Source organism: Lagopus muta, chromosome 3 (genome assembly GCF_023343835.1).
Source record: "Lagopus muta isolate bLagMut1 chromosome 3, bLagMut1 primary, whole genome shotgun sequence".
Taxonomy (NCBI): Eukaryota; Metazoa; Chordata; class Aves; order Galliformes; family Phasianidae; genus Lagopus; species Lagopus muta.
In genome coordinates, this window is record NC_064435.1 from 46,008,950 (window position 1) to 46,069,657 (window position 60,708).

The 60,708-nt window shown below is 41.0% G+C and overlaps 3 protein-coding genes across 3 annotated transcripts; 1 reads left to right on the top strand and 2 right to left on the bottom strand.

Annotated features, from left to right (window-relative positions):
• The first annotated feature begins 4,346 nt into the window (after positions 1–4,346).
• NPC1 (NPC intracellular cholesterol transporter 1) lies at positions 4,347–30,220 on the top strand. Its single transcript, XM_048939277.1, has 25 exons — positions 4,347–4,572; positions 10,515–10,637; positions 11,870–11,976; positions 12,584–12,759; positions 13,627–13,794; positions 14,436–14,685; positions 16,834–16,910; positions 17,329–17,699; positions 17,998–18,224; positions 18,771–18,871; positions 19,802–19,904; positions 20,137–20,326; positions 20,722–20,904; positions 21,645–21,759; positions 22,286–22,413; positions 22,508–22,648; positions 23,083–23,172; positions 23,281–23,471; positions 24,234–24,349; positions 24,920–25,049; positions 25,851–26,051; positions 26,938–27,169; positions 27,963–28,076; positions 28,831–28,993; positions 29,607–30,220. Exons 1-25 carry the CDS (start codon positions 4,486–4,488, stop codon positions 29,687–29,689), a joined length of 3,867 nt encoding a protein of 1,288 aa, XP_048795234.1. The 5' UTR covers positions 4,347–4,485; the 3' UTR covers positions 29,690–30,220.
• On the bottom strand, positions 30,128–45,410 carry RMC1 (regulator of MON1-CCZ1). Its single transcript, XM_048939278.1, has 20 exons — positions 45,147–45,410; positions 42,923–42,999; positions 41,671–41,755; positions 41,264–41,320; positions 40,086–40,172; positions 39,341–39,481; positions 37,646–37,749; positions 37,047–37,136; positions 36,841–36,946; positions 35,691–35,802; positions 34,670–34,714; positions 34,235–34,288; positions 33,283–33,411; positions 32,823–32,929; positions 31,973–32,092; positions 31,738–31,815; positions 31,462–31,566; positions 31,308–31,376; positions 30,949–31,174; positions 30,128–30,307 (listed from the first exon to the last, which is right to left on the bottom strand). Exons 1-20 carry the CDS (start codon positions 45,312–45,314, stop codon positions 30,228–30,230), a joined length of 2,040 nt encoding a protein of 679 aa, XP_048795235.1. The 5' UTR covers positions 45,315–45,410; the 3' UTR covers positions 30,128–30,227.
• Positions 45,411–47,170: 1,760 nt separating this feature from the next.
• Positions 47,171–58,404, bottom strand: RIOK3 (RIO kinase 3). Its single transcript, XM_048938813.1, has 13 exons — positions 58,140–58,404; positions 57,217–57,338; positions 55,767–55,912; positions 55,553–55,657; positions 55,356–55,465; positions 54,486–54,629; positions 52,868–52,995; positions 51,559–51,747; positions 50,936–51,095; positions 49,953–50,033; positions 49,776–49,865; positions 49,306–49,413; positions 47,171–47,686 (listed from the first exon to the last, which is right to left on the bottom strand). Exons 1-13 carry the CDS (start codon positions 58,203–58,205, stop codon positions 47,585–47,587), a joined length of 1,551 nt encoding a protein of 516 aa, XP_048794770.1. The 5' UTR covers positions 58,206–58,404; the 3' UTR covers positions 47,171–47,584.
• Between the last annotated feature and the right edge of the window lie 2,304 nt (positions 58,405–60,708).

Genomic DNA, 60,708 nt, shown 5'->3' on the forward strand with positions numbered 1-60,708 from the left:
AAGAACAACTCATTTTCTGAGGACTCCAAGAACAGTTTCTGAAGGTCCTTCACTACCCATGATTCTCCATCAAATCCTACTGAGACAACTTCTAAAATTTACAAAATATCCAAGCCCAAAGATAAACAGGCTGATCTTCAAGAGCACTGTGGATCTTGAACCTGACTCCTGTTCCTCCTCTCCAGTTGCATTTGGCAATGTCCACAGGAACTTTGTGTGATGGTTCTGCTTATACTCTCTATTTTGACAACAAATCCTGAGTTAAACATCAAATGGCAGCATGGCACTCAAGGAACAGTAACCTGATATTAATGCAAACCCAGTGCCTTAAAAAGCCATTTATAGGGTAAACTTCTGAATTGGTTAGTATATTAGTGTTTATGCATGGTATCTAGCACAGGTACACACTTTAGGTATTTGCTTGTAGCAACATATCAGTTATCTCCAAATTCTGCTGCAATAATAAGATGCCTTACCACAGCGTTTTTCTTCAACAGCTCCCCGATCCATACCTGCTTTTTAATATCTTGGACCACATTTTGCCATGCAATTGGTACCAGGTTAAGGAAGAGCAAATTGTACTGGAGGGATTAGGACCCACTCAGATAATTCAGCAAGTCTGCTGCAAACTTGGGTCAAGCTTTGAATCTTTTCAATTCAATTCCCAAGCTTATGCAACTAGATAATAAATATCTCCACCAAGAACGTAATTGTGTCAAAAATAAATGCAGAAAATATGTGACTATAGGACTTACTAAGTTTAGACAGGGACACAGCGGAACAGGTTGGTGGAGCAGCCATACAAATACACCAGGGCAGATACAAAGATGAAAAGATAAAAGGACTTGATTCAGCACCACCTGACACGTTACACGTATATTTAACGCTACTGGCAGCTTCAGGCTGATTGCTGTTAGCTCCTTTGGTGTGATTTGATTCCATGTGGAGAGTCTGAAGCCAAGAGCATCTGACCAAATTAATAGCTACACCGAGGTGAGTGTAATTAAAAGTCAAACAGGTCTCCACAGGTAGGGAAGGCTAACAAATGAAAAAAAAATTGCTTACAATGCTAAGTAGGAAACATCAGCTTTGTTTAGTACAAGTATTACTCTGATTTAGCTGGAGAAATATTCTTGGAACATGTTACAGTGGTTTCGACTGGCTCTACCAAAATGTGGAGGTGTGAGAAACTGAAAGAAACCTGCAAACTCACCTGCTGTAGCTTGTCTCCACAAAGGTTGCAAGATTTCCAAGCAGAATATCCTGCCTTCCTATGTGCTTGTGGAGCATGTTGCTTAACACAGCTCCCACTTCTTGCAATGGCCTCTGGGTGCTATCGCAACAGAAATAATAAAGGCTTGTAATAAATGATGAGGAAAAAAAAAGCAGCAATGGACATTTTAATTGACTTTGCTGCAAAGTGATCACGTAAATTTTCCACTTGGATGTGCAACTAATTCTTTAGACAGGTTGCAATCTGAAAATTGCACGGTCATTACCACACAAGTCTCATTTCTGCACTGCATAAAGCGATGAAAACACTTCTGAATGCAAAGCTCAGGGCTTTCTGTCAAAGTAGAACAAGGAAAACAGGTACTTATTTTATGCTAGCTTCCAGGCAGACACTTCTGCACCAAAATGATATTCAGTGAAGGAAAGTGTTTATCTGATCTTAGTGGATGATTGAATCATAGTAATTAAGGTAGGAAAAGACCACTAAGACCATCTAGTCCAACTGACAGGACTGTTTTGGTGTAGCAGGACACCAAATGTCATCCTACACTATGAATTAAAATTAGCACCTTCTTACAGGCAGGAAAACTTAATTGTGTGTATACCAGTTGAGAATCCAAACAACTATCCCCTTCCTTCCAAGGAGACAATCCTTGAAAGCTACGTATAACCTTGGGCTTAAAAGGAGCTTCAAAAAATGTAACTTGACAGATGTCCTTAAGCAAGAATAGCTGGCCGTGGAGACAGGCATTTCTGTACCACAGAAAAGGCAATGAGCTGCTGGCAGCATTGATCTCAGTTAACTCTTTGGGGCTACTTTTTTTCCTAACATTAAGCTAACTTAAAGATGAAGCAGTCAAAAGTGCTGGCTTCATAACCAACAACACTCACAACACTTAAACACCAGGGAGCAGCTACAGCTAGCTTTGTATACTCATCCTCTAATTGTGGCAGAGAGCTGAAACCAAGACCAAGGGCTGTAGTAGGACTGAAAGAATACCCAGCCCTGTTCTGTGGGCTGGTAGCATGCAGAGGCAACATAAGCACAGATATATGCTCAGGTTTCCACATCTGCCAAGCAAAAAGATTTCAAAACTCACTCTGACCAAGATAGGCTTAGTCTGATCAGCGTTTGTTAATAAGTCTTTGCTTATAATCCACTTTGCTTTCTCTTGGGAGTGAGTGTAGAAAATCTGGAGGCATTATATGAAGGGATTGCACTGGAATAACAATGCGAATATACACAGCCTTCTAAATATAGATATCAAGCCAGGATTCAGAGAAAGGTTAAAGTATTACCACCTCTCTGTACTATAGGTGGTAGACAAGGATGATGTTATGGACTTAATTAGCTCATGGTGGAAACTGCCACACAATTTTGCAGCAGAAACATGGTGGTTGGACTGAACAACATGCTGAACATGATTCAACACTGCAGAAAGCCAACTACTTTGTACCAGGAAGGGCGTAGCCAGTAGGTCAAGTGTTGTTATTCCTCACTGACTTGTAAGGCCACACCTGGATTCCTATGACCAGTTTTGAGCTCCCCGTAATAAAAAGACACTGATGATCAAGGGCAAGTCAAGTTTAATGCCAGCACGATGGCTGAAATAACCGTGATTTTTCAGCCTGGCTCAGGGGACACGTTACTGCTCTCCATGACCACAAAATGGGAAGATGCAGGGAAGCTGGAGTCACACTCTGCTGACAGGCACAGTGGTAGACAGACTCAAGCTGGAACATGGGTAAACCTCCTTAGCTGCAGGACAGAACATTTTACTATCTGTGTAGTCACACAGTGGAACAGTTTGCACAGAGAGGCTGTGAATTCTCCATCTCTGAAACAATTAAAATACAAGTGGAAAATTCCCTGTGCAACCTGACCTAAATGTGCTCTGCTTTCAAAAGCTGAACTACAGTGACCCTCCAGAGGTCCCTGCCAATATTAATTAGCCCTTAAATATACGATACCAAGGACAACCTGCATTTTTGTCAGAAGATGGCAATAGCATTTAAATTACAGGTTTTATTCCATGAGTATAATGTGCACTAAGGAGCAACAAAGGCAAAAAAAGTAAAGGGGGAATCAGCAAGAAGCTGGGGTGAATGTGCCACACCTGTTTGTTGCGTTTCCTTTGAGGCAGATCCCAAACAGATCAGCAGAGTGGAATCTCCTTACACCCAGTGATTGCAACATTGGTCAGGCCATCTGATGTCAGTGGATCGGCGCAGCAAACAGACTCCTGCAAGCAAACCCACGGGCAGCAAAGTCCCTGTGAAATCAACACCAAGAGCTGATTTCTGCCATGCAACCCGAGCTGCCTTGCTTGGGCATTATTTTTATTGCAGCTGTACTGCCGTGGCACCTGGCCACATGGGGCTGTAAGCTAGCAACTTTAAAGCCAAAAGAAGAAGCCTTTGCCTATGCTGTTACGGTAAAAATACAATTGTAAGCCATGTGATTAGTACTTTCATGCTCATAAGAAAATAGCAAACATACTGCTGGTACAACCCACATCCCTCTCGTTCTGAGGAGGCACAACTTTGCTCTGAAGACAGCAAACCACTGCATGCAGCTGTCACTAAACCTTTACCCACGTGCAAAGAAGCAGCAAAGGCAGGCCACGAGACTCAGGCAGATCATGAGACCCAACTAAAATAAGTAGTTACGAGTTCCCCTAACAGCAAGTTTACTTCCATCTCTAGGGCTTGGCTTGCTCAGGACACGACTATCAGGCGGCCATTGCGACAGGGCAGCGCGGTACTTTTGTGGTCGTACCACTATCGTTGAGGCAATGACTGCAGGCTTGAGCCACTGGCCAAACCCAGCAGCTTGCCTCATCTCGATGCTCCAGCAAGCACTGCCATCGTTCGGGGCGTTTTCAGAGCAGCTGGCACCACAGGGAAGCCGTGAGGCGTAACTCAAGAGGTCACAAGCAGCGCCAGGCCGCGGGACCGAGCGCTCGGAGGCCGCCAGGAGGGGACCAGCGACCGACTCGGTTCATATGGCAGCGTGAGGGGCGGCCCGGCCGTGGCGTGAGGCGCGGCCCCGCCCGCCGCCGGGGAGGGGCGGGCCGCAGGCGGCGGCGGTTGGCGGAGACGAACGGGTGCGGCCCCACGGCGGGCTGGAAGCGGCCCCCGGCGGGACTGTAGCACCGCCCGGCCTGGCGGGAGCTGCCCTTCCGGACCTGCGCGGCCGTCTCTCTTTCTCTCCCTCTGTCTCTCTTCGCTGTCGCCCGCTGCTGCGTCGCCATGGGGGGCCCGCAAGGCAGCCCCGGGCCGGGCACCTGCCGCCTGCTCGTCTTTCTCCTCCTCCTGTTGCTGCTGTCCCCAGCACAGGTATGGGGGCGCGGGGGGGGAACAGCGCCGGTTCAGCTGGAGCCGGGCTCCTGCCTGCCCGCGCTCGGGCTGCGGTGTGAGGCCGCCGGAGGGGCCGTGGGGCGTCGGCGGCTGGGCTGCGCGGTGTCACTGCCGGGTGCGTGGCTGCGGTTGGCCTGGGGGCCCGGCGGCCCAGAAAGCAAGCTGAGCCGTGCGGGCTGAGCGAGCTTTGTGCCCTGCTGCTGCAGAAAGCGGCAGCTGTCCGGATGCTGGCTGCCGAGATGCGCCCTGTTATGCAATGCCGGGTGCGTGTGAGTAGCCGTGCAGTCACGTGCCCGCGCGGAGCATTGCGAGTGTCACCGGTGCCTGGCGCGGCTTGCTGCGAGTGTTTACTGCGGAAGGTGGCAGCTCCCTGTGAGCCCTGCTATTGATAGGCGTGTGCGCGCTTCTGTCTGCTACGAGTTGGAATTCCTTTGCTAAGTTGCTGTGGGGTGGAATGGGAACACCTTAATCCCTTTCTCGGTCAGTTTGTTTGCCTCGTTGTTCAAGGCGGCAGTGAGATGCTCTGACATGCTCTTGAGAAACAAACTATCTTGTACACCTCAGTGTCATCTTTTTCTTCTCTAACTGACTTAGAAATGCACGAAGTCAGGGTTTATACCGAGCTCACTTTAAACTGCCGAGTTGGTCACCTTGTGTGTGCTGAGGCTCTCCTGTGGTAGCAGCCTCTGCTCCTCCTTGGAGATTGAGCAGAAAGCAAGAAACTCCTTCCAGAGAAGCTGGGTTGTTCATTGGTGACTCGTGGTCTCCAGGTGGGTAGCTGATAGTCTTTGCACCTTCCAAGCACTCCTTTCTGTAATGGTTTTGGAAGGACATACTGAACAACATAGGGATGAAGTGTGCCCTGGGCTGGGCAGGACCGAAGAGATACTGTACTTCTATAGCTCAACATCCTCCTCCCACCAGGAGTGTGAAAGAAGTTCCATTGCGGAAGGGCCTTGTTGATCTCTACAGGATCTTGTAGGGGATGTGGCTTTGTGGTTTACAAGAGGTTAACATGACAAAGTGACTTTACAAGACTGAAGCCTGTATGTCTAATGTAAGAAGGCAAAATTCGAGTGGCAGAGTAGGGGAATGAAAACAAACTTGACTTGAAATCTTTGCTGTTATGTGTTTTTTGTTTTTTTTTTTTTTTTTTACATCCTAACATTCCAGAAGTAGACCTTGATATGTCTCAGAGAGAAGCTAGATCTCCAACTAGGCTGTACCTGTATAGTGCTTGCTTGCCGAAAAGAAGCTTTCTGAAGGTTAACTCATTCCCTCTCAAGCATGCTGGTAGAATGTTTTCATGCTTTCAGTTGTGGTGTGGGCCAAACTTGTGTCAAGTAACCTGCTGCTGGCTGGGAGCTAACTACCCATGTAAGAGCTGCATTGAGAGCCTTGGCTCTTTTATTCCTGTTTTTTTTTTTTTTGAGTGTGGATTGTAATTTCTTTAAGTTAAGGAGTAAAGAATACCAAGCCTCTTAAATTCTTGTTCTCTTATCAACTTTTTAATATGCTAGATGGCATTTTGTGTGCTTAATGTCAGCTGATGCAGTTGGCAATTATACCAAAACATAGGCTGTCAATTAGTGGTTAAGCAAGGCTGGACACTGTTTCCCATCAGTAACTGGGCTCCCAAGCTACAAGGTGAGATTAACTTAAATGTTTCTGAAATCCTTACTGATGGGCATTAGTGGCTGGTGCTGCTCAGTCCCAGCCTTGTCAGGTGACCTGCAGTTTTGTGTGTGGCCTATGGTGGGAAGGTCTGAAATGCCTCTGTGAAGGAACCTGCATGTCAGGGGTGGCAGCATAACTTCTCAACAGAACGGTAAGAGTAGATGCTTCCTGGAAAATCAGGAGTGACTTGTTCGTTGTCATTCTGGATGGAAAGTGAGGAAGGTGTCTTAGGAGCGGAGAGATGCCTGAGGTGAATGAGTGGAACAGTGCTTGACCGTCCAAGTAGCCAAAACACTCCGTCTAGGTGTCCTTACTGTTCCTCTGTAGGGCATCACAGATATTTTCTTGTGCCAATGCTGTTGGGGCCTTGTGCTTTCAGACTGTGCACACAGTAGTAGTGCATCTGTCTGTTCCCCCAATAAAATCAAGTCACTGTCAGTTAACACCAGCCTGCTTTCCCAGATACTCAACTACCATAATTACTGTAGCTTTTTCTTCCTACTGGACTGTCATGTTCCTGCGATGTGCTTGAGTAACTCCAGAGCTAGGACTTGCTTTGCCTGACCAGGAGTACCTAATTATTTTTCCTTCCAGAGGGGAACAGTCACTTACTTGTGGGCAAAGGTACAAGAGGAACCTAGCTGACTGAGCTTGTCTCCGGATTGGTTGCTTTTGTACAGAGGACTGGAAGAGACAGTGTAAGAACTAGAAACCTGTATAGTTTTCTTTAGTCCAGGGACCCCCTGTGATAGGGAGAGCTGTCAGATAGTGGGCAGATCTATGGACTTGTCACCTGCCTCCATAAGCCGATGCTACGTTTATTAAAGATGGCATAGTACCATGTTCCCTTAGAGTTCAGTTCTTCAAGCCAGGGCATCATATCCACTATGAAGGGTGATATGGACTAGGTATTAATGGAGGTAGAGTGGGAAGTATATTATTCTTTGGAATTGCTTGTCTTGCCATATAATATCTCAAATGTACTATGTTAGATGAAGAAAGGGGGAAACAGCTGTACCTGATGCTGCTGACTTTTCCATACATTAGTAATCTTAGTTTGGGGAGCCAAACAAAGTTCTTTTGTTTTCTGGAATTTGTAGAGTTACAAGTAGTCTCTGTTTCTGTATACAGGGATGTTGTTGTTCTTTGTATGCTTCACAGCTACATAATCATTGCTGATGGCTAATGTTTCTGGAAGCATTGAAGGTTATGGATTTGTTTCGACGTGCTATTGAAGAAACTTGGACCGAAGTAAATGTGTTTATGGTCTGTTGAAATGCCAGTTCTGTTACAAACAAACGATAATGCCTGGGAACAGGAAAGTTGTAGCAGAACCTGTGTAGAGTGTTGCTGATAGTCATGGAATGCTAATATGTGCTTGTGTGCAAGTTTATTATTGGGATCCCTGGAGCCCAGACCCGAAGTGAAGCTTCTCTTTAGACAGAATAGTTCTACCAGAAGTAGGAATTTACTTTCCTCAGCTCTGGGTATTATGGGAGGATAGTGGTAGTGCTAGGTGGTTTCTGAACTCTGCTGGGCAGGGGAAAACGGCTTTAATTCAAAGCTAACTTTCTGTTGCTTGGAAAAGTACTAATGGAAGTCTCATTTCACAATACTGAGGACTTGATGTGGTCTTCCCAAATACTTGCAGTGGAGCTTTCTGGAGTATCTTGCATTGTTTAGGAGGGAATTTGGTTCAGTATAGCATATCTTCTTGTATCCTGGGACCAGGGGAACTTTTGCACATTTAAGTATGATGAAGTTATTTGAAAACCTGAGTCTACAAGCAGTAGCTTTGTTCTCTGTGACTTATTTACAATAACGATTACTCATCTGTATCCTTTCCTACCTGTGAAGGAATGCTTCTCTGGAAGAGTGGAGAGAACAAAGTATTTATTCTGACTTAGCCTTTGTTACAGGGCTTCGGGAAAGAACTTTCAGCTCCATCTTATCAGTGATAAAGTAGTTATTTAATGACTAGTAGTATCCCTGTTTGCTCTCTGAAAACCAGGAGCCCAGCCCTCTCCTGTACTTTGTAGCTGATTCAGAGGTGAGCCTGCTGTTGAATTGCCACTGTCTGAGAGCTGTGTTGCTGACTTTTAACTGATGACTTCAAATGATTTGATTGGCTTTTATGCATACTGACCCATTTCTTGTAAATCGGGTAACGCCAGAGCCCTGTTAGTCTGGGGAGGTAATTCAGACTCCTTTTAGTGACATCCTGCTGGGTCACATCATGAGTATCTGTTCACTGGAATTGGATTATTAGTGTTTACACGGAAGTAGAATGAAGTTTTATAAGTTACAGTTCTAGGTCTAAGTGATGTATTACAGGTAACTGACACATTCACCTTCTCTAAACAGGCCAAAAGTCTGAGGGAAGTGTGTTGTTTTTTTCCACTGTAAGTTTTATCTGCCTCAAACTTCAGTAATGGGGCTTTAAGTTGTATGTTCAAGTTACAAGTATAATCTTACAACTAAGCCAAAATACCTTGTCTTGCTTTATTTTCTCATGTTTTTAGCTGAATGCTTCTTGTTGCATGACTTCTTGTGCAAGGAAGCTGCTTTATGTTTCATCCTGGAATGACAGTAGAAAGGCTTACAGGTGAATTTATTATCACGTAGTTGTCTATAATACAGTCTGTATTTGATTTTGTTGTGCCTGTGTAGTTATAACCGAGGAATTGATAACTTAAAATAGAGATAACATTGGTAAAAACAGCAGAATTTACCAGTCTTGGCTTATGCTGGATGTTAAACATCTAGTGTTTAGAATGTGATTTTTAAGGGATGCGTGCCAGCTTGTGTATAAGAATATGGGAATACTTAACAGCTGGTTCCAGGTTTAGCTAGAAGAAATGCAAGTAGCAGTCTGGACGTGTGGTACTCAGATTGAATTCTGAACCCTCTGGTTTACAGTGAGTGTCTTGGGTTTGGGCTGTGTTTCCTAGGTGAAGTTAAAGGGGGAAACCAACAAGTTCGGGTCAACAGGTGTTTATCAGTCACAAGAATCCAATTACCAGTATGCTTTTGCAAAGAATTTGGTGTGATTCAGCATAGAAATGGATGTCGTGGAAGCGCTATTGTAATCATAGATAGCTCTAGGATATGATGAATGCAGCCTTTCAGGGGCCTCCCTGGTCAGTAAACAGTTTTATTCATGGTCAAGTGCGCAGCTCAGCAGTCTGTCCTTGCTGCATAAGCATATGGTGTTTCTACAGATGTGAAGTCAAGGTTGTTCAGGAGATAAAAATAGGTCAGTTATCTTTTAAACCGTACCATGCAGTCTTCTGATGCTTGTGTGCTTGCAGAAACACAGTAAATGTTTATGCAGTCCACATTCTGCTTGCAGCCCAGGTGTTTAGCAAAACTCTGGAGCTGTTCTCTATAGCTTTCACTATAAAAAGTGTGTTGTGGCATTCTTTCTTAAAGGTTTTAATTTTAAGGATAAATACTCTGATTTAGTGATTCAGATGTCTCAGTACAAGCACTTCTGAACAGAAATGCAATGCAGTCAAGGTGCAGCTGTGCTCTTTCAACTTCCTTCATTTTATGCGTACAGTAAAGAACTGATTGGAATTTTTCTCCAGATGTAGGGATTTCTAAAATGCTGCTTGGCCTTCCCGGTTTGGATGCAGCATGTTTTTGAGCACAAGAGTTAATGGAGGGCATCCCTTCAGTTTCTTGCAATAAATGACATTCTGTGGTGAATGCAGAGCTGCGAAGTCCTGTTTTGGAATTCTCTTATGCTGTTACTTCCCCCAAATCTGTCAGTGAGTGGATGGATTTGCAAGAAGGACTAAAAGGTTGTAGAGAGAACTGAAAACATTACACGTGAATAATGTACTTCTCTTCATGTTCACTGACTCACACTGAAATAAGTTTAACCCCCTAATCACGTGCGTTGTTCTACATAAAGAAACTGTTTTTTTCCTTTTATTTGGGAATACTTTGCAAGTATTGGTTTAGGTTTTTCTTCAATAACTCTAGCACTTAAGAATAATGCTGTCAGTGGCTGGGCAGAGAGGGGTGAAACACTGAGCTGGAGATGCAACGCTGTTCATGCATGCTGTGTCAATACATGCTTTTCTTGATGGATGCTTTCTGTAGCATGTATATTTGAATTACAAGAAGTTATCTAATCTGGACTATAAATGGCTGTTGGAATAGTAATGTGCAAACTATCTAGTAGTTGAAAAAATAATTATTCCTTGCTGCTAATCAGGTTCCTCATGTTGATTTAGGTACTTCCACAACAGTGCGTCTGGTATGGAGAATGTGGAATTGCATCTGGAGACAAGAGATACAACTGTGCTTATGATGGACCACCTATAGCTCTACCAGAGGATGGCTATGACTTGATGCAGGTGAGCTGCTTCTGTACATCCACTGAAAAGAACTTCTCTTGTACTTGAGAGTTCTGTTTTGGGTTTCGTTGGACCTGCACTGTGACTTCTAGCTATCTAATTTTCACTTTTTTGGAAGGTGAACATTGATTCTCTCATTTCTCAGATCTAGCTTGTAGCCCCAGCTGTGTGGAGGTGATAGACTGCTGTTTCTATTCATATATATGAGATGCCTCCAAACCATGTGATCCACATACAAACTTTCACAAAAATCCTAAATAGAGGAATGCTGCACTTTCCTGCTTATTTTCTCAGTGCTTTGAGCACTTGCACACTGTTTTTAGGACTCTGATTTGTGATGTTTATCAGTTATGTCTTTTGTATTTCTAAAGAAGACTAAAATTCTATTCTGGCAGATAATGGTTCTGATTCCTTCCTTAATTAGGAAGGCAGTAACTGACACCAGTCATTCAAATGGAGCAAACCTTGTTCAAGTTTTGTTTCTGTAGCTGTGCCTAGTATTAGAGTGTTTCCCTATCGGAGTTTTTGTTTCCAAAATGAACAAAACTGAAGTTCAAATATGTTCTGGATTTGATGCCCAACATAAGGTGATATTGCCAGACTCGTCTTCTGGCAGATGGTGATTTGAGGCCTTAGTGTGGAATAACTACAAAGTAATGGCTTGGCTGTTGGCAGTAATGGCAGTAACAAATTAAATATGTAGGTGAGCTGGCTACGTTACGCTTTTGGAGGACTTAATAACATACAAGAAATGTGCAGTATGGATAACACTAGTGTTAAAATAAATGCATTTCTTTTCTGTAAACTGGATATTAAATAGTTCTTCCATGTATTTGGTGATTCTGCTTAGTGGCTTGTCTTCTGAGACTTGAATTTGATGCTGTTCAGGAGATGCATTGAAGGATAAGCTGCAGGAATACTTCAGAGTTGGGTAAATGTGTTGTCCTCTTACTGATGGACTCTCAAATACGATTATCATTCTATATATAGACCCTGGTGACTAAAGATCATCTGAAAGAGCTTCTTAAAGGAAATGATACCCTGAATAGTACAAATGATTCTTCCATCCATATTCTCTAATGAGTTTTACTGGCTGGACTGATTCTTTCATTCATCTCCCACAACAATTATGTTCTGCAATGTGTTGAAATAAAACTTCAATGAGTTTTGAGATTTTAAGCATGCTTTTCCTTCCTTCCCTTGTGATAATCTCAGTATTGTTTATATTTTAGGAACTCTGTCCAGGTTTATTCTTTGGCAATGTCAGTACTTGCTGTGATATCCTTCAGCTTCAGACTTTGAAAAACAACTTGCAGCTGCCTTTGCAGTTTCTTTCCAGGTATGCTAATGAATGGCAAAGCAGCCAGAGCTTTTTAAAATTAGAAAGCACATCAGGACACTTCAGATGAAGCAAACTGTACATGTGGTAATTTCATTTTAAGGCTTATTGCAGTGAGCTCTTGGAAAGACTTTCTTATCTCTGTCAGAAAACTTTAACTCTGTGAAGCGATTTCTTACGGTCTGGACTGAGTGAGTTGGTAGCATTAACGCTAATTTAGTTTGTCTTGAGCTACTGCATTTGTAATGAAGTCTTCTTCAGAAGAGGATGACAGAGTACTGTTCAGCCTTTCTAGTAGCAGCAGTTAAGCTTCTTTTTAATTGTCAACTGTTGCTTGTAGCAGCTATTTGAGGTAGGTGGAATTTTCTAGTAAGTAATGTTGATACTTCTGACTGAAGAATATGAAACAACTTTAAGCAGCAATTGTTGTTTGGGCAACTACTTTTTTAAGTGTATTCAATTTTTATATATTAATATGATAAAACAAAGCACTTGAAGTTTTTATTTAGCGCTGAGCAGAATGTTTACAGTTGGTGTGTAAGTTGAATCAGATATGCTTCATTTTTACCTCTTAATCTGATTGCTGTTCATTAACTTTCCTACCCAGGTGTCCATCATGTTTCTACAACTTGATTAACCTCTTCTGTGAACTGACTTGCAGTCCAAATCAGTCTGAGTTCTTGAATGTTACAAGCACCATACCTTATTATGATCCAGTTTCAAAAGAAAACAAAAGTAGCATTACAGAGCTGCAGTACTTCATTGGGGAACGCTTTGCAAATGGTCAGTAAACAGTGTGCTGATGCTCTTTTATCAAGGTAACAGGAGCAAGCCTCTTTCAGGATATGTTGGGAGGTGAACAGGGGACAACTGTCTTCTGTAGTACAAGGCATCAAATAGATGCCATAGGTCTCCTTTGAAACATCTAGATTTGATAGGAGACATTATGCTGACACTTGTTTTTTCGAAGGCTCAGCTGAGGCTGAACGTCTGTGACTTCTAATAGCTGATAACATTGACTTTATCTTCAGAAAAGGAAAATTGTTTCTGAGTATCACAAGCATGCCTAATATGCTAACTCACCTATATGAAGTTTGTACTGTGTTGTTTGTACCTTATTTCTGAGTCACATAGATTATTTCACTGTGAAAAGATACTATTATAGTTTCTTACTAAATGCAAGTATTTTTTTCTTAAAAACAGGTGATTTAGTTTATATTTTAGTTTTATAACAAACATGAAGAATTAATTTGGTCTCTTGTTTTTTGTACAGTGACCTGTAAATAAGTTGAGGCATTTGAAAGTGACTTATAGCCAAGGGGTCAAAAGTATTGTCTCAGTCATAACCTCTCCCAGAAGAGACACTTCATATTGCTAAAAGGAACATGATATAATAAAGAAGGTTCTGGTAGTGCAGTGGAGATGCAGCTGGCCTGCTTAAATTAAGATAGCTGAAGCAAAACACTGTAACCTTGATTGCTGTAAATAAAGCTGAAAGCATTACTTTGCTATCTTACAACGTTTCCTCTTGAAAGCTATAAGCATTTTTTTTTTTAACTTGATGAGTCTTCACTTAGTTCCCAAATTCAGAATACTTGTTCAAGTGCTAGTACTGATTTAATTACTTCTGTCTTCATACATTCTTTCTAGAAATGTATAATGCCTGCAAAGATGTGGAGGCTCCATCAAGTAATGTTAAGGCATTGGGGCTGCTGTGTGGAAAGGATGCCAAGGACTGCAACGCTACCAACTGGATTGAATACATGTTCAGTAAAGATAATGGGCAAACTCCTTTCAGCATTATTCCTATCTTCTCAGGTAAAAAAAAGAAGCAGAAAAAATAAGAATTGGCTGTGAATCTTCTGTCGTGGGCTGTATGCAATAGTCAGTATGTTAACTCATCAAATGGCTGCCCAGTGATGAGTATCCACATTCAGGCTTTCAAAGCAATATAACCTAAGCTGAATCTTACCTTTTTTTTTTTTTTCTTGAAAGTTGTAATTGTTTTCTATTCAACTTATTACTGTAGATGCCTAAAACTCATCGAGAGATGGACTGATCTTGAAAAACTGGGTAGTTTGTATTCTTTGGAAATATAGGGCAGTGCCCTAATCTTTCATGGTTTTTATAAGGAAGTTGTTCTATTCCTCAGTCTGAACAGATGAGGGCAAGGGGTGCATGACAGCTTACTGTTAGGGCTGGTAGGAGTGCTTGTTAGTTCTTCAGATTAAAGTGTTCTAAGAACATGATTACTAGGTATACACATCTGAGTTAGTGCCTGCATGCAGGAAAGCAATAGTTTTATCTGCTACAGGACTGAGAAAAGCTACTGCTTATGAAGTGGACTTTCATGTAAAGGGTTCATTCATTAAACTAGGAAGCTTGTATTGTAAAACTACATTTATTTATTTTTTTACCTTGTAAACTGACTCTGCATGTGTGACTTTGGTATTTCATAGATGTTCCTGTCCATGGAATGAATCCTATGAACAATGCTACCAAAGGCTGTAATGAGTCTGTGGATGATTCGACAGGACCGTGCAGCTGTCAAGACTGTTCAATTGTTTGTGGTCCGAAACCTCAGCCCCCTCCATTACCTGTTCCTTGGCTTTTATTTGGTTTGGACGCTGTATATATCATCATGTGGATCTCTTACATGGGGTTTCTACTCATATTTTTTGCTCTAGTTTTTGGAGTCTGGTGTTACAGGTAAAACACTTAAGATGTACAGCTCTGAAAGTAACTTGCTTTTTCTGTGAAAACTTTGCCTTGTACGGAATGCTTATGCTTCTGGGATCACCTAGCCTAAAGCTGTGTTGTATGGCAGATGCTTATGCTTGCAGTGGCTGTTTGAATACTACAAAGTATGTTGTAGGAAGTGAATACAGAAGGTTTGAGCTGATATGAAACTTTCATTTGCTGCCTAGCTTCGGACCAAGTTAGGCTAACTTTCAACTTTCATAGTATAATTATGGAACTCAACACACAGTTACTGGGGAGAGCAATGTCTGATATTGGTGGCCGCGTGCAGTTGCATAAGACTTGCATACTTGAGTTCATGCTTATGAAAATCTGAGCAAATGTGTGTATTTGCTTCCCCTGTTTGACATAAGGCTTCTGTGGTAAGGAGTAAAGTCTCACTTGAACTGTATCATTTTTTTGGATGGTATCAATTAAGACATCAAAGAACTGCCTTCCAGGAGTGAAGTAAACTACAATCATGTCAAACTCTAGAAGCCAAGAGGCTTTACTTACATATACACATACTTACAAGTGCTTAAAACCAGTTTAGTTCACTAATATCTTGTCTACAGCAACTACATTTAAACAAGCTCATGCTTCTCACTGTTGAACTGTTCTTGATGCTCTAAACAGTTTCAGGGGGCTTCATATTTCTATTAATCCTAAAGTACACATTTTTAGGTAAGTCAAATGTGCTACAAGAGAGCCTCCATATAAGTAAATAAAGTGCTATCCTGTTTTTTTCCTCAAACTATGTTGTTCATGAAGTAATAGAAGTGACTTAAGAAATTCCAGTGATGGAGAGGCTATTTCATTAAAACCTCTGCTACTTCTGGCTGTTGTTAGATATTAAACAAAGTATTTGTATTCTCCCCATCCTACTTTGTCAAGACATGTGGCTGGGGGAAGAATCACTGAAATGAAAGTTTCTTGAAGATAATTAACTTGCAGAAACTCAACTCATAATCACTTGGAGACAGCAATATCAGATATTGGTGGCCACATGCAGTTATAGCAGACTAACTGGAATGTATGTTTAGGCTAATGCCTGTACCAAAACAATCGCTGCCCTAATACAGATAGTGCTGCTTGGCTGCTTTTCTCTATCCTCCTGTTCTGAAAATACTAACACTGAGCTTCCTGTGATTATAGCATTTTGTGAAGTAATATATAGCAAGCACTTTCTCTGTGCTACACAGTGCTCTCTAGTAAAATCAGAAGCAGCTATGTTAGAAATGCTTTGGTGTGGTTGTACTAGCCATCATGAGCAATGGAAGCCTATTAATATTTCTTGATAGCATTTTCCTGAGGGTTCAACTGCCTGACATCCTTAAGCAGGGTTGTGTTTTTCTGTGCAGCTTTAATGTTGTTCAGTTATGACTAGGAATCTAAAATTGCTGTGTAATTATATTTGAATCTCTGTGGACAAGTGTGTATAACAAACTTATGCCGTGCTTACTAGCCTTGTCTGGTAAACTTGTTAAACAACGTGGCAAACTAACTGAAACAGTGAGAGTATTCAATATGTCTGATTCATAGCCAAAAATACCTGTCCCTAATTTGGATGCCTATTGATGAGATTGCTATGAGGAGTGTAGTGCTTATCTCCTGCTCTAGGTATTAGATAAGACCATAAGCAATATAGGTCAACTATAAGTGTTCTGCCTTCAGGACAGAAAAATAATGCTTTTTCTTCTTGCGTCACTTTGTTATTTTGTTAGCCTGAGTGTTTGTAACTTAAGCTATTACTGAAGTCAAATATTTCTAATGTGGATATCTCTTGCTGGGGATCAAGCTCTTTTAATCCTTCTGAACAGACTGCAGCCTTGTCAGCTGTCTTAAGCTTTTCTAGCTTGGATCAAGAATATATTCTCTATGTAAAGTTTAGAACACCAGTAGCATTCGCAGTAGAGAGAACCTTACAATGATTATAGCAGAGTAATAAAATTAGCAGGACATCTCAGTCAACTTGACTGACTGAGGATGGAAGGAAGATGTCTAAGCTTTCTGGGTGAGTCATATGCCCAATTCACTACTAGCATTGGAAACTATTTCTGCTGTACATGTGCAAGGAATCTTGTGGAATTAGAGTAACACAGTCTTTTTCTCTGACAGGAGGCGGCATTTTGTCTCTGAGTATACACCAATTGACAGTAATGTAGCCTTTTCTGTGAACTCTCATCGTGATAATGGTATGTCTTGGATGAAAGCATCAGATTTATTAAAATTGGCTTAAATTCATCTACTTCTATGGGTAGACTTGAGACTTTTAGCTTTACTAGCCCATATAATCTATTCCTAAAGTACTATATTTAAATTGTTTGCCTAGTATTGCTTTAGGTTTGCAATAGTACTTAACTCTATTTTACTGGATGCAAGATACTGGATACAAGAAGCCCTTGCTGCCCAGATTATGGGTGTAGTAATATTTCTATGAAGTTCTAGAGTGCTTTGTATCTTCTTGCATTAGAAGAAGCAGTGTAATTATGAGCTGGCTTCTGGCCCTTGACCCCAGTAAAAGGTTAATCCCAGCATCTGGCTGTCAGTGCAAATGCTTCTTTCAAACTGATCAAACTGATTACTCACACGTTCCCTATTTACTTCTTACAGGGAAAATTACCTGTGGTGAGAGGCTTGGTGAAAGGTTTGAGAATGGCCTAAGGATGACATTTACATCATGGGGTGCTTTCTGTGTCAGAAATCCACGCCCAGTTATCCTCTTCTCTGTGGTCTTTATTGCTATGTGCTGTTCAGGCTTTGTATATATTAAAGCAACTACGAACCCTGTAGATCTCTGGTCAGCTCCAAGCAGCCAAGCCCGCAAGGAGAAGGAATACTTTGACAAACACTTTGGGCCTTTCTTTCGTACTGAACAACTTATTATTCAAGCCCCAAACAGCCGTCCAGACATCTATTCACCATACCCATCAGGAGCAGATGTGCCTTTTGGACCTCCACTCAATAAGGATATTCTCCATCAGGTAACTAGGACTTCAAAAGCAAAAACCCAAACACTGCTAATAGCTGTGTAATTGTAGGGAGTTGTCTTCCATCTGTAAGGTGATGTGTCTAGCCAAATGGTCATTAGTTATCTCTAGGTACATCAGAAATCATGCTATAAAATCGTTATTTGCTGTAATCCTTACTTGTGATAAGCCTTGTGTCTTCTGTTCAAGATAAGCTTGCAGGCTAATGCAGCCATTTTAGAAATACAACACACGCGTAAGAATAGCGAAAGAAAGAATTTGCCTTACAAGGACTTCAATTCTTTTTTTTCAGGTGCTTGATTTGCAAGATGCTATTGTGAACATTGTTGCGTCTTTTGACAATGAAACTGTAATGCTGAAAGACATCTGTGTGGCTCCTCTTGCTCCCTACAACAACAACTGCACTATATTGAGTGTACTCAACTACTTCCAAAACAGTCATTCTGTTCTAGATCACACTGTGGGGGATGAGTTCTTTGTCTATGCTGACTATCACACTCACTTCTTATATTGTGTTCGGTAAGCAGTATGATTAGGTGTTTTTCAAACTGTAGACAAGCTAAATTCTTCTCATGCTGGCAGACAAAACTAACTAGTTCTTGCCAACTCCTTGAACTAGTTATTCCTTTTTCATTCCACAATACTATGTTAAAGTACAGATCAGCGTAGTGTGTTTGTCTTATTATTTCTCTACCTAGTACTTCAGTGGGAGTTATTTTGTTGAGGTTTCAGGCTAATTTTGGTTTAAACCACTAGCTGTGGTTTACTTAAAGCATGTTTCAAACACTTCTGATAAATAGAATTCTGATGGAGAAGACACGTGCTAAGCTTTCATTTAAGTTTATAGTGAGGTAGAAGCCAATCCTTTCCCTAAAAGCTTAGAAGGCATTTTGAAAACTGATTAAATTTAAGGCAAACATAGCATAAGGACAGTGCATCACTAGCAGATTTATCTTATTTCCTTTGGACAGTTATAAAATATCAGCTTCTTACTGTTCTTGTCTGGTGGTGCTGTGCTTCACTTGCTAAGTGTAAGCTGATAATTATTGCTGGTCATCTCTTCAGGGCTCCAGCATCACTGAATGACACAAGTTTGCTTCACGATCCTTGCTTAGGAGCATTTGGTGGACCTGTCTTTCCATGGCTGGTGTTGGGGGGATATGATGGTAAGTGATGAAACAGTGTTGTAATCTTCAGTACCTTATTGCTTGCTGTTTTGTTGTATTTTGCATTCTCACTGATGTGACTGTTCAAAAGCACTCCTGAGAAACTTTGATTTATTTTTTTTGTTAAATTTCAACTAAGTAAGGATATTTTAACTGAACTGCTAGTAGGTCAGTGCTGAGAACGAAGGCAGACAACTCCAGAAGTGACAAATGCTTACTAAGAGGACGAGCGTGTTTCAGTTAGACCACATGCATGTGAATGTGTAATCTGCTTTGAGCCTGCTTGAGGATCTCTAGTTTCAAGAAAGTAGATGTGAAGTATCTTAAGCTGACATTCTAGGATGTGCATGTATCTTACATCTGAGATAGTTGTGTCACTGATCTGAAAAAGCAGCTAAGAACAGGTAAAGATGTTTGCAAAGGAAGCTCTTCCATGACTATTAGAAAGACTAAATTTTGTTCAAGCAACTTGTCTATCAAATTGTGTTTAACTGGATATGTCAAATGTTTGAAACAGCTATTAAAGTCAAGCACATGATTAACTGAAGATTGTTTTCTACATACTTTGAGTAAATGCTAAGCATGCAAGAGTACAATGTGGAGGACTGCATCCGGTTTCTTACCAGATTAAGTCATAAGCACTAGTTAAATAACAACACCTTGTCTAACCATGCAGCACTTTAATGCTGGGGTACCATGAATGTCATAGGTTTATACTGATTACCTTTATAGTGCAATCCAGAGCGCTTACCAACTCATTTCTGTTTGAGTAACATCTTTGAGCATTCAGTGTGACTGAAAAGATTACAGTCAGTGGAATTCTGGTGGTGGAATTGCTTTGGACAATACCCCTTAAAACCTAATTACACCTGCCTATTTTACAATATAAGTTCAATTTCATAATGCCTGGTACTTTTTTCTATTCTACAGGTGATAACTATAATAATGCTACTGCTCTTGTTATTACTCTTCCTGTTAATAACTACTACAATGACTCCAAGAAGATAATGAAAGCACTGGCATGGGAAAAAGAGTAAGTAGCCTTCTCGTATTCTGAAATGTATATAGAAATTAAAGCAACTTTTATACATGCATGCAAAACTGCTGTCCTGCACTGGCAGTTTATTGGTCTAACTAATTGGGATGTTTTGAGAAACAGTATAACATGTAAAGGACTGACCGTTACTGGTTGTGAGATTCCCTTCATCTGATACATTTTATTTACTCTTTAAAGTATGACTGACTCTTCCCTTTTTTTTTTTAAGGTTTATTAACTTTTTGAAGAACTACAATAATCCAAATTTGACTATATCGTTTTCTGCTGAACGGAGCATTGAAGATGAAATCAATCGTGAAAGCAGGAGTGATGTCAGCACTGTTCTAATAAGCTATGTTGTAATGTTTGTGTATATCTCCATAGCTTTGGGACATATCCAGAGCTGGGGAAGGCTGCTGGTATGTTTATTGTTCTCATTTCTCTAAACTCTTTAGTTTTAAATAGCTCTCCAGATAGTTTTGCTGAACACTTGTGTTCCATCTTGTCAGAAAGCACTGAGTCCTCTTTGGGCAGGAGCTGAAGGAAGCAGTGTATTGTTATACCTGACAATTCACTTGTGCTTTGTAGCCTGTGCTAGATCTGTTTTCAGTTGATGTGTAATTAACTTCAACTTTTAAGGCTTGTAGCTCAAGGTCTAAGTACTCTGGCTCTTCAAAAGAACCAGAGAAGTAAGCTTCTTACTAACTACATTCTACATAAGAATGTATCTTCTGCCTTTGTTATAGTCTCTTATGTGGCGATGCTGGTTTGGCTAACGGTCATTAAAACTTTTTTAATTAAAAAACTTTTCTAGGTGGATTCAAAGATCTCCCTGGGCATTGCAGGCATCCTGATTGTCCTGAGCTCAGTGGCATGTTCCATAGGCATTTTCAGTTACTTTGGAGTCCCAGTGACACTGATTGTGGCAGAAGTTATTCCCTTCTTGGTGCTGGCTATTGGGGTGGACAACATTTTTATTATAGTCCAGACACTTCAGGTATTTATTGTTTTGTGCAGTTTTTTAAATGTTTATCTCTTATTTTTTGAATTACATTACTTTAGAGTAGGAAGTCTTCAGTGCTCCAGTGCTCAGCCTGATGTGAGCAGCTCCATATTCTCATTGGGTTTCTAGTAGCCTGGAAGGAAGCCAGGATTATATGTAATTGCTCTTCACCCTTCCTAGAATGAAGTTAAAAACTTTTACTCTTGTTTAGCTATTGATTGATACTTAACTTGTTTAATCTGGCTTCTGGAATGCACCTAAGGATATATCAATGAATTTTTAACATCTCCATTGGTTAGTTGTAGAACTCTTGCACTATTTTAATATTTCAGTGCATTGTGAGCAGTGATCATTTACTAAACTATATGCTCACACTGTCAACCTTTGATAATATTTAGTGGGAGGGTAATCTGCTTTCCAACTTAACAGGCTTGCTAATGTGCTTAAAAAAAAAAAAAAAAACCACAACCCTGGTGCTGCTTTTGGCAAATGTGTGATTTGGGCTGAAGCATTGAATTTGCCTCAAATGTAACTTACAATATTATAGTAAGGCAGCAAGAGTGGGAGTGAGGGAAGTGTTTATGCTGTACTTGTATAAGCTGATTCTCTAATACAATATCTATTAATGCTGCATGGGTAACTATGATAATCTGGGATATCTGGATATTTTAAAACCATATGAAAGAACTTATTAGGAATCATGGAACTTAATAATTTATTCTCTCTCAAAACAGAGAGATGAGCGTCTTGAGGGTGAAACTCTTGATAAACAGATTGGCAGAGTCCTGGGAGATGTGGCACCTAGCATGTTTCTCTCATCTTTTTCTGAAACTGTGGCATTCTTCTTAGGTAAGGTTCAAATGTTACAGAGGTTGCATTGTACTTACATATTCTAAGAATAACTGCAAAACTAAAACACAAATAGAGCAGAAGTTCTAGAGGAAGTTTTAGCTTCACTTTTTCATTGCTATAATCAAGTTTAGCTTCTCAGTTGGAGATGGCTCTAAGACTGGCACAGTGAGGTCACATTCTGTGTGAAGAACTTGACAGGTTCAGAATGTGTTTTTGACTAAAAGCTGGAGCTTTGTACTGTATTGTCACTACAACTGAAAATTTGGTGCTGGAAACAAACCAAATATCAGACTGATGCTTTCATTGCACTCAGTGATCTTTCCACTGCTTGGAAAAAAGATGCCCCTGTGATAGATTCTATTTGAGATTCACCCTCAGTGTGTTGGAGGCGTATCTTATGCTGGCACCCTTCAAGTGTAAATCAGCCCTGTCTCACAGTGAGTTTGGTTTACATCTAATGTAATTTGCTATTGGCTCTCCAAGAGGAGAGGGAACTTACTTGTTAAACTGGCTCACTTTTCAGGGACACTGTCTACCATGCCAGCAGTTCGCACGTTCTCCCTGTTTGCTGGAATGGCTGTGCTCATAGATTTTATCCTTCAAGTCACCTGCTTTGTAAGTCTCCTGGGCTTGGATATTAGGCGCCAAGAAGTGAGTATGAATATGTCTGTAACTTCTGCATGATAGGGATGTCATCTTCTGCAGAACTGTACTAAAACCAGCTTACTTTGCAATTCATTTCCAGATGAATAGACTCGATATTCTGTGTTGCATCAAAGGCAGTGAAGAAATGAGGGGAGTCCAACGCTCCGAGAGCATTTTATTTCTGTTCTTCAAAAACCTGTATTCTCCTTATCTGCTTAAGGATTGGATGAGACCAATAGTGGTATGTATACTGTATTTACAGTAAGCAGCCATCTAAATTTGAGCAAGAATGCTGTGTCTGAAAGTTCTATACTGAAGAAATATCTTCAGTGCAACAAAACAAAACTCTAGCATTTCTTTTATTCCAGCATTAGTATTGGAATGAGATCTCCTACCTGCAAGAGTACCTCTACACTGCTGCAGAACAGTGCCTGGCTCAGCTTGAAGTTACTGTGCTTATTTACAGAAGGCATATCTTTTGCTGTTGCCTTCTGTGTGTAAATTCTTCTTTAGGAAATCAGTCCCTTTTGTCATCCTAAGTTTTACTGCTTCTGTTCTACTAAGCCTGGGTAGCATGCTTAAGCTAGAGACTTTTTATATTGGTATTGACTTAGTAAATTCTAGAACTTGTTGTTTTTATGCAGCTCTCACTTCCTGAATCTGCTTTCTTTGCAGATTGCCTTGTTTGTGGGCGTTCTGTCGTTCAGTACAGCAGTGATACACAATGTAGAGATTGGACTCGATCAGTCTCTTTCAATGCCAGATGTAAGTCTTAAGACTGTCTCTGCACTTCAGTTTGAAGCTGAAATTGAAGCTTGAAGTCTTGTGCTACTTCAAGATTCTGTAACAGTAATTGAAAGCTTTCTCTTTAAGGATTCCTACGTAGTGAATTACTTCAAACAGCTCGGTAAATACATGCACGCAGGTCCTCCTGTCTACTTTGTTCTAGAAGAAGGGCACAACTACACCTCTCTGGAAGGGCAAAACATGGTGTGTGGTGGAACGGGATGTAATAATGATTCACTTGTCCAGCAAGTCTTCAATGCTGCAGAAATTGGTAGCTAGTAAGTATTTTATGATTTTTCTACATAAGTAAGAGATGTACATCTAAACAGATGCACTGGTCAGCTACAACTGGCACTGTGGTACTCGCTGTATACTGAGGTTTATGGTGGGGGGAAGGGAAGAAGCTGTGGCAGGTCTCCTAGGTGAAGCTGGATCCTGTCTGAACTAGTAGGATGTACTGATGTACTTGGATTTGGAAGAGGCCTTGATGATCCTTCGAGGAATCATGAAGTGTTGCAGGAAAAACTCATGAAAACCCCTTAGTGTAGTTGCCATTGCAAGTGAAAGTGAAACCTAGGAAAGCTTAGACTGTAAATGTGGATAAACCAGCCCAACAAATCTGTAACATTTTGGCATCTGTAAGTGGAAATTGCATTTGGATCACAGCAGTTAGTGTAAATGAAAGAAGTTTCTGAATCCATTTTGCTGTAGTTCAGTGGTTTTCTTTCTTCCTAATTAAATGAGAAGCTCTGCTTGATGAAACGGGCAGTGATAGCTGGGAGAAGATGTAATGTGAAGTGGGCAAGGGGTATGGAGGGTTGTGGTTGGCTATGGAACTCCAAAAGAAGTTCCTACTGTTTTCTAGCTGCCCTGTTAACAAGCAAAACTAGTTCTTAGGTGAGGTACTGGAGTAGAGGACTATGCGGTAAGGTAAGGAGTTTGGATCCTAACTAGCTGAAAGAGAGTAAGTTAGCACTGGAAAAATCCAAGGTGTTATAGAATGAAATATTAAATCACCAACGAGTATGTTATTTTGTTAGCACAAGGATAGGCTATGCCCCATCATCCTGGATTGATGACTATTTTGACTGGGTGAAGCCACAGTCATCCTGTTGCAGAGTCTACAATACCACAGGACAGTTCTGCAATGCTTCAGGTACTGCCATTCATCTCATTGACAGGGCATTCACAAAATGTTTCTTGGTATGTGTCAAGTGAATAGCTTTCCTTCATGTGAGTAGAAGTCTCTTGAGTTGCACTCTAAGTTGTTTGAACTGCTGTTTGAGTGACCTTTAACTGTTTTCTACTGGCATGCTGCTGGTGGAAGATAGCTCACCTAGATGATCAACAGGATTACTATTCCAAAATAACTGGGATTGTTACATGTGTAATGAAACCAGCAAAAGCTTACTACCCGTAATGAAACCAGCAAAAGCTTACTACCCGTTCTTGTTCAGATCCTTCAGTTTGATATAATTCTTACTGGTTCTGATATAGATGATGCAGAAGTAAATAACAGTTGTCTTTTGGACCTTGTCTTAGTAGGAATAAAAAACACCTGTGACTAAGTTAATGCAGAACTGTGGGCCTGTTCAGTTGTATGCTCCAAAGAAATGCTTTTTATGGATTTGTATCTGGTAATACTGCAAATCAGAAGTTAGTAGTGTTAAGACAAAGAATATTTTAACCTGTTGTCAACCTCCAACTATCTTCTGTGCTTCTGCAGTCACAGATCCATCTTGCACTCGTTGTCGACCACTGACTCAAGAAGGCAAGCAAAGACCACAGGGTGAAGACTTCATGACATTTTTGCCAATGTTCCTGTCTGACAACCCTAATCCTAAGTGTGGCAAAGGGTAAGAGCCCTATTCCACATATCTGTTGTAGACTGATGTCAAAGATGTTTGCTCTGGAAGTGTGACTCTTCTGTGTGGATATTCAGTGTTCCTTTAAAATTCATATAAGCCACTTAAATCTCACCTGTTTATATGATTTTCTGAGACATACATTTATAAAAGTGATGTGTTATATGGCTAGAGTGGATCACAGAATTGCAGGGGTTGGAAAGGACCTCAAGAGATCAAGTCCAACCCCCCTGCTAAAGCAGGTTCCCTGCAATAGGTTGCACAGGTGTGTCCAGAGAGGTATTGGATATCTCCATAGGAGACGACTCCACAACCCCTCTGGGCAACCTGTTCCAGTGCTCCTTCACTCTTAACCTAAGGAAGTTCTTCTGCATGTATGGAACAGGTTATGCTCAAGTTCTAGGCTATTGCTCTTTATCCTGTTGCTTTACAGCACCAAGAAGAGCCTGGCCTCATCCATTTGCCTCCCACCTCCCTTTAGATATTATTAACGTTAATCAGACCTCCCTCCCAGTCTTCTTTTCCCTACCTTACTCAGTCTTTCCTTGCAAGGAAGATGCTCCAGGCCTTTTATCTTTGCAGCCCTCCACCAGGCCACAAAGACAGGAGATTCTTGTCTTTTTTTTTTTCGAACTGGGGAGCCTAGAACTGGACACCCATATTCTAAATATGGCCTCACCAAGGCAGAGTAGAGTAGGAGGATCACCTCCCTCAACCTGTTGGCTTTGTTCTTTTTAATGCACCCCAGGATGCTGTTAGTGTTCATTGACATGTAAAATTCTGTTACTACAGAGGACATGCTGCATATAGCTCTGCTGTTGACTTGATAAACAATAAAACTGATGTTGGGGCTACTTACTTTATGACGTACCATACTGTCCTGAAAAAATCATCTGACTATATTGATGCTATGAAGAAAGCCCGGAGCATAGCAGACAACATCACTGAAACCATGGGTATCAAAGAGAAGAACTATCGTGTGTTTCCTTACAGGTATGTTTAAAACATTTTTGCAAGAAGTATGCTAAAGGGGCATAATTTCTGACTAACATCTCAGAAATCCAAATTTTCTCTTTTGTCTAAGAAAGCCACAAATTGTAGGTGAAAAGTAATTTGTATCCAGCACTAATTTTCTTCACTCTGGTTGATAAGCTTCTTGATTTAAGTTAGTTGTCTTTCACTAGAGTTATAGCTCGAGCCTCAAATCAGGCCTCTTCTAGCTTCTATAGTAGGCTTCTGTGGCTACACTAACTTAAGCAGATGCGTAGCCCTGAATAGTAGCAAGTTGTAATAGCGTGTACTGACTTCAAACTTCAGTTGAACTTTAGCTGGTGTTCCACAGGAGTGACTACTGACACTGGGGTGCCAGTTCCTGTTGGTGACCCTCATAACAAGGATACTATCCTTATCACAGAAGCTAATCCAGTACGAGCATCCTCTTCTCTGTAGTAGATGACTTCTGTAGTATATTTCTTGTTTCTAGTTGGACAGAAGTTAGACAGTACTCTTGAGGTACTCTTAAAATCAGTAGAGATCTCCCTAATTTAAGCAATGCAGATCATGCAATCTTGTTAGCTCCATCTAACAGATGCAGTTGTTTGTTTGTTTTTTCCAAGGTTTGTGTCTTCAGGGTTCTCTGGTCTTAAGACTTGTATACAGATAGCAAATTACAGTAGATACTGACCACCTTAAGCAGCTTTGTCAAATATTCACTCAGTGCTTTGAAGTATAATTTAAAGCACATCTATTATCTGTGATGGAATTAATACAGAGGGGATTAAGAACGGTTTTGAAGTCTGGAAATAACATGGATTTGTGCAGAAACAGTTCTGTTCCTTGCAAGTAGGATGCCTAACTAAAGCATCTGTTCTTTCCACAGTGTGTTTTATGTCTTCTATGAACAATATTTGACAATTGTGAATGATGCCATCTTTAACCTCTGCATCTCCTTGGGATCAATATTTTTGGTGACAGCTGTGCTGCTTGGATTTGAAATATGGGCTGCTGTTGTGGTTACAGTAACTATTGCTATGATAATCGTCAACATGTTTGGAGTGATGTGGCTCTGGGGCATCAGCTTGAATGCAGTTTCACTAGTAAATCTTGTCATGGTGAGTTAACCAGATCTTTCTGTTTCCAAGTATTGAACAGTTATCAGTATCATGACACTGAGTATTTCCCCACAAAACTGATGCATTTGGACTGTAGTGGAACTGTCTTAATCCTTCTGGATGGGCTGTGGAAGTAGTTTGTCAAATATATATGTATATATGGAAGTGGATAAAATAACTTGGGCAGCAAGTCCCTTGGTGAAACACTGTAGAACTTTAATAGCTGAGTGCTGCCAGAGCTGCAGCTGACCTTACTTTCAGAAGTTCTCAACTGGTCTGAGAATATTATGAAAAAGTAAACTTGTCCCATGTTACAACTAGGTGTGTATTCATCCAGTCTACCTGCTGTGTAAGTAGCATTTGCCAGTTGTTCACTGTAGTAAATGATTTTCTCTTAAAAAATAATAATCCTTAAGTGTTAAACTCCCTAACCTTATGATATCCAATAGTGTGTGTATAAACTCATTTACTGTAAAGCCATGCTACTGCAACTAGAGTCTAGAAACTGATTACCATACTCAGCATTTGCTGCTGAGTTTGGCTTCCTTCAACATCAAGCAACTTTGGAACTCCCCATTGCGATTTGTTTAATTGGATTGCCTGCTCAGTAATGACTGGTGCTGTACAGCACTCAAAAGCCTTTAGTGACAAACTAATGCTGAATTTGTAGCTTCCAGTGGCAAGTTCAGCCTTGGAAACTCATCTAGAGCCTGTACTTTTATAACCTGTCTAAAGTTCTGAGATGTTACCATCAAAATGCTCATCTAAGTCGGTTCTTTCTTCTGCCATCTAGAGCTGTGGTATTGCTGTGGAATTCTGCAGCCACGTGACAAGAGCATTCACTGTTAGTACAAAGGGCAGTAGAGTGGAGCGTGCAGAAGAAGCTCTGTCTCACATGGGCAGTTCAGTAAGTACCTGTCTATTGTAAAGAGGGGAAAAGGAGTAGCTAAGCTGGAACTTCAGACTATGTCAGTATCAAGTCATAAAGACCGCCCTGCTTCTTTAGGGGAAAATAAATGACCAAAATTGCTGAAGACTCAACCTAAGCTTCTACAAGTAATAGGGCTGATCAAGACTTGATTAACTTGATGTTAACCTGATATTAATACTACCTAGCATTAGAAAATGGAGCTAAAAGTTTGAGCTGAACCAGTAGAGTAATTGAGTTGTCCCACTGAAGTTGTATGTGCTTCTCTACCGAATGCTTGGAGGTGACTGGGAAAGGTCCTGAGTAGGGGATGGCATTGGAGCTTTGAGAACATAAGCAGGCTATTACTGCTGTCTCACTTAGCTTTACAATTGCACCCTGGGTGTGGTTGGAAGGAGTTGTTCTAGTGCTGGATATACTTGACCCAGGAAAGGAACTTCACTGAACTGTGAGTCACCTCAGGTAATGGCTTATTTACTATGTAACTGCCTGAAGTCAGAATCAAACTAGAATGTTTGGCTGTACCAATTATACCAGTTTGGTACCATATTGAACCAAGCCTGCGGCATCAAGTTAGAGCTAGGAAGTGGATGCCTCTCTTGAGTAGGGCTTTTGGTTCTAAAGGTTAACAGGGAAGCCAGCACACTGTATCTGGGAGCCTCAAATGACATAAGCGTTTTCAGCAAAAATTGCTGTTTCCATAAATAAGTGATAACTGCTTTTTAATCAACAGGTCTTCAGTGGGATCACACTAACCAAATTTGGAGGAATTGTAGTACTGGCTTTTTCCAAGTCTCAGATCTTCAAGATATTTTACTTCAGGATGTATCTAGCTATGGTTCTGCTGGGAGCAACACATGGACTAATATTTCTTCCAGTTCTGCTTAGTTACATTGGTAAGATCTAACAGTCTACTCTGAAGTGCACTTAAAACAAAAACATCTAGCTACCTGTAGATACTTTCCTATAGCTAAATGAAATGGATCGCAAAATTAAAAGGCAATACTTGAATCTGCAAGCAGCCATATCCCTTAGATTAACAGGACTGACTGGCAGTATGCTGTTACAGCCATGTTAAACTGAAGCAACCAGTCTGTACAGTGTGCTTGCTCTGCACCATTGTTAATGGAGTTGTTTGCCTAGGTACATGTGGCATAACTGTCAAACTTGTAAACAAATTTGGATGATGGGTGAAGCTACAAACCTGTTGTGGGACGTGGTTCCATTTGTGAGTGATCTTATGTAACAATTAGGAAGGCCGAAATGCTGTCTTCCTTGTATCTGGAAGTTCACATGTATGACTCCTTAACTCTCCCTCAGTAAGTCCAGCAAATCTTTGTCAGTCCTGTTAGCTATTGCCCTTGCTGCAGCTATTACTAGCTGAACGCTTCTCAGTGTTAAGCTGGACAAAGAGGACCAAGGTTGTGGATGGTTCCTGTGGGCAGCTGCTGACTGATATGCTGTAATGTTGAGACTTTGGAGTGACACTGTCTGTTTTCTTTTGCTCAGGTCCATCGGTAAATAAAGCTAAAACTCGTGCTGCACAGGAGAGGTCTAGAGGCACAGAACGAGAGAGACTCCTCTACTTCTAGTTTTTAACAGTGTTCAGTGGACTCTATGAACTGTGGCTTAGGCCCAACTCCTCTTAAGAACTGAAGCTCAGCAGTGTTCTATGACTATCACACTGTAACCACCACTGACTCAACTCCTGCACAGATTCAACTAGGAGATAGCAGCTGCAGCTTTGGACACGGCTTTAAACTCAGGAAATGCTACGTGTGGCTCATGTAACAGTATTATTACTAAACCTAGATGTGTTAAGGTTACTAAAACACTTCTGTTTTCAAGAGGTTGCATCTCTTCTAGAAACTTAAACCAGCTGCATTACAAGTTGAATAGCTGTTTTGTATGAGAGTGGACTGCTCAACCACTGACACTAATTTTAAATGCAGGTCAATGCAATTTTTGTCTCTATTTTTAGGGGGGAAGCCATCACAAGTTGTAATATTTTTTAGTACAATTTGCCAAAATGTCTTGTATATACTTTATTATAAAATAGCAATTTTGTAGTTCAAAAATCTCTACTTAAATGCAATAAATTAAGTTTATACATTCCAATGGAAGAGGGTTTCAGAATGTTGTGGGCTTCATAAGAGCTTGTTCTCCAAATACTTGTTTGAAGAAGGTGACGTGTTCTTCACAGTGCTCACCTAAGAGAAAAATAAAATTAATATTAACAGGGGAAGGGAGAAACTGAGAAGCAAGACAGCACAGCTTGAGTTGTCTTGTGGTAAAGCAGGTTGTCTGATCCAGTTCCCAGCTCTAAGCAACAGACTTGTGCCCGTGCAAGGTCTCTACTCTCTAGGTTCAAGATGCTGACATTGAATTCTGAGTCTACCAGCTAGCTCACGATTAACAAAATGTTTCTGGGACAAGCAGTTTTGCTTAGGTTTTAAAGTGAGAGGAACAGCAGCATAAACCAGGCCTTGCATTTTATACTGTATGGCAACAGGCACCCAAATGCAAATGCTGCATCTTGACTGTTTGTGGCTTTAGGAAGAAGCATTAATTGGAGATACCAGCTTTGCTAAATTAAGCACTGCAGGTAACTGCAAGCCAACCAAGTTAGCATAAACTGAGAGTATTTGGCTCCAACTTGCTTTACTTTAAGTGCACTGTGTAAAGGGGTAAGCCAAGTTAACTTTGGAAGTATGCTTGAAGGTAAGCCTAAATATAGACAGAACTCAGTGCATTTTATCTTCATGGTACACACCAGCTCAGTTGATAAGTGAAGTGTGTCACAGTTCTGTATGCACAGCTTGAATCATCTGTTTAGCTTCTCATTGCTTACCTGGTGTGAAACTTGGGTTTCCCCGTAATCGTTGATTTCTTTGCTCAAAGAATCTGAAAATAGTGTAGAAAAGCATCTCATCATCTGCTTGTTTTGCTGCGTCAAGGAATTTGCGGGCTGAAATGCTGTCATGTCCTCCAATACCCCTGATGAATCGTAAGGCAGCCAAAACTTGGTGTTTGGACAACAGAACTTCCACTATTTCATCATTTGCTGTGGAAAGCCTCTGTAAAATCAATCAATCACAGCTCTAAGACTGTTTTTAACAGATAAGTTAGATGCAAGCTTGTCACTTGAAGCTCAGCCAGGTAAGTCTAAGCCACATGTGACATGGAGATTCTACAGTTTGAAATGCTTACTTTTAACATATCCAGAGAAAGCTGATGTGCAGGAGGGTAAATGCTTTCCAGGGACAGTAATAGACAAGCCTAGAGCAAAAACAGGAATAACACTGAAATTCTGAAGACTCTTCACCTCCACTCCTGGTTTTTGGAAGCAACTTGCCTTACATACCAAAGGCTTTGAGTCACTGAGCACATGATACTGCAGAAACTGATGGAGCGTGTAGAACAAGTTGTGTTGAACGAGGGTTTTGATGACCAGCTCATACAAGTAGTGCTGTGAACACAGAAAGACCACCATCAAAGGCATGTTTCAGTACAAGTCTTCAGATGTAGAAGGTGGGATTATTGCATAGGATTTAACACATGACCAAGACTGGTTTGAAACTTCAAGTAACTTCATGAAGTGAGATGATACAGTGGTGCTTCATGCATGCAAATGCTTTACCTGAACTGCAATCTGGAACTGATTAAGAGAACGAATGTATTCCATCAAGACTGCTATAGTGAACTTATGAGGTGCTTCCTGGACAAGAAAAGAAGTATTAGCAGGAAAAGCCATGGAAGTACAACCTCCTGACAAGTTATGCCCTCTCCCCTTACCCAGGTCAGGAAACAAGATCCTGCACGTAGTCTCACAGCAAACCTAGCAGAAGGTTTTATTTCTATTACAATTAACTTACCTTCTTCTCTGTAAATACAGATAAAACATGGGTGTACATGTCAGACTGATCAATAACTGCTTGAGTGCGGACTGGCCGTTTCAGGAGTGGATTACTTCTACTCTGGCCTGCTTCTACCACCTACAAGAAAAAATAAGTTAAGAACACAGTACTTTGGAGAGAATAGTTGTGGTTAAATCTTATCTGCACAGAATGTTTGCAATTACAGTTCCCAGCTGAAAACATGTTTTGTTATTCAGAGAATTTGTATCTGTGAATTCACATCACTGGGTACACTCTGTTCACAGCATGGACCTCTAAATTTAAAACAGCTTTTAAATGACAGATGTAGCTACTGCTGTGCATCTCAAATCTAGAAAATGAGCAAGCTTACTGTACTGCTGCAGGCCCACACCCTTAGTAGGATTTTAGCATAAGGTTGAGTAGATATATGAGTAGAATGTGCTAATTTGCTGGAAGTAATTCTGACAAAATGTACTAGATATGTCTTATGGTAACTATTTCAATAGTCTTGAGACTATTTTAATAGTTACAGATTCAAAGCTGGTTTTTTTTTTGAACCCTTACCCCATTTTAACATATGCTAGAGTCTGTTACTTGCCTTGCTGGAGATGAACTATGCCACACCTACTGTAGCAGAGCACTGAACAAAGCTGTTATCTCCTATGGGGGACAACCTGCACTTTGCACAACACTTTCTACTGCAAGCTTGAGGCTGCCAGGGACTGACCTGGGGGTAGGTCTGACTTTCCTAACTCCCAAGCAGATATTTTGGCTCTGCTATCATGTAACCTGAAATTCAAATAGCATTACCCTATCTCTGTAAGCTGCTGTAGCTAACATGGTTTACCATAGTATAGCTTTGCTCAGCTTCCAAGTACTTCTTATATTCGTGATTCAGTTTGTCAAAAACAGTTGCAATCACAGGCAGTGATCCCCTTTCTGGCTCACTGAGCACTGAAAAGATAAAAAAAAAAAACAAAAAACCTATGAGGAGAAATAACAAAGGGCTTTGACGTTACCTTTTCCAAAAGGAAATCTCTCTACTCTGTGCTAAACTTAAAAGAGCTTTTGTTCAATATCAAATGTTTTTTAACTGAAGGGGGGTGGGGGAAGCTGAATTATTTTGTGCTGCTAATTTCTCTTTAGAGTGGTGACTGAAGGTACTACAGTTATCTACCATTCCATACGCCAAAGCTAGTTTCCGAGGTGAACTCAAATCTCAGAACAGTCCAGCTAACCTGTACAAGTACTTATGAGGAGGCAGTGTAGCACTGTCTGCATTTCCAGAATAAGTGTTTTACACTTACTTTGAGAGCACACAGCTAGGATAACCATTTTGCATTCTTTTCTTTGGAGAAGGAAATCCATTAGTCTTCCTTTATCGAGCAAAAGGTTAACTACAGGCTCAAGTTTCACTTGAAGATTCCAGAGGTAACCTTAATTTGAAGGAATAAAATAAACTTATGACCTCAGATAGTACAGGTTAGATATTTCCACTTCAAATGAGAACACAGCACACAGATTGTTTGCCTAACTCTGTTTTAGAGCAGTGTTACCCCCGGAAACATTTTAGTAAGAACATGTTCATGCCCAGTTACCACTGTGAAGAACAGTCACTTAATCAGGTACAGCTGCTCATGCCCTCATTGTACTAAAGCTATAAACTTGTATACTGCTCTTGAGAAGGACAGAGTTAAGGTTTTGTTATCATAACACCACCTGAGCTCTGTTGTGGATTTATGATTGAAAATAATGCTGATTACTGTCACTGTTTTGGTTGTTGCTGAGCTGCAAATACACAACCAAGGTCTCTCCTATTTCTCACATTGCTCTGACAGCACACAAATTGGGGCTGCACAGGGAGGGAGGGAGGGGTTGAGCCAGGGAGGGCAGCTCGCCCAAACTGACCAAAGGCAAATCCCATACACTGTGTCACGCTCAACCATCAGAACAGGGAGGATAAAAGGAGGAGGAAGTGGGGACAGTTAGAGTTATGATATTTGTCTTCTCAATAAATGTTTCCTGTGCTTGAAGCCCTGCTTTCCTAAAATTAGAAAGTTCTTGTTTTGCTCAGCTTGCACATGCAGCTTTTACTTTCCCTACGGAACTGAATCTTAACCCACAAGTTTTCCCACTTCAACCACTGATTCACCTCCCCACCCAGGTGGGGAACAGGTATCTGGATTCCTACTGAGGTTAAACCACTTCTACCACCCCCCATTTTACCACATTGAATTACCACAGAGTCAGACTGCTCACCTTCACTTGCACTGATGATGATATCAGGTTGAAAGACAATCCATGATGATGAATCTAAATATTAAGGTTCAATACCTTTCTTAACATTGATTCAGAACCACTGCTACTACGTTCAGTTACTGTACTGAAACAGAATTGGTTAACAGACTTTCATTCACTGCCACAGCTGCTCCTTTGCAAAGTCTTGAACCATACCTCTGGAATTGTATTTGCTTTCATCTTCTCAGTATCTTTCCCTCACTCTGGCATCTCTTACTGCTTCAGGATCTTAGGATACTGAACGCCGTATCCTTCGTAGGAGCCTTTGCTATTTCCTCTTGAAGAGGTAGTTAGGCTTAATAGCTAAAGCTGGATTTAGCTAATCAGGATATCATCAAGTGCTGTCTTTGTCCAGGTGTAGAATGCAACTGACATTTAAGAGTATTTAAAGGATACAGAGTTTACAGGGAACAGGAGACTGACTTGTCACAGAGGCCGGAACTGCAGAAAAATTAACAGCAGTTAAGGACAGTAGTACTTGGCTGCTTTCCATGCTACCAAACTACAAGCCCTACAATTACACATCTAGCAGTCCTACAGCACGTAGGCAGAAAAAGAAGTTATGATTAGCTCTGTAGCTAAATATCTCTAAAGAAAACTCAACTGTAGAGGAAAGCAAAGATCTTTTTAAAAAGGCTTTTGTTTTTCAACCAAGTGAAATAATTCACAATGAGATATTCTCTCTTAATACTGCGATTCCAAATGCAGAGGTTCCTATTTGCTTTACTTACATACATTATCACTTTTACTCCTTCAAAAAGCAAAATTGGTTTTGTCCTTCAGTACAAGCCTTTCCTTCCTGATTTACCACACATACATTTAGTGACTTCAAAATTCAGATGCTGAAGAGTTTTAAGGTACCATCATTCCTATAGAAGAGTTTTTCTTCTGTAGTGATGCTAGCAGAACTGTGCTCAGACTGTTTCCAGCTAACACTTAGTTTCAAGCTGGGAAATTATCTGCAACACGTTTAGCACAGGAGGGCAGAAAGACAAAGAAAAAAGAATCTAAATATTGACATCCTAACATCATTATTAGTATTGATTCGATTCCAGAGCTTAGGCCATACGTGTGTGAAGTGCTTTGGAGTACAGACCTTTTATAGCTGTGTTTAATGTGGAAACAAAGAGGTATGCAGACAGCCTGCACAGCAACAGAGACTGAAAGATCTTTGCTTTAACACTTCCTACAGTGTTAAACTATGGTAAGTGTGCAGCTAAAATAACAACTCCTACTTTTCTGTAGTAGGCATGATTTGGGATGAGAGTTTCTTTTCAGTTCCCTGTTATCTTCTTCCCTCCCTCATTCTTTCCCAAATATGTACAGTGGCTGAAGGCTGAAGCACTGTGGTATACCAGCTGTTGCATTTCAATAGTCTTGCTAACAGGCCAGACTATTTATTACAAAGTACTTCTACCTGCTATGGGTACTTGATAGGGTTGTATTGACCGAGGCGGAAGAACAAACTGATGGATGGTTGTGGACCCATCAAAATCTCCTCTTAGCTTGATGTCAAATATGACCGAAGTCTGAAATTGAGAAGAAAAATTAGTTTGCACAAACACGAGTTCCCACTCCTATATTTACACGTATTCTGATCATTTTTCATGTTTCTAACTTGTGCTCTCCATGTGAGTTTCACTGCTTCTTCACACTATGAGGCAAATTCAGTACCTCCCTGCGATACCCTCTTGCTTGCACTACTCAGTCTTGTTCAACTTATCTCATTAGCATCCTCACCCAGTGTGGCTATCATTCATTCTTAGCAAGAGCTTTGCATGGTGGATATCAGCACTGTTGTCAGTGCCAAAGTACCACGATTTGGCAGCCTCCTACTCAGCGTGGTGTTTGCTTTCCATGTTCATATGGTCATGTTAATATCCTGAGTGAGATGCTGGAGAATTAGAGCTCTGGGTTTACACTAATACATCTCAGTTATAATTTATATGAATGCTACATCAACTAGTTAGCCTAACAATTTACGCTAGCCCAGTTCTTGGAGGAGCACAGAAGAAGATAATGCCAGAAGCCGAAGCCTTTCCATGCTTTAAGCACAAAGCAATAATTAGATTTCCCACTGCTCAAGCCGTGTTACAGAGACTATGGACAAGTAAGTTTTACCTATACTAGCACATGCCTAAGGTCATATGTGTTCTTGTAAGACTGCACAGATAAAAGAGCTGAAGTATTTGTCCTATAAACTGATCATTCCAATTACTGTGATACAAGAAGTTGCCAGGATAAATAATTAAGTATCCAAGTTAACTTTCTGCACTGCCTTAAAAGCATACAGAGTTGCAGCAGAGTATCACAGTAAAGTAATAAGAAGTACAAAAAAGAAAAAAAAAACAAAAAACAGGCATTAGAAAAAAACCCCTATGTTATCTACAACAAGGCAAAAGGATGCATTAGACTCTGTTAGCCTTATATTTGTTCTTCCCGTAAATACTCTGGCTTTTGGCAAAGCTAACCACACACAGAAGAATTCTCTAGAACTAACAGGTAGAGCTATTGAAATCTGTCTTACTTTCAGAAGTTACTGACAAGAAAATGTAAATAAATCAGACCTCAGTATCCTGATGATGTACTACCACCAAGTTATCCACAACGTTTAGTGCAAACTTTCCTGTTCTGTTCAGCTTTAAGATGTGCATCTTCTTACAGGAGCCTTCTCTATGGAAACAGAGAAGAGCTGGTCAGAAAACCTATTTCAAATGGAAAAGCAAGAAATCTCTTAGGTACATGTGAAGTGCCACTAATGTTTTTCTCTCACCTTGGCAAGTGATAAAGGACTACTTCTGCTCCTGTACTATTGGAGGTCCTTGAGTGATGCCTCAAATAGAGAACATAAAGCTGCCCGTATCTAGTGAGACAACAGCATTAAAGCATTATATGAAAATAAAGAGTGGGAACAGAGGTGAGAACAAGGATGTCCTTCTAAAGCAAAGGCTGAAAGCTTACTCTACCAGAATACCAAAGCCAGGTTTTATCCTATATGAAAAGGTATGAAAATGAAATGAAGCAATTATTTAAAAGTGAGACACTAAAACAAGATTTGATAAATCACAGCGTGCAGCCTAACACTCATGCATATTACACATCCAAGACCAGCTCTACCAGCAAATCAGTTCAGAAATGAAACATTCAAGATGTCTGTTCAAACCAGGAATAATTTCATGTAAGAGATCCCAGTTAGCTTTTCCTCCCCACTGTACCTCAAGACAGTCATTTAGACTTTGCGCGATGCAGTAACTGAAGCTCCCTAAAGCAGCAGTACAGCTAAGGGAAAAAACAAGTGCAACCCTGTCTCAGCACCCCCCAACTGTCATACTTTCCCACAGAATGATAAGGCTTGATTAGTCAGATACATACATTGTAGCCATAGCAATATCTCTTTCAGAAAGGCTGAGCTTGGAGGACTTGGGTGCTGCAGGTAGCTCAATTTCAAATTTTGAGAGCTTTGACATCGTCCCACTCTGTTGAAAAAACAACAAAACAGAAATCCACCGTTACAAAGCCAAACCGGCAGGCCTGGACCAGCCTTTAACCAAATATTATGTTAACAGCACCCCCATGAGGTGAAGAGTGGCAACAGTCATAAAGAAAAAAAGACTGGCACTTCTCCGCAGGAATCCTAAACACATATTTCTTGTATTATAAATTTAGCAGCTTTTTCACCTTGATATCACAGCTTCAGTTAGCAAAACATTTTAATTTTAATTAAGTCAATACAAATCTGCATGCTAACTCCATTTAAATTGGCCTTGAGTTCTCAAATTAAAGTTCTCCCCACTTCCTCTCCGACAGCAAAACACACAGTCCAGAATTCTAATAAATGCTACTGGGAAGGGGAAAAAGTAAGCAATTCTTACTAGTTACAGTCTACTTTTGTTCCTGTTTAATCCAGAATCTGCTTTCCAGTGACAGCGTGTCCCTGCAAGGTATCCTCTCCCCTCTTCTCTTGTGAACTCTAAGCAAAATGTCAGAGTTGCCAAAGTCCCAAGACTTGTACTGAGCTCCACTAATCACTCCCATTAACTCGCTCTTCAGCGTAAGGTGTGAACACCTTAGTGTTGTTCAAGTTAGGGCAGTATGGTTAGGTTGCGGCTGGACATGATGATCTTTGAGGGCTTTCCCAACCTGAGCACTACAGAAATTTCTCCTTTAGCAGAGATATATTTTCAATTATTTTACAGATTACCTTCTGAACACAAAATTAGTTCCTTAGCTACACCTTGGCACACAGTATTAAGGAGAGGAAAGCACGACATGAGTCCTTACAGAGAAAGCAGTGGGAAGAGGTTATATTGAGACACCTCAGAGAACTCCATTTCAGGACCCAGTACAGACCCTAAGAAATCAGTGCAATCCAGAAAACCCATCGGAATACGTTGCCTTTAAAAGCATTCCCTTGGGCTACCAGGGAAAACATCCTAAAAGAAGCAAAACAAAGCCCGTAGTTCTGTCCTTCGTTTTTCTAAATCACATTACTGTACAATTAACTTCAAACAGATTCTAATTTTCACTGCTCTGTTTTTCCAAGCCGGAATGAAAAACACTTTCACTGTAACCTTAAGTGTTGTTCACAGGGAAGAGCACCAAGAGAAATAAATAGTGCCTCATAAGCACTCACAAATGGAGGATTACAGTTACTATCACAAGTGAAAGACCCTTAGTTTTTTCTTAATCATCCCTACAGAGTGCAAACATCCATACTAGAAATAATATCTTTAAAGACATCTTTTTTTTTTTTTCATATAAGTGTATGAGTTGTGAAGTATTACATCATTCATTTTCTCTTCCTCTTTCTCAAGATCAGCTCCCAGCATTAGCTGAGCACCCCTCTATCTCATGTCCTCTTTGGAAAGAAGTGACCATTTTAAGACATTCACTGTGAACTAGCTTACACATTTTTGCTTTGTCTCCTATGCTCATTGCCATTAAAAGATGTGAACTCGCACACCCGTCTTGAAAGAAATTGAGGAAAGCAACAGAATATTTGAGTGAAGTAGCAGCCTTACAAAAGCAGCACATAAAATGGAAAAAGCTTGGAATACAAGAATTTACCTTGAAATAGAATGGCTGCAGGACATTGCCAAGGACAGTTGTTGACAGAAGAATGACAGAGCTCTCTGGACAGTACATGTACCAGTTGACATTGATACTCTGATTCTTCAGAAGTTTTAGACTTCGTTTCTCTGGTAATACCTGGAAGCACAAGATGTTACCATTGTAATGCTCCTGATTCCAACAGCATCAGTAGCACACAGCTATGGAGGAAGTTCACAATGTCCCTCCCTTATCACGAGTGCCAGAAAGGGCTGTTTGTTTGTCAGAGCTCTCCAAAAACACAGGCAAAGGTAACAATACACAGAGGAGCTCAGACAAAGGAATCAAAAGGAAGCTGCCAATACGCAGAGGGATAATCACCACCTTACAACATTTGTCCTTTGCAACGTTTTTAAGCATGCACAAATCCTTCCCACTGCAGATTTGCTTTGCATGCAGTAATATCTCACAATAAATTTATATATTCCTTTCTACACAAGCCAAGAGCATCTCTTCATCTAGAGTTCTCAATGTTTAATTCAGTACTCCTTCATCTTTGGATCTTTGTTAGCTGTACTAAATAACTTGTTAAGTTTCCCCTGGCCCCCAACAAAGCATTCATCTTAAAGAAAAATAATCACGGCCTAAAAAAAGAGCAGAACAGCAACAACAAAAGATATGCTTTGGCTGAATTTGAGAGCTGGAGAAGAATTCAGAGATACTGGCAAAAGCACATCTGTCCTACATGAGTTATATGGATTACCTGATAGAATTCAATTCCTTGATCTGTGATGAAGACAATTTCTGTAGAACTCGTCCAGCAGAATCCTAGAATATTGGCATTCTTCGTCTTTTAACAAACAAGCAAACAATCTTTTACTAGGAAAATTAACTATTCAGACAAGCTAACACTATTAAATGAAGAATGCAAGATCAAAGGCTATTTGGCTATCCAGCCCCTGGAGTTAACACATTTCACAGAATCACACAGAATTGTAGGGGTTGGAAGGGACCTCCAGAGATCATCGAGTCCAACCCCAAGCACACCCAATTTGCCAGCTAAATTCCCAGTACACATTAGAAACTTTTGTAGAAGACTCCCAAAACTATGCATGAGCATAAATACCTCTTTGCCTCATTTTTTGGTAGCGTATAAGATTTACAGGTTTATAATACAGCCTGTTTTATTTCTACCCCCTGAACACAACCAAGTTCTTCTGGTTCAAACCATTCTGACCTGTTCAGCCAATTGTTGGCAAGAAACAATGCTCCTTCCAAGCTATGCAAACCATAGTGGAACTACTTCCCATGGCCTCACTCAGAACTCTACCACAAATGCTTTGCTAGAGCAGTTCATTCAAATTCATACTCCTACACAGTGAACCAGAGAGTCCATGGGAATTAAAAAATCTTCACAAATGCCAATGTTTAAAAAAATTAATTTAGCATTATATTACCCTAAACTCTAATTTCTCTTTGTTAGATTGGGAAGTCCCAAACAAAGACAATGATATACTAAACATTAAAAATTACCTAACAGTATACAAACTACTAACAGCTTACTGTCACCTATCAGTGAAATCAGGGCAAAACATCCAAATTAACATATCAAGTATCAGCAGAACTACTGTTGGCTGCTTTTTCAGAATCAGCACTCTTACTCTTCTCCTCCCCAAACCTCAACATTTGTTGCCTCCACAGCATTTCCAGTCCCTTCCAGGAAAGGATTAAAGTGCCCGATTCATGAAAAGTGTTTTTGTGGTGTTGTCATCAGTTGGTTTACCTCAATTTAAATAAACAGCACTGACTATGCACCTCGTTGATTCCACAGTAGTGTTTTGGAAGGTACCTCTTAGTTCTCATAGAGAGTAGAGGCCACCAGCATAACTAGCACTAGAGTTTCACCCAAGCACATAAGCTTTGGATGTTTGCTTCACTTACCTTACATTCCTGTGTATATTCTATCTGAGGGCTGTCTGGAATAAAATTCAAGAAATCCTGCAACAATACACACGAAGCACGACTGCAATTACGAACCATGGAATGTCACAGAAACAAGATAACAAATATTAGAACTAAGCTTGACTTACTACGTAGTACTTCACCACAGCTAGAATTTTTTTTATAGCAGCCAGCTCCACCCACCCCACCTTTCTTAAGCAATGACACTCACACAACAATAATGTTGCTTGGCAGCTGCTCAGCCCCAGGGTTAGGGAAGAATTTTCACTACAGCTGCTGACAGCCAACAGAACTCTCTCTCTTCTCAGAGGCTCCTACTCAGGTACTTGAAGTACCAAAGCTTTGGCTCCCATGCCCTCCCAGCCTGCAGGGTGTAGGAGTCTTACCACACTCTTTGATGTTCTCTGCACAGCGAGTATCTTGTTTCCCAAGGAAAACTTGATGCACTTCACTTCTCCTTTGTCTTCCATCCTATGGAGGAAGTAAAAGAAGTTATGGAAATACCATCTAAAATAGTCTGTTACAGAATTCTGTGATGCACTCTCTAAAAGAGGATGAGAGGGAAAAAAGCGTAATATTCAAGCCTGTGATCTCAATTCAGTCCCAATGCTTCTAAGTCCTGTAACACTCATTGACATCCACTGATCAGCTCCTTTATGACCAGGATTGCTGCTAATGGAACCAAATCCACTCTCTTCCCCATTAGGATACATCCCCTAGAGGAATTTCTGAAGTCAAAGGGCAGAGCGAAGCTGTTTTCACACCATTAGGAAAAAACAGAAATATAAAGCAATTCTTAGCAAACCAGAGTCAGTACAATTGGCACAATTAAGGGAATTCTATTGCCAGTGTGCACTACTCCATCCAGATAAACAGAGAGCTACACAGGCAGACAGACAGCAAGTTGTGGAACCTTCTGGAGCTCACTGTGTAATTTCATCTCCATCAGGATTTCAGACAAGGGAGTCAAATAAAGAAGCCAGAACTGACAACTTTCAGGGCAGGCCCCACAAAACACCAGACATCACAATAAACAAATTGCTTCAAACATCTGGATTTAAGCAGCTTTTCCTTAACAAATGAACAGCAGAGAACAAAGAGCTTTTACCCTCTTTAACCCTTTTAGCATAGGTATTTATGGAACAGTTACCTAGAGATAAAACACTGCTGTCAGATTCTGTAGAGGAAAACAAAAAACAAACAGGGAAAAACAAAAAAACTTCCAACAAAAAATGGAAAACGTAAAAGAAAGCAAACTAGATTAAAGAAGAAGCAGAAATCAATAAATCCACAATTAGAAAATACTGTGCTTGAATCACACACATGAAATTTGGAAGCCTTAGTTCCCTCTACTTTAAAGTTGACTTCATGTGGACTTGTTAAACCAGATCCTTGCTGAAGGAATCACAATTTGAATCCCCATACTCACACATTTACAGCATGTTTTAAAGAAGTATTGCTGTTATAGGAAGAGCCACAGCTTAATGACTTTCAGAAGACTACAGAGTTGCAAGAGAAAAACACGCCAGCTTAACTGCAAGAAGATTATGTCTGCTCACAGCTATAGATGAGGCCTAAGTGCCACATAATTTTATGACTGCAGAATACCATCCTTAGACAAAGGTGAAGGTGCCTTACCTGAATGAAATGGGATTTCTATCCTCCAAACCTTTAACAACAACCCCTGTAGCTCCACCAGAACGAACAGCAAAAACCTATTAAAAAAAATAAATATATATTAAAAAAAAAAAAATTAAAATTCAATTATTTCCTCTGAAAATTCAAGTTCATAACAATACTTAAACTGCTGGCAAGATAAAATAGTAAATTTGTATCACCTTTTTTGGTTTGTTCTATATATTCTTATTTTCCTAACTCAGGTATCAGTAAAAACATATGAGACATCAGATAAGCCAGTAAGCACTGTTTCAGGAAAACAGCTCAGGGACCAGGAAGTGAAGAAGTACAACTCACTGACCCAGAAAGTTTATCTTGTCAGAAAACATTCTTAGATAGGAAGAGCTCAACAGTAACCCACAGTTTCGCCTGTACATAAGATGTTTCAGCTGACTTGCACTAATAACATGAAGGATTCCTTACTACAACTACACTTATGTTTATCTAAAACCTGCTAGAGATGTCATGCTGTTAGAGAGTTGGGAAGTCACACAGAAGCAGCAGACACACACATCAGGTCTCAGACTAATCAATACTTTCTTCTGTAGTGTGGCTAATGGTAGTGGTGCAGTAAGTGCAAGCAGGAATACAGACTTCAAGGCTATAAACTGCATGCAAATCCTTAGCCTTGGCAAATTCTGATTTAAAATACTTTTAATGTTGATGTTGATAGAAAACTAATGCCATTTTCTCTTAAACTTTATGATGAAAAGACAGCAAGGACCGATATCTCAGCAGGGTTTTAACAGGGGAAAACAACCACTGAAATTGCTGGTTGAAGAGGATTTAGGGGCACACTGGTAATTAAACCATTTTAGACTACCAAGAAAACGTGAAGAAGTAAATTTACAATTGAAAATACGTTTCAAGTGAGCTTTTAACAACCAGTTTCTGTGCAGCTTTACCACACCTACACTAGGATGCAGTGCCTCCATACAAGCACATGAAAGGGCCCGCATTTCAACCAGTCCTCAAAAATACAAGGGTTGAGATTTATAAAAAGAAAGGACACCAATCATTCTAAATGCTAAGCAGCAGCAGCATGACACAAATGCCAGAAATACTATTCCCCTTTGGAAACATGATCACAGAATCACAGGGGTTGGAAGGGACCTTTGGGTTCATCTAGTCCAAGCCCTCTGCAAAGACGGCTCCCTACAGCAGGTTTAACAGGAAAAGCATCCAGACAGGTCTTGAGAATCTCCAGAGAAGGAGATTCCACAAACTGTGCCACTTCTGTGGGGAAGAAAGCATGAATGCTTCAATGCTGTGAATACTGCACAGAATGGCTACAGAAATCAGGCAGCTGATGGTACCCACATCAATCCAAGCACCGTGACATACCCTGTAGCTATGCTGAGCTGACTACAGAGAATTCCACAGCAATATTAAGGAGAAAGGCATTTCAAAGAACTAATGTTGAGAAACGTAAAGTAAAGCATCCATTCTGTTCAGAGCCACAAAGAAAACCTCAAATATCATTATTTATGAACACACTCAGCTTTACAAACAGAAAAATCCAGTTTATTCACTGACACTGTAGACCTCCAGAAAGACCTCATGACAGTGACAGCAGGGACAACAAGAAGGCAGGTGACATCCAGCACAAAATGTAAACAAGCATATCTGGGAAAGGCTCAGTGGTACCTGCAGTGAAGTGACAGGTGCTGCACAGCCCTCCAGCAGCACACCATCACACCGTACCAGCCCCATGGGAGCAGGATGATGAGCCAAATGCTCAGTACATACAATCCCAGAATAGCTTGAGTGGAAGGGACCTTCCCACCCAGCTCCAGCTCCCTGATGCATGGGCAGGGCTGCCCCCCAGCAGCTCAGCCGGCAAGGGTCACATCCAACTTGGCCTTGAGCACCTCCAAGGATGGGGCACCACAGTTTACATGGGCAGCTGCGCCAGCGCCTCGTAAGGGAAAAAAAACGAACCACAGACCCGGTAGCGAATAGAGCCGCAATGGAGCAGCCCCGTGGCCTGCTCAGGCCCGCAGCAGGAAGGCTCAGGGCCCGAGGGATGGGACGGGACAGGCCGAGCCAAGCCCACACAGCCGCGGGGCACCGCCAGCGCCCGCCGGCCGCTGCCTCTACCTCTGACCCCAGCACCGCCGGCGCCCAAAAGGCAGCGGCCCCCCGAGGCAAGGCCAGCGCAGCCCGGCCCCGGCGCCGCACCCACCTGCTTGTTGGCCTCATCAAAGAAGACGCAGTTGACGGCGTTGGCCTTCTCAAAGTGCACGGGCCGCGCGCACAGCGCCAGGTAGCAGCCATCCTCGCCGCCAGCTTCTCCTCCTCCTGCTCCCTCCGGCGCCGCTTCCTCTCCCGGCGGCGGCGCCTCGCGGCTCATGGCGGCGGCGGCGGCTCACGGCGCCAACGGTGCCCAACCCGCCTCCCGGCAGCGGCCGCTTCCTGTTTACACTCCCTCTTCACGTGACGCGCGAGCGGCCCGCCTTAAAGGCGCAGGGCGCACAGGCCGCGGCGGAAGGGGAAGGAGGCGGGAGCCCCACCCACCCGGGGAAGCCCCGCCCCTCAACCTCCCCCTTCGCAGCCCGGCCCACCCTTGACGGGAGAGCAGAGGGAGCTTATGAGCGCACAGCAAATGGGGAGGGCGCGTTCTTCCAGAGCACTTCAAAGTTCAGCATTAAGTGCTTTGTCTTATAACTGCAATACAAATCTATTTTACAAAGACATTAAAAGCGACAGAAACAAGGAAGCCTTCTATTTAACAACAACACGAGAAGCTTCCCGTGCTTCAAAATGACTTCCAACGGTTGCTGCTGCCTCCTCAGAGGCATTTCATCCACATCACTCCAACACCCCTACCTGACAAGACCGCTGCAGTGGAGTAGCAGCTGCTTTGCAAAATTTGTTTTGCTGAGAAATGTTAGAAGGATAAAAACTTACAATGAACCTGTATCAGAATCATGAGTTGGAAGGGACCCTTGAAGGCCATCTGGCCCAATGCCCCTGCAATGAACAGCAACACCTACAGCTACATCACAGTGCTCAGAGCCCCAGCCAACCTGACCTGGAGTATGTACAGGGATGTAAGAAACTACTTCCTCATATCCTATCTAAATCTCTCCTCTGGCTATAAGGAGTTTTTCTTTTAAAAAGCCTTATCCTCTGCATGCTTTGAAAAAGCTTGGGTTGTACTTGACAACAGCAGCATTCACTCCTTCTTAAGGTGTTAACTCTATCACTCCATGTCAGTACCCTTTCTGTTCTATCCCTGAGGTCCCTATTTTGGGCAACTTTTTCCACTAAGGGATTAGGAATGAACTCTACAAGTCATAAGCTGCTTTACCAAAAACAAGGAATAGAAGCAAGAAGATTGTCTCATTCAAAGCACTGAGGATCAGGGATGGCTAGTACAATACAAAGAACCACGCAAGAATACCACTGCAAGATCTTCAGTTTTTACTTTGCCACCACTCCTCCAATTAATAAAAAACAAAACCCAAATCATTTCCACAGTACACTGGGAGAATTTCACACAGCAACATTATATTTTGCTTGATAAAGAGCAGCATCTGAAACTGCAGTTTGAAAAGTTGATCAGAAATTCTTAACTCCAAACCACTCCACTAGACCAAGTCATCTTTAAATGTGTTGCAGAGAAACATCGCTAGACTTTTAAAACTTGATAAAAGAGGCTGACATTAAGAATAAAAGCAGGAAAGATACATTTTCCACTTACAAATAATAAGCTTCATTTAAAAGTAATTTTGATCAGTATTTTGTTTTCAGAGTTTGAGTCTCTTCTAGATGAACTAGGAGGTTTGGTACTCAGATTTTCAGTGGAGATGCAAGATTAAAAAAAGCAAAAAAAAAACTGTATAATTTCCACCAAGTTATTTAATTACTTGGTTTTTTGTTTTGTTTTTAAAGAGCAAAGGTAACTGAACTTAATTTGTTCAGCAACTTGGATTTCTAAGCATGTCAAAGTAGTCCTCTGCTAGTTAAGACCCACTTCTTGTAGTGTCTAATTGTATTTACTGAGACAGTTAGAGCCACATTCAACGTACTTTAAGTGAAAGGTTTAGGTTTTTGTGCATATGAAGATATTATTTTGTTAAATAAACAGTTTAATTATTACAGCACACAGTTTGACTTTTGGTTTTGGCTGGGGTGAAGAGGGCGAGATGCTCATCGACACTTTTTCCATCTACAATTTTAAAGTAGTTTTAGAAGTATCAATAGAAAAAAAAGAGACTCTCTTAGTGTGCTTTCTCAGTAAATTTAAATGATGTGTAACTTTTAGGAGAAAAAAAAAAATCTACTAAAACAGAAGCTCTGAATCATGCAAAATATGACCACCTCAGCTATATTGGCCTAGTGTGAGCAGCCAATCGGTGATGCTGTCAGACCATCCCCAGAAGTAGTGACATTTCATCCTCCCAGTGCCAGCCTGATGCGCGGGCCAGGTTAAAAACAAAGCAAACAAAAAGAAAAAACACACTGAGGCATCACCATACGCTCACTGTGTTTTCCATTTTGGCAATCCCAGTCAACCACTCTCTCAACATTGGTAGTTGACATTTACCACTGCACCAACAATGTCAGTAGCAGCAAGTCTGTGTTGTTGTTGTTTTTAAAGCAGCTACACACCCAGTGCTATTCATTATATATAGGTGGGTCTCCATCAGTTGAAAACGTGGACACCTTCTTTCCATGATTCTGCACGTGATCTTCATTCATCTTCTCCAAGGCTTCAATCTAGAGAACCAAAAAATAAACTCACATTGAAATTAGAAAGCCATGCTTGCTCTACAATCTTCCTAAATAGTATGAGAAGTGTATATTGAGATGACTGATCAGTACTTACAACATTTCATTTATTCTGTCTCATATGGGCAATATGCTTTAGAAACAGCTCAAAACATCTGTTCTCAGAAGTTAATAAAAGGAGTTGCACTTCCTCACAGCTTCATACAACAACTGAAACACATATATTATCCTCAAGGAAAAAAAAGGCCACATTTTACCCCCACTGACAAAATATAGTTTGTTTCCTTTCATATAAGTATCTTTTTCTAACATTTCTGGTGTGTGTCAGGATAAATCCAGCTTGTGTCACCCTTGGGGTCCAGCATGTGAAGCATAAGGAGTTGCAGAAAAGACAGGGTGATTCCTAAGACTTCATCTGTACTCCATGATGTACATAACTATTTCTCCACTGCTAATCATCTCTGCTGTAACTCAGCCAATCCAGCAACAGTGGAGAAATTCTCAGTAATATTAAGATTACAAATTCACCACAATTATTATCAGTGGTGAAAGCAGAAGACTGTCATTGTTTAATTTTTTTATTTTATTTATTCAATTTTTTTGTACAATCAATGTAACACAGTAGGATAGCTTATTTTAGCCTCCAGCTTGTGTTTGGATTACTTCCTCTTGTACTCTGTGGGAGGTAATTTTATTCACTCCAATCTAAAGCTTAAGTTTAAGGATGGACTGCTCAATTTCACATAAACAGCAATAAGTCTTTCTCAGAAAACCCATAGGTAAAGAGAGATGACAAACTCCTACATACCAAAGCTCATAATGAAGTCAGTGAGACAATTTCTCCCTTCCCATCTTAATAAATCAATCAGTAACTTAATCTTGGAACAGCCTAAGAAATTCTTATGACTATTTTGCTCCTTCATCAGTTTAAGGACTTGCACCACAAGTTAAATGCTCCGACCTGTTTATCCTGGACAAGCATAAACCTGCAATGTTATCAAGATTCAAGTAGAATTGCTATGTAGCCTTAATTTAATCAGTAGACGGGGAATTTTTGACAGCTTATAAGTGTCTGTGAACAGGATGCACCCCTTGAAGAGCGATAACCACAATTTGACAGTTAAAAGTGAAAGATGACCACAGACTCCTAGTCTGTATTTAGATTAACATGATTTCATATGTCTAATGTTAGGCTTGAAGATTGAAAATGCAAGCCTATAAGAAAGACTTTACATTTGAAGTATTAAAAATAAGCAGCAATTTATTCATTTCAACAAAAGCTTATTCTAAGAAAGGAAAGCCGTAAGGCAAGACAACAACACTATCTTTTAAATGCAAACAGATCACTAAATATTTCCTTTAGCACTGGAAAGTGCAATTATGTACAAGGACCTTTTATATTTGGGAGCAGATCATCAGGAATAGAGAGGAAGTCAGTCAGAGTTTCTGAAAACTGCTTCTATAAGGAGGAAATAATCAACATTTAAAAGAGAGGTGCAAAATGATTTCTGTTATGCTCACATTAATCATACAAACGAAACTTGGAAAGTTAAGCATTGCAGTGGCTACAAGCTAACCAAATTGAAATGTTAAACACAAAGTTGTACCTCTGCTTGGAAGTCCACTTCACTTTCAGCTGTAATATTTAAACCTGAGACAGCATTGAAGAGCTCACGCTCATTAAGTGCTTCTGCCACACCTCCTTTCTGGAAGAACTGTGTAAAATAAAAAGCACACATTAAACACTTAAGAGAAAACAAAATATTTCTCTTTCTCCACGAGTTATAATTTTAGAAGTTTTTAGACAAAATGATGTTTTTGCCTTTGCTGATGGATAGGTAACAGCTGAGGGAAGTTTTAAATCCACCAGCACTGTCTTATTCTACCCCAGAATTTGCCTTTCAAAGAACGCCGTCAGTACTGACATCATGCAAGATGAATCTTGCACAAATCCAGCCACAATTATTTCATGGAGTTATACTGATTGATTTTTTATTAATTCTGAGTTCCACTGTTGCTGTTGTATCTTAGAAAGACATCCTTTGTAACAGAGGATTGTCAGCTGAAGAGGTCCTACCTGTGAAACGTTCCTACAGTCTCTGAACAAAAATTCCAGTCCATGAGGATGAGTTGGCTCCACAGACTGACTGACATCAATAAGCCAAACCTGTAAGCAGAAACAGCAATTCACTTTGCTTTAACATTTCATATTAGACAAAACCTTTTCTTCCTACATCATTAAAAATATGCTCACCTTTCCATCGTGCCAAAGCATGTTGTATTCACTCAGATCAGCGTGGACCAGATTACACTCTTTATACAACTGCTGCATCATCTGCAAGGAACCAAATCAATTAACAAAGTGTGCTAAATTCCAAATAAATAACAGTTGCACAACTGTAACACAATGAAGTGTTTCCCACCCACACACATTTCTATGATTTCTTCCAAGCCTTCAATAACATTTCACAGGGAACTGCAATTTTGGTGAAATGCCAGCAAATTAAGCCTTTTAATCACTGACCTTTGTCAAGTCATTCTCATAAAACTCACATCAGCTCTACCAGCAGACTGAGCACATTAGACAGATAAACACATTCTCTAAACGTATCTGTCACTCTTGCCCAATCACACAGGAAAAAGGTGGCCCAGTTTTAGAATCCTGATCAGTATTGATACTCTGCTCATTGAAAACAGGGTTGCATTGCTCTACCAGTCTCAAAATTTGACATACACATCATTCACAGTACCAAACTGCTGTTGGTTTTTGCTTGCTCTTTTGATTATGGGAAACTAATAGAAAACAGACATTTAGAAAGTACGTGTCTGAACCATGAAGAACACATGCCATATTCTAATGCATTCTCTGATTTCTACACTAGTTTTAAAACAAACAAACAAAAAAAAGTGGTTTACTACCAGAGCATGATTAATTATCATCAACTAAGTGTTTTGTAAACCCAGAAAGACAGAGAACTTTCTTTATAAAAGGAGGACTACTAGCTCATGAGTTCTCTGTTGTAAAATACCCTGTCACCAAATTCGAAAGCACATCCTCTGCTCAGATTATTTTTTCTAGTGCTTCATTTCTTATTTATTTTAAGTTACTCATTAAACAGCAGCAAAATAAGCCTTTGGACTCCATACTTGGAAATTTATCTAAGCATCCTAGAAAGTAAATAAATGCTGATTTGTCCTTTAAGTTATTCAGTACAAGTACTCGCCACACTGTCTTACATTAAGAACTTGATAGTAGGCCTTTTTCATATCTTCACTATTAAGTTTTACATCCTTTAGTTTAGGTGCTGGGACTTGATCCTGGCCAATGAAAGACATAACCAAGACGTGTTTCTTAAGGATAACCACTTGAGGACAAGGAATTCCTGCATTTTGCATCCTGTGGATAAAAACAAATAGACACTGATTAAGAAAACAAAACAAAGCCATAACAATTTAAAAAAAAAAGAACGGTCTAGTTACTGCTTGTTCATTTCCAAGCCGCATGCCAGAGATTTGATCCAGAATTAAGTAGTCTTTGAAACAGACAGGATTGTTAATTGATGATATATTCCCCCCCCCCCCCTACATTTCACTTAGGACTCTAAAATCTGAGTTATCCAAAGCATGCCTAAAAATGGTAATGGAAAACTAATTATTTTTACAGCTAGAGGCTGATCACTTCACAGGCCTATAAATTCTACTGCCAAATCCCAGAAGATGCTTTTAATTCATTAAACTGTAAGAAACCTGATGCTTATCCAGTCTATGCCAACATCAAATCTAGACTTCTACCCAGACATAATCTAACTTTCTAAAACAGAGAGTAGGAAACCAACAAGAATTTGACTTCTTTTTTTTACCTTGTTAAGTTATGCATTTCTTTCTCAGCCCACATGCGAATAATCTTCCGTGGATTCAATTTACTGAAGCGGTCTTTGAATCTGTAGTCATCCTTGATGTATTTGTCACGGTTTTTGAATTCATTAAGAGTTGTTTTAAACACTTTAATGGCACATTCTGGAGGTATAACTTTATCACCTTCAGTTGCACTTCGCGTGGAAAGAGTAAGAGTCAAGCACACAATAAAATTAACTGTTCACATCCTTGCAAGAAAATGCACAGCTGCTTTATTGCTTTTTCATGTTTGTTTTCTCTTTTTTTTTAAATGATGCAAGATAATGAGATTTTTAACACGAAAGGAAAAGATTTGATATCAAGCTTGAAAATCGCTTCAAGTTTGAAAGGGCTTAAATAGGAAATATTTGATTTTTGGAACTTTGATCACATGTTGTTTATCCAATAGGTTCCATCCCCCAGCCTGTGAAAATTTTAATTAAGCATTATAGCTAATAGTAGCTGTGTTAACAGATGTAATTACTTCCATTACAAGTGAAAAAAGATCCATGTCTTAGAGCAATAATAGTAGTGTCACCATGTTTTATTAAGCACCTCAAAACACACTGCCCTTTGAATAACAGTAAGCAAAAGGTCACTCTTACCACTGGTCAGGAGAGGTCAAGTAGAAGAAACTAACCAACCAACCTTCTCCCAACATCATCTCACTCCTGACATCTCTAAACAAGTTATTTGAATTTGGGTTTTATTAATTCCTTCTTCATATACTTTAAACGACCAATGTTTCCATGCACTGCAATCTTTAATGCACAAAAATCCTTTGAGCATCGTAGTCTTTAAAACCAGAGACTTGCACAAATTGCAAAGTGAACAGCATCCCAAAGGTAACCATCTGGGTAACCCAAAAATAAGAGAGCACCTCTTGCTCAGCTGCATAGATTGAGCTGTTAAAAGTAGCGTGTATGGAAAGGCAACCTTCAGGTAGCCCAAGGTCATCACAGTGGTAGGTCAGTGGAAACAGACCTCCACAGAAAGCTGCAGTTGATTTGCCCCTAGCTCATCTCCAGAGAAAAAAAGTGGAGGTGGTTTGTTATTTATTTTTTTTTTAATACTTCAAAATAAACACTATTTGGCTTGCAGAACTTATCACTGCCTGCATATATATATATATATATATATATATAAAATATATGAACTAAACGTTTAAGTCCTGGCAATGAAATAAACACAGATTGTTCAAATATGTTGTGATTTCTCCTTTTTAGGCTCTCTCTGGCACTTCAGGCTGCTGTCAGTAACAAACAACATACTTACCTTCCTCCATATGCATGAAAAACAACAGATTCTTTCCCTGTGCTGATGCAGCCTGTGATGGTCTCCAGCATTCCACCACTGACCATCTTGTACAGAAGTAAACGTGTTTTAGGATCCACTGCTTTCTCCTACAGGTGAGAAAGAAGTATACGAATTATTAAAATAATCTTTCACTTTTACAATGAGTTTATAGTATTTATATATTACAGGTGCCTAATTGCATGGGAAAAATAACATTAAGAGTGCTCTCTCCATTGACAGGGTGGGGGAGAAAAATACTCAGATACGTTGCCAGCTGTGTAGCACCCAGTATTTTATCAATTCTGCATTCAGTGTATACAGTGTTATCACACAACCATAGAACCTCAGACTGGCTGAAGGGCACAGAGAAAAGGGACCTCTGGGTCCATCTGGCATAAGCCCTGGTCAAGCAAGGACACTCAGAGCAGGGTGACCAGGACTGCATTCAGGCAGCTGCCAAAGATCTCCAAGAAGGAGACTCCACAGCTTCTGGGCAACTCGCACCAGTGCCAGATTGAAACTCTTGCATTTCATTTACACACATTGCCTCTCATCCTGGCACTGGACACCACTGAAGAGAGCCTGGCCCCCATCCTCTCTGCCCCCTTCTGGTATTTATATATCTGATCAGGCACTCTCAAGCCTCTTCTCCAGGCTGAATGTTCCCAGCTCTCCCAGCCTCACCCCATAGGAAAGATACTACTGCCCCTTCATCCTCTCAGTGGCCCACTGCTGGACTGTGCCCATGTCTCTCTTACACTGTAGAGCTGAGAACTGGACCCTACACTCCAGGGCTGAGTAGAGGGTAAAGATCACCGCTCTTGACCTACTGGCAACACCATGCCTAAAGCAGCCCAGGATGCCATCAGCTTTCTTGACTGCAAGACATGCTGCTGGCTCACTGTCCACCAAATCCTTTTCTGCCAGGCTGCTTTCCACCTAGGTGGCCTACAGCACCTATCTGGTGCCAGGAACTGTTCCACCCCAGCGCAGGACTTGGCATCTCTCCTTGCTGAACTGTAGGAGATTTTTGCCTGCCCACCTCTCCATTTTGTCAAGATCCCTCTGAATTGCTGCATGGCCCTCTGGTGAGCCAGCTACCTCCCCCAGACCTCCTAGATTCACATCATCCATTAATTTACTGTGGGTACACTCTGCTGCATGGTCCAGATTCAGATTATTCCTTAAGAGCACTTTCTACAGTGTTTTCAAGAATCATCCCGAAATGTTATATTATTCTTGTATCATCAGAAGTAAAGTAAAATATTCAAGCCTGAAAGACTTCAGAGCAGGAATTACCACAGGCACAGTTCTAGATTCATACATTAAGGCTATCTACTGACTTCCTACATTATTAAGGAAAAATTTAGTCACCTCATCTTCCTGAGACTTGCTATGAGGACAGATGCTTGGAGCCACATGCTTCAGAGTATGTGCTAGATGATTTCTATACACAATCTCTAAGCTCATTTAGCAGAGTTAGAGACTGGTTTAAATATTGTTTTTAGTAAAGCAACTCTTTTTAATCAAGGAATTACCAAAACAGCAGTTCACTGTTACATAAGATAAAGAGGATAAAAAGATTTAAAGAACATACTGCAGTGGAGTGTTCCTTCTTTTCATGGAGCCTTGCACTTCGACGTTCCTCAGAGTATGCATGCTGCTTTAAGGCGTTAAAGACTTGATTTGACAGCTTTAAGTCCATCCCAATTCCATCCCCAACTTGAAACCCTGGCGCAAACTACAAATAGAGATAAGTGTTAAGTATTGGTACTAGCAGACAACTATTGGCACAAGCAGGAATTTCTCGTTCTCATCTGCAAGAATCTAGGGCAGATTAAGACCTAAGGGACAACATGCCACAAAGTGAGTTTCAAAGTGTCAAAAAACATATTGCTCCGAGCTCAGTCCTCAGTTCTGCCCAAGCTGACATATTACCTCACATCCTGTGAAATAGCACTTACAGCATTTCCTTATTTAGAGCAGCAACACCACTTACGTTAAAGAAAACAGAAGGCACATAGTATGGATAAGTAGATTGAAAAGCTGTATATCAAACCACTGACTGAAAATAAGTTACTTAGCTAAGCAGGCAAAATTAACCACACAAAAGAAAATTGTTACATGACAGCTTGACTATGTAGGAATAGCAATGATTTTTTATTTGCCTGTGTTCCAAACTTGCTGACAGCTTTGTTTCGTCAAAATAGTTCTGTGTAAGTTCGTTAAATATATAATTAACAAACTATTATCAAAATACACGTTAAAAAAAAGGGGGGGGAAAGGGGAAAACACAAATCAAACTGCCAGTTCAAATAATTAAACCAAGTTGTTTTTGTCTGATGAGGACGTAAAAATTCAGCACCACGTACAGCAGTAAAGGCAAACATTACTCCTTTTAATTAAGTTTCAGCATTCTAGTTTCACATATGCTACGCAGAGTGAGTTTTCCCAAGCTTTTACTTACATTTTCCATACGAGCAGTGTTCTTTCTTCCACAAACCACTTCGTCATGTTTAGTAGTAATGTCCTTTCCTTTCCCTATGAAACCCTTTTTTGGTGTAATAGTAGGTTTATCTGCCAGCAATAAGAAAAAATATGTCAAACTTGACATCAAAGCAAACATAACTAATGCTCACAAGACTGGTTGGTACTACCACATACCTGCCCTGTAAGGATCATGCCTAGTATCCTGCCAATCAACTTCATCCTCTGAGCTGTCACTGTCAAAGGGATGCACCTTCCGATAATTTTCAAAGGATATGGAAACTTAAGAGACAAAACAAATGAGCACATCTGTGATTATTAGCATTTGCTACTCCTTCATAGCTCTGTCAGTATAAATAGAATGCCTCAAATATTTCCAAAGCAAAATTACCTTTGCTGTCTCCATTGAATTTCTTCTCTTCACGCCGAAGCTGTGCATCATATTCCCTGTCAAATTCCATCTGCAGCATCTGAGCTAGCATTAGGTCACTAGAAGTGTCAACATTTTCTCCTGTAATAAATGGTCCTTCTGCAACACTATATAAAAATAGAAAAGCAAAGCAGAAAAAACTAAGTACAATAATCTACACAGAAACACTGCTTCACATGATTTGATCACTCTATACAAAAAACCCTAGTGTAGAGCTGTATAGAAACTAACACATCTTAGCAGTGACTCCCTAAATTCTTATTGCCACTCCTTTACAAGGCAAACATTACTGCAGTGTCTTGGTTTACCATTCTATAAGCAGCATGATGCATGATTTTTTAAGATGCCCCTTATGAAAGGGAAAGAAATAACACAGCTAGAAAGATACATGCAGAAAATACATATAATATATATCCAAAAATAAAACCTAGAGTCTCACAGAACTGCTTGAATTGGAAGGGACCCTTAAAGGTCACCTGGTCCAAATCCCCAGCAGTGAACAGGGCACCTACAGCTACATCAGGTTGCTCAGAGCCCTATCCAGCCTGACCTTTAATATCTCCAGGGATGGGGCACCCAGGCAACCTGTCCCAGCACCTCACTACCTTTATTGTAAAACAAAACAAAACAAACAAAAAAAACCAAAAAAAACACCACAACAACAAAAAACCTCCTTACATCCAGATCTCCCTTATTTTAGTTTGAAATCATTTCCCCTTGTCCTGTTTGCTAGCAGGCTCTGCTAAAGAGTCTGTCCCCTTCCTTCTTACAGTCACCTCCCCCCCCCTCCCCCCTTTAGATACTGAAAAGCTGCTCTCAGGTTTCCCTGGAGCCTTCTTTTCTTCAGGCTGAATAGTCCCATCTCTCTCAACTTGTCCTTGTAGGGAAGGTGTTGCATCCCTTAGATGATTTGTGTAGCCTTTCTCTAGACATGCTCTAACAAGTTCAGCATTGCATAACCAGCATTGCATTGTTCTGCCTCACAGAGAAGGTCAAAGGTAGAACTGGCATGAATTTAGGTCCTGTAAACTCTTGGCAGTAAGTATTCAGAATTTTAAAGTACTTGGAGAATACAAGTGATTCACAACCAGACAGTATGAAAACTGAATTTGTATATATGTTAAACCCTCTAAAAAAGAAGAAATTACATTTCTGACAACTTCTGTCAAAACGCAGTTTAGGGACTGACTTAAGGCAATCAAAATAATAGAAAAGAAATAGCAAAAAAGGACAGAAGAGTCTCTAAGGAAGAGTTTTAACTAGAGAAGCCACCATCAATGGAAAGGCAGAGCAAGAAAATAATAGGCAAAGCACTTACTACACTGCTCCACTACAATCACACAGCACAGAGGAGGACAGATAATGGCGACTTACAACTGCAGAGCTCACTAATCCTGGATTTTAAACTTACGCAACTACTTCAGGAAAAGCAGCATTTTCCTCCTCCAGCTGCAGCTCTTTTGCCAGCTGTTCACTCATAACATCAGCAAGGGAACATGATATCGAGGCAGTTTTTGGAGTTCCCCAGGGACACTGTAAATAAATATTTTGTTTGAGACAGTGAGAAATGCAATGGCAACGCTGATAATAAGGACAATTAGCTACCAGCAGCTCTAAAACGAGCTGGTGTAATCCCATAAGAGCTTGTGCTCTCTAGATATGGAGAAAAGTACGAGGAATTGTGGCACAGTAGATAGAAACACAGAATGGCCTGGATTGAAAAGAACTGCAGTGATCATCCAGTTTCAACCCCCTGCTATATGCAGGGTCACCAACCACCAGACCAGGCTGCCCAGAGCTACATCCAGCCTGGCCTTGAATGCCTCCAGGGATGGGGCATCCACAGCCTCCTTGGGCAACCTGTTCCAGTGCGTCACCACCCTCTGTGTGAAAAACTTCCTCCTCATATCTAACCTAAACCACCCCTTAGTTTAAAGCCATTCCCCCATGTCCTATCACTATCCACCCCTCATATCTCTAGGAGTAGCTCCATAAGCTGAGAAGAGTGTGACTGAAAGGACATCGATGGTCATTTCGTAACAGACAAGAAGGAAGAAAACTTCACCACCACCTGAAGACAGAAAGAAGCCTTCCCACAAAGTTTGTTTACAAGTTTACGCCGTAAAGTTGCCTTTAGAGAAGCAGAAACCCGCACACAGCTGGAAGGAGGGCTGGAACCCAGGCAGCTCGCTGCCCCGACAGCCCAACCAACAACACCCCGCGAGGCCTCGCGGAGAACAGCCCCATTTACCGGCCTTTCCACGAGAGAATAACTCCCGGCCGCCGCCGGGGCCTGCCCGAGCCCAGCAGGCCGCCACGCCACACCTCGCTCACCTTGCTCTGCCAGGCTGGGCCCGGCCCGGCCTCGGGGGGGGCGGCGGCGACTCCTACCGGGTCCATCTGCGCACGGAGAGGCGAAGCGGGAGGAGGACAGCGGCGACGTAAACTCTCGGGCGGGCAGCAGCGCTCTGAACGCGGAGCTTTCCGGGTTCGGCCTCAATCCCCGTACCGTCACCGGCCGAGCCGTTCCCCATTGGCCGGCGGGACGGGACGCGCCTTCCGGTGATGTAAACACGGTGGTGGTGATGGGGTGGAGAAAGAAAGGGGAAAGGTCGCTTTTTGTTGGCGAGGTGGGCATGGAAGGGGGGGGGGGGGGGTGAAGCGTAAGGGAACAGATGCATTTCATCGTGTAATCGAACGCCCTGCAAATACGAAATTAATAGAGGTGTTTCGTGTGTGATCCTCTGCCTGTTGCACCTCCATTTTAAGAGTTCACCTGGAAGTCGTGTGGGGATTGATATGCCCTCCTCTCAGGGCAGGGGCAGCTTCCTGGCACTTTGCAGCAATGCAGCCTCCCTGCATGTATAGACAGCCACAAACGAGCCCCTATGCAGCGGATCAACCCTTGAACTGAAATATACTGAGATGTTCTGCAAAATCACATGTAAACAAAATCATTTGCCACAAACTCACATCTCCTAAAATAAGAATAATAACAACAATAACAACAATAGAAATAATAGTTTCAAATCTGTCTAGAGCAGAAAATTCCCTTAATTTTACTCAGATGGCAGGTAACCAGCCCCTCAGCTGGCTTTCTAGGGCAGGAGAAATGGGGCAAGGTCTCACAGCTTCCTGGCATCCCTTGGCTGGGCAGGGGCTGTTCCCTGTGTGACCTCAGCAGGGCAGTCCCCAGAGGTGCCACTGACATTGGCTCTCAGGCATGCAGGATTCCATGTTCTTGGCCAAAGTTCATCTGATGTCATCAGCAACTAGCGATGACGTAAGGCATTGCAATGCCTCAAGGCAACCTTTTCTGGTGTTCACTGCTGCAGAAAGTCCTGCCTGCTGTAGAATGAAAGGGCAGACATCAAAGCACTGGGGTACCTCCTGGACCAGGCTGTTAACTCCTGAACCAGACCCTAACTCCCAAACCAGGCGATGACTCCTATGCCAGACCAGTAACTCCCAAACCATGCAATGACTCCCTTCTAGGCCCATAGCTCTTGAACCAGTCCAGTAGCTCCTTCCTATACACCATACAGATGTGCACCAAGAATGCACAAGGAAAGCTTGGTCTAGTGATACAGTAGCAATGTGGTTCTTGTCCTCTCCACCCCTGGCCCTGACAGAAGGAAATTCTTTCTTCCCCTCTACAGAGTCTTTTGTGATTAAAAGACTGCTGCCATGCCCCATCCAAGCTTCTTCTTTGGCTGGACTTGTCTGTTAAATAAGCAAGTGGAATGTCAAAGCAATGTCCTGCTGATGAGAAAATCTAGCACTCTGGCAGATCTGTACAAGCACCAAGTAAGAAAGTGTTAGGTTTGGGTTCAAAAAGCCCCACATTACTTAATATTCATCTCATTATTTCATTTTTAATTTTCACAAAACAAGTTTCACATTCCTCAGTTCTGCAATCTAATTTAGGATTCAAAGCAAGTCCTCTTCAGATAAACACTACTTGACTGAGGCCTTGAGCCCATGACCTCTTCAGTGAAGGGACCAACCCATGAACTGAATTATACTGAGATGTTCTGCAAAATCACATGTAAACAAAATCATTTGCCACAAACTCACATCTCCTAAAATAATAATAATAATAATAATAATAATAATAATAACAACATCAACAGCAATAGTTTCAAATCTATCTAGAGTAGAAATTTCCCTTAATTTTACTCAAAATATTTCTGAAGTTGTTTAGCAGTTAGTGGTAGAGTCACCATCACTGGAGGTGCTCAAGAAAAATGTAAATGTGGTACAAAGGGACATGGGTTAGTGGGCAACAGTTCGACTGAATGATCTTGGAGGTCTCTTCCAACCTTAATGATTCTGTGATTGTATGATCTTCATTCTTTAATCTGCACTTTAAGGGATTTACAATGATTCAAACCTACCTCTGCATTTTGCTGCAGGAAAATATGTCATGTTTGCCCTAGTCTCACACTTCTAATAAGGTATAACACAAGTATCATGATGAGAGAGATCAGTGTAATATTTTCCATGGAAACTATACTCCTCTAAATTAAAAAATTCACAAGTATCATGTGTTTACTGTTGGTGATGCCAGTAAAATTTCCTTATTCTTTCCGAAAGCCTTACAGGATGAATTTGTGGCACAATGCAAAGTATGCTTCTGCCTGCTTCCTGATGTTCAGAGATCTCTAAGACAGTGCCTGCAAAGTGGAAATGCCATAACACTGACACTAGTTTCCTCTCTTCCCAGTTCAGGACACACTCACCAGTCCCTTATTTGTGCGTCTTTATGCTGCTACAATAGGGTGTGCACATACAGGGAGAACCCTGCACTTTGCCTGCTGAGCAAAGTCGAGATGAGAACAGCACATAGAGATATGTGAACAGCAAGATAGGGCCTTGCTTAAACCTGGCCTGGCAAGAATGA

What these genes read in the sequence shown, in the direction of transcription:
- RIOK3 (XM_048938813.1), bottom strand. Translation starts at nt 58,205, where the DNA reads ATGGACCCGGTAGGAGTCGCCGCCGCCCCCCCCGAGGCCGGGCCGGGC. An exon ending in GCTTTTCCTGAAGTAGTTGC is followed by an intron (nt 55,913 to 57,216) that starts GTAAGTTTAAAA and finishes ATTTTTATATAG; the next exon opens with TGTTGCAGAAGGACCATTTA. An exon ending in ACACTGCTCGTATGGAAAAT is followed by an intron (nt 54,630 to 55,355) that starts GTAAGTAAAAGC and finishes CTCTATTTGTAG; the next exon opens with TTTGCGCCAGGGTTTCAAGT.
- RMC1 (XM_048939278.1), bottom strand. Translation starts at nt 45,314, where the DNA reads ATGAGCCGCGAGGCGCCGCCGCCGGGAGAGGAAGCGGCGCCGGAGGGA. An exon ending in TGCAGCCATTCTATTTCAAG is followed by an intron (nt 37,750 to 39,340) that starts GTAAATTCTTGT and finishes TTTTTTCAACAG; the next exon opens with AGTGGGACGATGTCAAAGCT. An exon ending in CTGTATTTACAGAGAAGAAG is followed by an intron (nt 31,816 to 31,972) that starts GTAAGTTAATTG and finishes TTTCTTGTCCAG; the next exon opens with GAAGCACCTCATAAGTTCAC.
- NPC1 (XM_048939277.1), top strand. Translation starts at nt 4,486, where the DNA reads ATGGGGGGCCCGCAAGGCAGCCCCGGGCCGGGCACCTGCCGCCTGCTC. An exon ending in TTATAGTCCAGACACTTCAG is followed by an intron (nt 20,905 to 21,644) that starts GTATTTATTGTT and finishes CTCTCAAAACAG; the next exon opens with AGAGATGAGCGTCTTGAGGG. An exon ending in GCTGCAGAAATTGGTAGCTA is followed by an intron (nt 23,472 to 24,233) that starts GTAAGTATTTTA and finishes TTATTTTGTTAG; the next exon opens with CACAAGGATAGGCTATGCCC.